The sequence below is a fragment of the Gymnoscopelus braueri genome (genome assembly GCF_963280865.1).
Source record: "Gymnoscopelus braueri genome assembly, chromosome: 8".
Lineage (NCBI taxonomy): Eukaryota > Metazoa > Chordata > Actinopteri > Myctophiformes > Myctophidae > Gymnoscopelus > Gymnoscopelus braueri.
In genome coordinates, this window is record NC_137609.1 from 10,226,454 (window position 1) to 10,298,542 (window position 72,089).

At 41.7% G+C, this 72,089-nt stretch overlaps 3 protein-coding genes across 3 annotated transcripts; all 3 read right to left on the reverse strand.

Moving 5' to 3' along the window:
* Positions 1-16,687: 16,687 nt before the first annotated feature.
* sparta (spartin a) lies at positions 16,688-31,562 on the reverse strand. The gene is made up of 9 exons (XM_080435297.1): positions 31,499-31,562; positions 29,828-30,465; positions 28,938-29,263; positions 23,305-23,499; positions 21,762-21,930; positions 21,069-21,263; positions 19,495-19,656; positions 18,330-18,420; positions 16,688-17,410 (listed from the first exon to the last, which is right to left on the reverse strand). Exons 2-9 carry the CDS (start codon positions 30,357-30,359, stop codon positions 17,164-17,166), a joined length of 1,917 nt encoding a protein of 638 aa, XP_080291423.1. The 5' UTR covers positions 30,360-30,465; positions 31,499-31,562; the 3' UTR covers positions 16,688-17,163.
* A 1,686-nt stretch (positions 31,563-33,248) lies between these two features.
* ccna1 (cyclin A1) lies at positions 33,249-38,211 on the reverse strand (the record flags this gene model as incomplete). The annotated part of the gene is made up of 9 exons (XM_080435080.1): positions 33,249-33,300; positions 34,070-34,203; positions 34,742-34,855; positions 35,374-35,578; positions 36,256-36,482; positions 36,903-37,012; positions 37,099-37,191; positions 37,449-37,560; positions 38,044-38,211. 9 exons carry the CDS (start codon positions 38,209-38,211, stop codon positions 33,249-33,251), a joined length of 1,215 nt encoding a protein of 404 aa, XP_080291206.1.
* Positions 38,212-52,663: 14,452 nt separating this feature from the next.
* sertm1 (serine rich and transmembrane domain containing 1) lies at positions 52,664-53,077 on the reverse strand (the record flags this gene model as incomplete). Its single annotated transcript, XM_080435081.1, has 1 exon — positions 52,664-53,077. The coding sequence occupies one exon, from the start codon at positions 53,075-53,077 to the stop codon at positions 52,664-52,666; it is 414 nt and encodes a 137-aa protein (XP_080291207.1).
* Positions 53,078-72,089: the final 19,012 nt, after the last annotated feature.

The window sequence follows — 72,089 nt, forward strand, 5'->3', positions numbered from 1 at the left end:
GGCTAAAGTTGTTAATGTGTGTTTTATAATATAGTAATTTCTACAAAGTAACTAGTAACTAAAGTTTTCAAAGAATTGTAGTGGAGTAAAAGTACAATATTGGCCTCTGATATGTAGTGGAGTAGAAGTAAAAGTATTGAAAATTGGAAATACTCCATTGAAATAAAAGTACCTAAAAATTGTACTCAAGTACTTTACTTGAGTAAATGTACTTAGTTACTTTCCACCACTGGTTTTAATTAACCATTATATGAGGTTATCGAGTTGATGCAAAAGAAAAATGCATTTCCATTGTGGTCCTTGGTCTTGGACAAACAACCACACATAAAAACTGGTAATGTTGATAAATGGAATTATGTAAAACACTTTAATGACTTATACAAACTAAAAACTTAAATAGAGGGACATAAAAAGAGAGCGCCCGTGGTTCGATCCGCCGCCTAGTGACAGGAGATGATTTCAAACATTTCAAGTCATTGTATGTGAAGTACCCACTGAGCTAAGCCTGCGCGTCTGATTAACTGGAGTCTATGTCCCATCACCTGGAGGGACGGGTCGCTGCTGCTGTTGTTATCAGAGAGAGCAGAGCAACAGTGTTGCCATGTCTGTTGCAGTTATGACTGTGTGATTTTTTTCCCCTGTAAAGTAGCTTGTAAATATTGGTATATTTTATATTATATATTATATATATATATATATATTTTGGGGGGGGGGGGGTGCTTGTTTTACGCGCGCGCACACACACACACACACACGCACGCACACGCACACGGCCTATATTATAAACAACTACATGTAGCCTATATAGGTACAATCTTAGTTCATTTCTCTTTCTTGCTCCAGTTCAGCCTGCAGGCGTGCCAGGTCATATTTACTGTAGTCTACTTAGTTGACTGGAGTGCTCCAGGTGTCCATGCATGCTAGGCCCCTTTATATTTTAAATCATTGCATAAAAATAATCACGCTACATTTAATTGAATGTAATTATTCTGCTTTTGTCACAAATGTCAATCGACACCCAACACTTTGTGCATAAAAGTACATGAAATCCTTTTTAGCAAGTCATCTCCATCTCCAATGTGTAGGACAAGAGAAAGTCATTGAGGGGCCTTCACAGACCAACTCTTAAAATACAATCTAATACACACATGGACAACAGGTTTATGCCAAAAATGTCAAAATGGCGATTCCACATACATCCAAGTTTCATTTCAGTATACATAGGCCTGTCACAAGTATTACATAGTCATTTAATCGCAATGTTTTGAGATAATCACAACTATTTTTGCATAACTGTCATAACCGTTTCAATGTCGACATTTTCCAAAAAATAGCAGAAATAGCTGATCTACAAGCTCACAGCGCGTCTCGATGTGAGTTTGTAGATCGTCTATTTACGCTATTTTTAAAATATTGTGAAAGTATAACATTATTAACTATGTCAGTAATTTCTTTATGTATTTCTGTTATTTGCCATATGCCCTAGTGCAATGTGAAAAGAAATTGAATTTCTATTCATGTTCCAATGTTCAATTCCAAAAACACAGTTAAATTGTTAATCGCATATGACAATTAGCCAAATCGTCAAGTAAAATCTCATGATCGGGACAACCCGAACTGTACCATCATAATTCTTTCTTAATGATTCTATTCTTTGTAATAGTCAACGTTGAGTACAGTACGCTTTCAGACTTCAATAGCCCACCAAGAAGATTTTTTCCCTCTAATATTCAAATGAAGAGTTTTGTTTCCAAATCAAATATCCACCATTTGAAAACAGTGACACATACCAGTGGTGGAAAGTAACTAAGTATATTTACTTAAGTACAATTTTGAGGTATTTGTACTTTACTTGAGTATTTCCAATTTTCAGTACTTTTACTTCTACTCCATTACATCTCAGAGGCAAATATTGTACTTTTACTCATTACAATTATTTGAAAACATTAGTTGCTAGTTACTTTGTAGATTTGTATTATTATTACAAAACATACATTAACCACTTCAGCCCTATATACATTTCGGCCATTTGAAAATAGCCGATCTACACAATGCATCGCGACGCATTGAGCTTGTAGATCTGCCATTTTCAAAATATTTATTTATACATTTGAAAACTTGAAATGGAATATTCTGCATAATGAGTATACGTTTACTTTTGATACTTTAAATACTGATGCCAATACTTTTGTACTTCTCAGGTACTCAAGTAGCCTACATTTTGAATTCCGGACTTTTACTTGTAACAGAGTATAGTTTTTGTCTCAATTTATCTCGTTTTTTATTCATAACAAATCAAAGGAAGAGTCTACAATAAATTACCGTATGAACAGCAAGAGCACCGTCACCCAACACAGGCAGGCATTTCACTGCCAATGGACATGAGACATGTTATGGAAGACAAACACATGATGCTGTGTAGAGTCTACTCTGCACAAATGAACCACGTGAGTCAGTATGATGGAAAACAGAAACTTCAGACTTGATTGGAGTTAGTAGTGGAGCTCAGATAAGCTCGGTGATTTCACTGCCCCCGTAGTCATATGTTGCGTGGTATGCCTAATACATTTTCAAGACCCCTAAATCTGAAAGAAAGAAAGAAAGAAAGAAAGAGGTGTGTAATCACATTAGTTCCCCAAACGAACCAAGAAGAAGTAGGAAGTGGTGAAAGTGGGCAAAATTTCACGCGGGGGGAGGGGGGGGCAGAATGGCGGACGGACGGACTGACGGACAGGGTGCAAAACGTAGTCTTTAAACATGGAAATAGAAATGAAGGCTCTCAGAACTTACTTGTACTTGACTGTTCTAACAGTCTCTGATGTTACACTCTTGCCAACAGTCTTAGCTCCAGTCTCCAAACCGCTCCACATTGTAGAAAGACCTTTAAAGAACACCAATAAATATACAGTATAAGTGCATAGTATTGTATGTTTACTGAACCTTTTTTTTAACAGTAGAATGCCTTGAATGAACTTTCAATGACAATGTAATCAATGAAACCTTTTTACTGAACTGAAAGCAGACACAAGCAGCTCCTTTCATGCTACTGTCATATTTAGGAATAAACCCTTTTTCTCATGTCAGTGTGTTTATTTTATATGTATAGTCCACTGCCACTCTTGTATAATATAATTGAAATACTGTAAGTGCAATAATGTTATTTATTTATTCACTCATACACATTCATTGAGTCATATTTATACCCATCATAGCCAATTTGTGATACAAATCACTTTACAATTGTCAGAGTTATCGCTGTGACAGACAAACCAACAGACAGACGCGATTACAATACACCAATCTTTTGCCAATCTATACTGGAACTGGTATTGTTGTTGTTTTATTAAATCCCTTTTCAGTCAGACTCTGGTAAGCCCATTTTATACTTTAAAATAATAAATATAATGTCTCAAATTTATATAGCGCTTTTCCCAGTACCCAAAGACTCTTTACTGCGGACCTCAAGGAGGTTGACCTCACCACCTGAGGGAGCGGAGGTCGAAGAGGTAGGGGGGAGTGCCTTAACCATTTAGACCGGGAAAGCATGTGACTGTGTCATTTTTAGATTTCCTTGGCTATTCAAAAATAGCAGATCTACAAGCTCATAGTAATGAACTTGTAGATCTGCTATTTAGAAAAAAAATCGTGAACATTTGTGCAAATCTTTGAATATACGTATATATTTTCAAGCGAACATTTGCAACTCAAATCTTTGCTTCTGGGGATCCCTGGAAGAAAATATTTGACAAATGTTTAAAAAATATATATTCAAAGATTTGCACACATTTTAACATTCATTTTACAAAAATAGCCAAAAGAAATCTTAAAATGACAAGAGATGCGTTCCCGGATTGAATGGGTTAAAGGTGGTGAGTAGTATTTAGAAGTGGTATTTTTTTTATCACACAACCATGACGTGAAGATTTTCAACAGACATTCTGTGCGTTATCCTGAACACAGCTAGCTGCCACCACCATGGCTATATCCAGGTTGGACGCCCGGCCATCCTTGCTCTTCTTCATGGACTCTGGGATCAGTTTGGCGCCGTGTTTCTTGACGTGGGGCGCCAGCTTGTCTCCGACACATCCTGCTACGGTGCACACTCCATTCACTGCAACGCCTCGTTAGCAGAAACAAGCAACCGGGTCTATGACAACAAGCCCAAATTAAATAGGCGACTAGGGTTAGGTCGGTCAAACTTTATTGTCTAATGTTGTTTTGGAATAGTGGTTCTCAAACCTTTTCATGTCAAGGACCCGCAAATTAATACTGTATGTATCTGGCCATGGACCCCCATCTGAAAACATTTTGTGCCAGTGAACCCCATACAAGATGATTTGTGCGGTCAAATGTTTCAAAAACATTCAAGATTTATGTAACTTTTTTTTCTTCCCCTCAAGACTTTTTGAAAATAGCAGATCTACAAGCTCACAACGCGTCGCAACGCATTGTGAGCTTGTAAATTGCCTATTTTAAAATAGCCGATATATATATATATAGGGTTAAAGTGGTTAAAATGAAGCCCAAATAAGCAACTACACTTTAGAAACAAGCCCCCCCCTCCAAAAAATAAACAAACATCTGTCTGACAGAAGAAAAAGCTTCACCAGCTGGTCACCAGCTGGTATGGGAGCTGTACAGACAGGGACCAGAAGTCCCTCAGAAGGGTGGTGTGCACTGTGCGCACCACCCTTCTGAGGGACTTCTGGTCCCTGATAGTCAGCTGCCCAGTCTGGAGGAGCTGTACACCCAGCGCTGCCTCAAGAAGTCCCTGAGGATCATTAAGGACCCCACACATCCCCACAACAGACTGTTCCATCTGCTGCCCTCTGGGAAGAGGTACCAGAGTATAAAGGCCAGCACAAGCAGATTGAAAGACAAGTTTCCTCCCACAGGCTATTAGACTGCAAAATGAGTCTATGCGTTGAACTTTTGCGTGTTACTTTGCTTTGTATGCTGATCTTAGTCTTTTTACTGTTTTTAATTAATTAATTTAAGCTTAGTATTGATATTTATGAACTGTTTTTATTTCTGTGTTTTGGAGCACCTCCCCAGCATACGTTTCTAACAGTGTGTACTTGTACATCCTTGTTACAATAAATCTCTTGAATCTTGAATCTAATAGTTTATTATTCAACAGATGCTTTAGTTTAGGCCCATGCAGGGCTGGTCTTGTTTGGTCTTGTTTACCACAGAGTTGTTAGCGGTGTATTCATTTGTTTGCTCTCCCTGCTGAGCTGCGATTTGTTCTAATGAAGTCCCTGAGTTGTCTCACTTAGGAGGTCATGTCTGTTGGTTATAAGTGACTTTGGGATTATTTTTCTGTGAAGTTGCTTGTAACAATTGGTAGATTTTGGGTCAGGTTTTTTTTTGGGGGGGGGGCTTGTTTGACACACACACACACACACACACACACACAGACACACACACACACACACACACACACACACACACACACACACACACACACACACACACACACACACACACACACACACACACACACACACACACACACACACACACACACACACACACACACACACACACAGGAGAGAGGCCTCTTCAATATCATAGCAGGGGGTCCTTGACATGAAAAGTGTTGAAAATCACTGCTTCAGCCTGATGTCTGGATCCAGGTGATTCTCATGTCAAAGGACCCCTACCCCCCCCCCTAACATACCATGTGTTCTCATTAGTAATATGTCTAAAGTGAAATGTAGCCTACTTATTGTGTAATGCAATGGGTCTCAACCTGTGGGTCGGGACCCCCAGGTTGATTTTGGTAGGGTCCTCAGATTATGGCATCAAAAGTAATAATCAACAAACTAAAACGCAGGGCAGCGCCTGTGGTTCGATCCCCCGCATGGTGACAGGAGATGGTTTCAATATTTTTGAAGTAACCACTGAGCTAAGCCTGTGCATCTGATTCATTGGTGACTATGTCATATAGCCTGGAGGGACGGGTCTGTCCCTCCAGACTGTAATTATAGCATCAAAAGTAATAATCAACAAATAAAAACTGGTCAAATTTTGAACAAATTATCAAATAATATAAGAAAGAGGCAAAAAGTGTGAAAATAGCCGATCTTGCAAAGGCAGGAATTGTGAGCTTGTAGATCAGCTATTTTCACTTTTTGTTTTTTCTAAATCGAATGCCTCAACAACTCCTACGATTCTAAGTGCAGGGTGGGGGATCCCTAGTTCAGATATAATTATTTTGGGGGGTCACAGCCTGAGAACCACACATGAAAAACAGGTAATAATGATACATGGAATTATTTAAAACACTTTAATGACTTATACAAACTAAAAACTTAAATAGGGATATAAAACGCAGGGCAGCGCCCGTGGTTCGATCCCCCGCATGGTGACAGGAGATGGTTAAACGTTTTGAAGTAACCACTGAGCTAAGCCTGCGCATCTGATTAACTGGAGACTACGTCCTATAGCTTGGAGGGACGGGTCTGTCCCTCCAGCCTGTGTTCAAAATGTTACTTAAGTAAAAGTACAAGAGTATTGCCTTCAAAATATACTTAAAGTACCTAAAGTAAAAGTGCTAAAATGTTTGAAAATAGCAGATCTACAAGCTCACAACGTGTCACGATGTGACGCGTTGTGAGCTTGTAGATCTGCTATTTTCAAATAGTCTATGAATAAAACAGGGCTAAAGTTGTTAATGTGTGCTTTATAATATAGTAATATCTACAAAGAAACAATAACCTCTTACCCATACCTGCACGAGAGAAAACAAAATACAAATGCTGACCTCCTTATCGGAAAAACAAAGCTCAAACAATATAATCAAAATAGCCCCCCCCCCCCTTTCTTAGCAGAGAACAATAGAGCACGAGAGATGGCAACCGTAATCGGCCGACGCATCTAGATCTACTAGTTAGATCAAGTGTTTGCAGAGATCGGATACTGCATGTCTGTTCGGCTTCATATGCACAATGGCTACAGACAGAATGATCACAGATGAATGACGGACTGGTTGGGAGTCGAGATTGATTGAATGAATACTTTATTTAGAAACACACACACACACACACAATATAATTGTAATAATATCATAGCAGGGGGTCCTTGACATGAAAAGTGTTGAAAATCACTGCTTCAGCCTGATATCTGGATCCAGGTGATTCTCATGTCAAAGGACCCCTACCCCCCCCCTAACATACCATGTGTTCTCATTAGTAATATGTTTAAAGTCAAATAGCCTATTATTGTTTAATGCAATGGGTCTCAACCTGTGGGTCGGGACCCCCAAGTTGATTTTGGTAGGGTGGCATCAAAAGTAATAATCAACAAACTATACTATAAAAACTGGTAAACAAATTGTCAAATAATATAAGAAAGAGGCAAAAAGTGTGAAAATAGCCGATCTTGCAAAGGCATTGTGAGCTTGTAGATCTGCTATTTTCACTTCATTTAGTTTTTTCTAAATCGAATGCCTCAACTCCTACAATTCCAAGTGCAGGGTGGAGGATCCCTAGTTCAAATATAATTATTTTGGGGGGTCACGGGCTGAGAAGAACCACACATGAAAAACAGGTAGGCCTATATTGATAGCACATGGAATTATTTAAAACACTTTAATGACTTATACAAACTAAAAAATTAGATAGAGGGATATAAAACGCAGGGCAGCGCCCGTGGTTCGATCCCCCGCAGGTTGACAGGAGATGGTTTTAAACTTTTTTAAGTAACCACTGAGCTAAGCCTGCGCATCTGATTAACTGGAGACTACGTCCTATACCTGGAGGGACGGGTCTGTCCCTCCAGCCTGTGTTCAAAATGTTACTTAAGTAAAAGTACAAGAGTATTGCCTTCAAAATATACTTAAAGTACCTAAAGTAAAAGTGCTAAAATGTTTGAAAATAGCAGATCTACAAGCTCACAACGTGTCACGATGTGACGCGTTGTGAGCTTGTAGATCTGCTATTTTCAAATAGTCTATGAATAAAACAGGGCTAAAGTTGTTAATGTGTGCTTTATAATATAGTAATATCTACAAAGAAACAATAACCTCTTACCCATACCCACGAGAGAAAACAAAATACAAATGCTGACCTCCTTATCGGAAAAACAAAGCTCAAACAATATAATCAAAATAGCCCCCCCCCCCCTTTCTTAGCAGAGAACAATAGAGCACGAGAGATGGCAACCGTAATCGGCCGACGCATCTAGATCTACTTGTTAGATCAAGTGTTTGCAGAGATCGGATAGGCCTACTGCATGTCTGTTCGGCTTCATATGCACAATGGCTACAGACAGAATGATCACAGATGAATGACGGACTGGTTGGGAGTCGAGATTGATTGAATGAATACTTTATTTAGAAACACACACACACACACACACACACACACACACACACACACACACACACACACACACACACACACACACACACACACAGGAGAGAAGCCTCTTCATAACGTAATAATCATAACAGGGGGTCCTTGACATGAAAAGGGTTGAAAATCACTGCTTCAGCCTGATGTCTGGATCCAGATTAGTGATTCTCATGTCAAAGGACCCCTACATACTCCCCGCCCCCCCTAACATACCGTGTGTTCTCATTAGTAATATGTCTAAAGTGAAATGTAGCCTACTTATTGTGTAATGCAATGGGTCTCAGCCTGTGGGTCGGGACCCCCAGGTTGATTTTGGTAGGGTCCTCAGATTATGGCATCAAAAGTAATAATCAACAAACTAAAACGCAGGGCAGCACCCGTGGTTCGATCCCCCGCATGGTGACAGGAGATGGTTTCAATATTTTTGAAGTAACCACTGAGCTAAGCCTGTGCATCTGATTCATTGGTGACTATGTCATATAGCCTGGAGGGACGGGTCTGTCCCTCCAGACTGTAATTATAGCATCAAAAGTAATAATCAACAAATAAAAACTGGTCAAATTTTGAACAAATTATCAAATAATATAAGAAAGAGGCAAAAAGTGTGAAAATAGCCGATCTTGCAAAGGCAGGAATTGTGAGCTTGTAGATCAGCTATTTTCACTTTTTGTTTTTTCTAAATCGAATGCCTCAACAACTCCTACGATTCTAAGTGCAGGGTGGGGGATCCCTAGTTCAGATATAATTATTTTGGGGGGTCACAGCCTGAGAACCACACATGAAAAACAGGTAATAATGATACATGGAATTATTTAAAACACTTTAATGACTTATACAAACTAAAAACTTAAATAGGGATATAAAACGCAGGGCAGCGCCCGTGGTTCGATCCCCCGCATGGTGACAGGAGATGGTTATACGTTTTGAAGTAACCACTGAGCTAAGCCTGCGCATCTGATTAACTGGAGACTACGTCCTATACCTGGAGGGACGGGTCTGTCCCTCCAGCCTGTGTTCAAAATGTTACTTAAGTAAAAGTACAAGAGTATTGCCTTCAAAATATACTTAAAGTACCTAAAGTAAAAGTGCTAAAATGTTTGAAAATAGCAGATCTACAAGCTCACAACGTGTCACGATGTGACGCGTTGTGAGCTTGTAGATCTGCTATTTTCAAATAGTCTATGAATAAAACAGTGCTAAAGTTGTTAATGTGTGCTTTATAATATAGTAATATCTACAAAGAAACAATAACCTCTTACCCATACCCACGAGAGAAAACAAAATACAAATGCTGACCTCCTTATCGGAAAAACAAAGCTCAAACAATATAATCAAAATAGCCCCCCCCCCCTTTCTTAGCAGAGAACAATAGAGCACGAGAGATGGCAACCGTAATCGGCCGACGCATCTAGATCTACTAGTTAGATCAAGTGTTTGCAGAGATCGGATAGGCCTACTGCATGTCTGTTCGGCTTCATATGCACAATGGCTACAGACAGAATGATCACAGATGAATGACGGACTGGTTGGGAGTCGAGATTGATTGAATGAATACTTTATTTAGAAACACACACACACACACACACACACACACACACACACACACACACACACACACACACACACACACACACACACACACACACACACACACACACACACACACACACACACACACAGGAGAGAAGCCTCTTCATAACGTAATAATCATAACAGGGGGTCCTTGACATGAAAAGGGTTGAAAATCACTGCTTCAGCCTGATGTCTGGATCCAGATTAGTGATTCTCATGTCAAAGGACCCTTACATACTCCCCGCCCCCCCTAACATACCGTGTGTTCTCATTAGTAATATGTCTAAAGTGAAATGTAGCCTACTTATTGTGTAATGCAATGGGTCTCAGCCTGTGGGTCGGGACCCCCAGGTTGATTTTGGTAGGGTCCTCAGATTATGGCATCAAAAGTAATAATCAACAAACTAAAGCGCAGGGCAGCGCCCGTGGTTCGATCCCCCGCATGGTGACAGGAGATGGTTTCAATATTTTTGAAGTAACCACTGAGCTAAGCCTGTGCATCTGATTCATTGGTGACTATGTCATATAGCCTGGAGGGACGGGTCTGTCCCTCCAGACTGTAATTATAGCATCAAAAGTAATAATCAACAAATAAAAACTGGTCAAATTTTGAACAAATTATCAAATAATATAAGAAAGAGGCAAAAAGTGTGAAAATAGCCGATCTTGCAAAGGCAGGAATTGTGAGCTTGTAGATCAGCTATTTTCACTTTTTGTTTTTTCTAAATCGAATGCCTCAACAACTCCTACGATTCTAAGTGCAGGGTGGGGGATCCCTAGTTCAGATATAATTATTTTGGGGGGTCACAGCCTGAGAACCACACATGAAAAACAGGTAATAATGATACATGGAATTATTTAAAACACTTTAATGACTTATACAAACTAAAAACTTAAATAGGGATATAAAACGCAGGGCAGCGCCCGTGGTTCGATCCCCCGCATGGTGACAGGAGATGGTTATACGTTTTGAAGTAACCACTGAGCTAAGCCTGCGCATCTGATTAACTGGAGACTACGTCCTATAGCCTGGAGGGACGGGTCTGTCCCTCCAGCCTGTGTTCAAAATGTTACTTAAGTAAAAGTACAAGAGTATTGCCTTCAAAATATACTTAAAGTACCTAAAGTAAAAGTGCTAAAATGTTTGAAAATAGCAGATCTACAAGCTCACAACGTGTCACGATGTGACGCGTTGTGAGCTTGTAGATCTGCTATTTTCAAATAGTCTATGAATAAAACAGGGCTAAAGTTGTTAATGTGTGCTTTATAATATAGTAATATCTACAAAGAAACAATAACCTCTTACCCATACCTGCACGAGAGAAAACAAAATACAAATGCTGACCTCCTTATCGGAAAAACAAAGCTCAAAAAATATAATCAAAATAGCCCCCCCCCTTTCTTAGCAGAGAACAATAGAGCACGAGAGATGGCAACCGTAATCGGCCGACGCATCTAGATCTACTAGTTAGATCAAGTGTTTGCAGAGATCGGATAGGCCTACTGCATGTCTGTTCGGCTTCATATGCACAATGGCTACAGACAGAATGATCACAGATGAATGACGGACTGGTTGGGAGTCGAGATTGATTGAATGAATACTTTATTTAGAAACACACACACACACACACACACACACACACACACACACACACACACACACACACACACACACACACACACACACACACACACACACACACACACAGGAGAGAAGCCTCTTCATAACGTAATAATCATAACAGGGGGTCCTTGACATGAAAAGGGTTGAAAATCACTGCTTCAGCCTGATGTCTGGATCCAGATTAGTGATTCTCATGTCAAAGGACCCCTACATACTCCCCGCCCCCCCTAACATACCGTGTGTTCTCATTAGTAATATGTCTAAAGTGAAATGTAGCCTACTTATTGTGTAATGCAATGGGTCTCAGCCTGTGGGTCGGGACCCCCAGGTTGATTTTGGTAGGGTCCTCAGATTATGGCATCAAAAGTAATAATCAACAAACTAAAGCGCAGGGCAGCGCCCGTGGTTCGATCCCCCGCATGGTGACAGGAGATGGTTTCAATATTTTTGAAGTAACCACTGAGCTAAGCCTGTGCATCTGATTCATTGGTGACTATGTCATATAGCCTGGAGGGACGGGTCTGTCCCTCCAGACTGTAATTATAGCATCAAAAGTAATAATCAACAAATAAAAACTGGTCAAATTTTGAACAAATTATCAAATAATATAAGAAAGAGGCAAAAAGTGTGAAAATAGCCGATCTTGCAAAGGCAGGAATTGTGAGCTTGTAGATCAGCTATTTTCACTTTTTGTTTTTTCTAAATCGAATGCCTCAACAACTCCTACGATTCTAAGTGCAGGGTGGGGGATCCCTAGTTCAGATATAATTATTTTGGGGGGTCACAGCCTGAGAACCACACATGAAAAACAGGTAATAATGATACATGGAATTATTTAAAACACTTTAATGACTTATACAAACTAAAAACTTAAATAGGGATATAAAACGCAGGGCAGCGCCCGTGGTTCGATCCCCCGCATGGTGACAGGAGATGGTTATACGTTTTGAAGTAACCACTGAGCTAAGCCTGCGCATCTGATTAACTGGAGACTACGTCCTATAGCCTGGAGGGACGGGTCTGTCCCTCCAGCCTGTGTTCAAAATGTTACTTAAGTAAAAGTACAAGAGTATTGCCTTCAAAATATACTTAAAGTACCTAAAGTAAAAGTGCTAAAATGTTTGAAAATAGCAGATCTACAAGCTCACAACGTGTCACGATGTGACGCGTTGTGAGCTTGTAGATCTGCTATTTTCAAATAGTCTATGAATAAAACAGGGCTAAAGTTGTTAATGTGTGCTTTATAATATAGTAATATCTACAAAGAAACAATAACCTCTTACCCATACCTGCACGAGAGAAAACAAAATACAAATGCTGACCTCCTTATCGGAAAAACAAAGCTCAAAAAATATAATCAAAATAGCCCCCCCCCCTTTCTTAGCAGAGAACAATAGAGCACGAGAGATGGCAACCGTAATCGGCCGACGCATCTAGATCTACTAGTTAGATCAAGTGTTTGCAGAGATCGGATAGGCCTACTGCATGTCTGTTCGGCTTCATATGCACAATGGCTACAGACAGAATGATCACAGATGAATGACGGACTGGTTGGGAGTCGAGATTGATTGAATGAATACTTTATTTAGAAACACACACACACACACACACACACACACACACACACACACACACACACACACACACACACACACACACACACACACACACACACACACACACACACACACACACACAGGAGAGAAGCCTCTTCATAACGTAATAATCATAACAGGGGGTCCTTGACATGAAAAGGGTTGAAAATCACTGCTTCAGCCTGATGTCTGGATCCAGATTAGTGATTCTCATGTCAAAGGACCCCTACATACTCCCCGCCCCCCCTAACATACCGTGTGTTCTCATTAGTAATATGTCTAAAGTGAAATGTAGCCTACTTATTGTGTAATGCAATGGGTCTCAGCCTGTGGGTCGGGACCCCCAGGTTGATTTTGGTAGGGTCCTCAGATTATGGCATCAAAAGTAATAATCAACAAACTAAAACGCAGGGCAGCGCCCGTGGTTCGATCCCCCGCATGGTGACAGGAGATGGTTTCAATATTTTTAAAGTAACCACTGAGCTAAGCCTGTGCATCTGATTGATTGGTGACTATGTCATATAGCCTGGAGGGACGGGTCTGTCCCTCCAGACTGTAATTATAGCATCAAAAGCAATAATCAACAAATAAAAACTGGTCAAATTTTGAACAAATTATCAAATAATATAAGAAAGAGGCAAAAAGTGTGAAAATAGCCGATCTTGCAAAGGCAGGAATTGTGAGCTTGTAGATCAGCTATTTTCACTTTTTGTTTTTTCTAAATCGAATGCCTCAACAACTCCTACGATTCTAAGTGCAGGGTGGGGGATCCCTAGTTCAGATATAATTATTTTGGGGGGTCACAGCCTGAGAACCACACATGAAAAACAGGTAATAATGATACATGGAATTATTTAAAACACTTTAATGACTTGTACAAACTAAAAACTTAAATAGGGATATAAAACGCAGGGCAGCGCCCGTGGTTCGATCCCCCGCATGGTGACAGGAGATGGTTATACGTTTTGAAGTAACCACTGAGCTAAGCCTGCGCATCTGATTAACTGGAGACTACGTCCTATACCCTGGAGGGACGGGTCTGTCCCTCCAGCCTGTGTTCAAAATGTTACTTAAGTAAAAGTACAAGAGTATTGCCTTCAAAATATACTTAAAGTACCTAAAGTAAAAGTGCTAAAATGTTATCGTGACACGTTGTGAGCTTGTAGATCTGCTATTTTCAAATAGTCTATGAATAAAACAGGGCTAAAGTTGTTAATGTGTGCTTTATAATATAGTAATATCTACAAAGAAACAATAACCTCTTACCCATACCCACGAGAGAAAACAAAATACAAATGCTGACCTCCTTATCGAAAAACAAAGCTCAAACAATATAATCAAAATAGCCCCCCCCCTTTCTTAGCAGAGAACAATAGAGCACGAGAGATGGCAACCGTAATCGGCTGACGGCCAAGCCATAGGATCGAACTGTAAGCATCCAGATCTACTTGTTAAATCAAGTGTTTGCAGAGATCGGATACTGCATGTCTGTTCGGCTTCATATGCACAATGGCTACAGACAGAATGATCACAGACGGGTTGGGAGTCGAGATTGATTGAATACTTTATTTAGAAACACACACACACACACACACACACACACACACACACACACACACACACACACACACACACACACACACACACACACACACACACACACACACACACACACAGGAGAGAAGCCTCTTCAATATCATAGCAGGGGGTCCTTGACATGAAAAGTGTTGAAAATCACTGCTTCAGCCTGATATCTGGATCCAGGTGATTCTCATGTCAAAGGACCCCTACCCCCCCCCTAACATACCATGTGTTCTCATTAGTAATATGTTTAAAGTGAAACGTAGCCTATTATTGTTTAATGCAATGGGTCTCAACCTGTGGGTCGGGACCCCCAAGTTGATTTTGGTAGGGTGGCATCAAAAGTAATAATCAACAAACTATACTATAAAAACTGGTAAACAAATTGTCAAATAATATAAGAAAGAGGCAAAAAGTGTGAAAATAGCCGATCTTGCAAAGGCATTGTGAGCTTGTAGATCTGCTATTTTCACTTCATTTTGTTTTTTCTAAATCGAATGCCTCAACTCCTACAATTCCAAGTGCAGGGTGGAGGATCCCTAGTTCAAATATAATTATTTTGGGGGGTCACGGGCTGAGAAGAACCACACATGAAAAACAGGTATATTGATAGCACATGGAATTATTTAAAACACTTTAATGACTTATACAAACTACAAAATTAGATAGAGGGATATAAAACGCAGGGCAGCGCCCGTGGTTCGATCCCCCGCAGGGTGACAGGAGATGGTTTTAAACTTTTTGAAGTAACCACTGAGCTAAGCCTGCGCATCTGATTAATAGGAGACTACGTCCTATAGCCTGGAGGGACGGGTCTGTCCCTCCAGCCTGTGTTCAAAATGTTACTTAAGTAAAAGTACAAGAGTATTGCCTTCAAAATATACTTAAAGTACCTAAAGTAAAAGTGCTAAAATGTTTGAAAATAGCAGATCTACAAGCTCACAACGTAGATCTGCTATTTTCAAATAGTCTATGAATAAAACAGGGCTAAAGTTGTTAATGTGTGCTTTATAATATAGTAATTTATATCTACAAAGAAACAATAACCTCTTACCTATACCCACGAGAGAAAACAAAATACAAATGCTGACCTCCTCGGAAAAACAAAGCTCAAACAATATAATAAAAATATCCCCCCCCCCTTTCTTAGCAGAGAACAATAGAGCACGAGAGATGGCAACCGTAATCGGCCGACGGCCGATCTAGGATCGAACTGTACGCATCTAGATCTACTTGTTAGATCAAGTGTTTGCAGAGATCGGATACTGCATGTCTGTTCGGCTTCATATGCACAATGGCTACAGACAGAATGATCACAGATGAATGAACTACATATATATATGTCGTTCATTCATCTGTGATCATACTTATTTTTTAAAGTATATTTTACTGAGTGTACAGCACTTTGGTTCAACACTGTTGTTTTAAATGTGCTCTAATAAAGTGGATTGGATTGGACAAACTTACTTCATTTCTCTTTCTTGCTCCAGTTCAGCCTGCAGACGTGCCAGGTCATATTTAATGTAGTTTGCTTACTACTTAGTTGACTGGAGTGCCCCAGGGGTCCATGCATACTAGGCCCCTTTATATTTTAAATAATTGCATAAAATGAATCACGCTACATTGAATGCAATGTAATTATTCAGCTTTTGTCACAAATGTCATTCGACACCCAACACTTTGTGCATAAAAGCCATGAGTACATGAAATCATTTTTTTTAGATGCATAATCGTCATAACCGTTTCAATGTCGACATTTTCCAAAAATAGCAGAAATAGCTGATATACAAGCTCACAACACGTCTCGATGAGACGCGTTGTGAGTTTGTAGATCGTCAATTTTTGTTTACTTGAGTATTTCCAATTTTCAATACTTTTACCTCTACTCCACATCTCAGGGGCAAATATTGTACTTTTACTCCACTACAATTATTTGAAAACTTTAGTTACTAGTTACTTTGTAGATTTTTATTATTATTACAAAACATACATTAACCACTTCAGCCCTATATACATTTCGGCCATTTGAAAATAGCCGATCTACAAGCTCACAATGCGTCGCGATGCAACGCATTGTGAGATTTTTTATACATTTGAAAACTTGAAATGGGACATTCTGCATAATGAGTACTTTTACTTTTGATACTTTAAATACTGATGCCAATACTTTTGTACTTCTCAGGTACTCAAGTACATTTTGAATTCCGGACTTTTACTTGTAACAGAGTATTTCTATATTGCAGTATTGATACTTTTCTTGAGTAGGCCTACTTTTTCCCACCACTGACAAATACAACATTGACAGCAGAGTATGGTGATGCATTTTAAAAGGAGGTAGATAAGTCTGCGAGAAGTAGCTTGAATTTAGAACTAAGCTTTTCAAATGAATTGGAAAGCCCTTCCACCCAAAAGCAACACATCAATTGCATCTCTAATCTAATCTAATCAATGTCATCTCTTCATCTTTCCTCTCCTCCTGCTGCTCCCCATCCTCTGCCGCTGCTTGTCCCTCTCCGTCCTCTGGGTGGTGCTGTTTGACCACAGCCTTGGCGGTCTGCTTTCCTGTAGTCTTCAGAAGGGCTTTAAGGACCAGGTTGTCGAGGTAGTACGCTGCCAGGCCCACGTTCACAGCCGACGCGAGACCAGTGTCTGTGGCCTTGCCTGCTTCATCACCATACCTTCACCAGTCACACATAGCAGGGCCGAGATAAGCAAGGTATAGGGCATAGCCTGTGGCGGCCATTCTGTGATTCCACAGATAGAAAGCCCATACATTTTCCCCATAGAGATTTCTGAAAATATCTATATTTATTATTTTAAGCCTGGAACCAAGCCATCCAAAGGGTCCATTTGGTTCCTAAGGATCAAGCATTTTAGCTGGAGACCCCCCTCGAACAAGGACCCTTATATAGCTTACAACATATTGTGAAATTCCCTTATTAATGCACACACCCACCACCAAACAGCATTACCGGTAAAAAAAAAAAAAAAGAAAAAGAGATGGAATCGTGAGTTTCGTATTGTTTTTGTCTCAATTTATCTCGTTTTTTATTCATAACAAATCAAAGGAAGAGTCTACAATAAATTACCGTATGAACAGCAAGAGCACCGTCACCCAACACAGGCAGGCATTTCACTGCCAATGGACATGAGACATGTTATGGAAGACAAACACATGATGCTGTGTAGAGTCTACTCTGCACAAAGGTCAAAGCAAAAGCCAAAGTTCAGAAGTCACTGTAAATGAACCACGTGAGTCAGTATGATGGAAAACAGAAACTTCAGACTTGATTGGAGTTAGTAGTGGAGCTCAGATAAGCTCGGTGATTTCACTGCCCCCGTAGTCATATGTTGCGTGGTATGCCTAATACATTTTCAAGACCCCTAAATCTGAAAGAAAGAAAGAAAGAAAGAAAGAGGTGTGTAATCACATTAGTTCCCCAAATGAACCAAGAAGAAGTAGGAAGTGGTGAAAGTGGGCAAAATTTCACGCGGGGGGAGGGGGGGGGGCAGAATGGCGGACGGACGGACTGACGGACAGGGTGCAAAACGTAGTCTTTAAACATGGAAATAGAAATGAAGGCTCTCAGAACTTACTTGTACTTGACTGTTCTAACAGTCTCTGATGTTACACTCTTGCCAACAGTCTTAGCTCCAGTCTCCAAACCGCTCCACATTGTAGAAAGACCTTTAAAGAACACCAATAAATATACAGTATAAGTGCATAGTATTGTATGTTTACTGAACCTTTTTTTTAACAGTAGAATGCCTTGAATGAACTTTCAATGACAATGTAATCAATGAAACCTTTTTACTGAACTGAAAGCAGACACAAGCAGCTCCTTTCATGCTACTGTCATATTTAGGAATAAACCCTTTTTCTCATGTCAGTGTGTTTATTTTATATGTATAGTCCACTGCCACTCTTGTATAATATAATTGAAATACTGTAAGTGCAATAATGTTATTTATTTATTCACTCATACACATTCATTGAGTCATATTTATACCCATCATAGCCAATTTGTGATACAAATCACTTTACAATTGTCAGAGTTATCGCTGTGACAGACAAACCAACAGACAGCCGCGATTACAATACACCAATCTTTTGCCAATCTATACTGGAACTGGTATTGTTGTTGTTTTATTAAATCCCTTTTCAGTCAGACTCTGGTAAGCCCATTTTATACTTTAAAATAATAAATATAATGTCTCAAATTTATATAGCGCTTTTCCCAGTACCCAAAGACTCTTTACTGCGGACCTCAAGGAGGTTGACCTCACCACCTGAGGGAGCGGAGGTCGAAGAGGTAGGGGGGAGTGCCTTAACCATTTAGACCTGGAAAGCATGTGACTGTGTCATTTTTTGATTTCCTTGGCTATTCAAAAATAGCAGATATACAAGCTCATAGTAATGAACTTGTATATCTGCTATTTAGAAAAAAAATCGTGAACATTTGTGCAAATCTTTGAATATACGTATATATTTTCAAGCGAACATTTGCAACTCAAATCTTTGCTTCTGGGGATCCCTGGAAGAAAATATTTGACAAATGTTTAAAAAATCATAGCGCACTTAGTGCGGCGCTATGAGCTTATAGATCTGCTATTTTTGAATAGCCAAAAGAAATCTTAAAATGACAAGAGATGCGTTCCCGGATTGAATGGGTTAAAGGTGGTGAGTAGCATTTAGAAGTGGTATTTTTTTTATCACACAACCATGACGTGAAGATTTTCCAACAGACATTCTGTGCATTACCCTGAACACTGCTAGCTGCCACCACCATGGCTATATCCAGGTTGGACGCCCGGCCATCCTTGCTCTTCTTCATGGACTCTGGGATCAGTTTGGCGCCGTGTTTCTTGACGTGGGGCGCCAGCTTGTCTCCGACACATCCTGCTACGGTGCACACTCCATTCACTGCAACGCAGAGACACGCGCCTCGTTAGCATTGTTGTTGAGAGAAACAAGCAACCGGGTCTATGACAACAAGCCCAAATTAAATAGGCGACTAGGGTTAGGTCGGTAAAACTTTATTGTCTAATCATGTTTTGGAATAGTGGTTCTCAAACCTTTTCATGTCAAGGACCCGCAAATTAATACTGTATGTATCATTTCCCCCCCCCCCCCCCCCCCCAAGACTTTTTGAAAATAGCAGATCTACAAGCTCACAACGCGTCGCAACGCATTGTGAGCTTGTAAATTGCCTATTTTAAAATAGCCGATATATATATATAGGGTTAAAGTGGTTAAAATGAAGCCCAAATAAGCAACTACACTTTAGAAACAAGCCCCCCCCCCCCCAAAAAAAAAAAAAAAACATCTGTCTGACAGAAGAAAAAGCTTCACCAGCTGGTCACCAGCTGGTATGGGAGCTGTACAGAGTACAGACAGGGACCAGAAGTCCCTCAGAAGGGTGGTGCGCACAGCCGAGCGCATCACTGATTGTCAGCTGCCCAGTCTGGAGGAGCTGTACACCCAGCGCTGCCTCAAGAAGTCCCTGAGGATCATTAAGGACCCCACACATCCCCACAACAGACTATTCCATCTGCTGCCCTCTGGGAAGAGGTACCAGAGTATAAAGGCCAGCACAAGCAGATTGAAAGACAAGTTTCCTCCCACAGGCTATTAGACTGCAAAATGAACTTTCTGTGGTGTTACTTTGCTTTGTATGCTGATCTTAGTCTTTTTACTGTTTTTAATTAATTAATTTAAGCTTAGTATTGATATTTATGAACTGTTTTTATTTCTGTGTTTTTGGAGCACCTCCCCAGCATACGTTTTTAACAGTGTGTACTTGTACATCCTTGTTACAATAAATCTCTTGAATCTTGAATCTAATAGTTTATTATTCAACAGATGCTTTAGTTTAGGCCCATGCAGGGCTGGTCTTGTTTGGTCTTGTTTACCACAGAGTTGTTAGCGGTGTATTCATTTGTTTGCTCTCCCTGCTGAGCTGCGATTTGTTCTAATGAAGTCCCTGAGTTGTCTCACTTAGGAGGAGCAACACTCTTAAAACAGGATGGCTACAGAATAACAATCTCAGTTCGCCAGCAAATATGTATATCGTTGCTGTCGGGGCAGAAACCCCCCCCCCAAGGACCATTGGTGGTCCCCGGACCACTGGTTGAGAACCACTGCCCTACTTGATCATACTACAGCGTCACACAAAAGCATCAAAAGCAGCAGATCCACAAGCTCAAAGCGTGGCGCGTAGTGCCTTTTTGAATCCCGAAAAGTAACCGTTTTGGACATATGAGGTTTCCACCCCCGGCAGAGACGATGTCTTTTTCCGCTGCAATGGGGTTTGAATCATCGGGAAGACGACTTACCCAGGAACTGGCTGACCCTGACAGCGCCCCCGGTGGCCTGTTTGGCCGCCTGCAGACTCTTGTTGACCCGGGGGCTGACCTCTGTAGGCGTGTTCTCAGGGGTGATGTGGTCGCGCAGCTTGGACGCTCCTCTGTGTATGACCTTACCCGTGGCCTCGGCTCCCTTCACGAAGCCTTTACTCAACCAGGTGGCCCCTGCAGAGATACAGTAACACCGACAACATTCAACAATCCACATTCATTTCATTCACCGTTTCTCTACATGCTCACAATAAGTCACATCAACATCACGACGACGTGCTGTGAGCTTGTAGATCGGCTTTTTTAATTAGTTTGGGTCCCAGAGCCTTATATACTTTGTGGTTTAAAGTCAATAACTGATGTTTATGGCTGCTGATCAACAGTAATCTGGAGCGGGCAACTTTAGCAGATAGATAGAACACTAACTAATGTATTTAGATCATTCTTTCTGTGTTCAGATTTCTGTCTTTGTTATGATTGACACACACACACGCTCGCAAACACACACACACACACACACACACACACACACACACACACACACACACACACACACACACACACACACACACACACACACACACACACACACACACACACACACACACACACACACACACACACACACACACACACACACACACACACACACACACACACACACGCACACACCTGACAAGATGTTTTGGGCCATCTTCTCACTCCACTCAGGAAGTGGAAGTTTCTCCTCCTCTCCCTTTGCCATGGTAACGTGTTGTTGTGTCCCAGGCCTCGGGGGAAGCAGAGGGACCTTCTCAGCCAGATTGATGACCTCTGACCCCACTGCGCCCTCCTCTGGAGCCTGGCAGACAGGACAGGACACAGAGTCATTCACTAAACACTAGACACTTTATGACCGGCAATATAGCAACAGGCTTTCCTCATCTACAGGTACAGTAGAGTAAACACGAGAAACAAGACAGGGTCTAATGCTAAGTTCACTAGTGTTGATTTTGAGGGCAAATTTTGATTTAGTTTTAGTCATATTCTTTTGAATAAAATTCTGTTTAGTTTTAGTCATATTTTAGTCACCTGAAATGTTTTACTTTTAGTCTCGTTTTAGTTGACTAAATATCATAAGATTTTAGTCGACTAAATCTACAGTTGATTTAGTCGACTAAAATGTATTTTTGGCGGGCCGTGATTCTATCGAAATGGCAGATTTTCACTTAGCTGCATGCCGAAAACAGCTGATCTACAAGCTCACAACGCGTTGCAGCGCGACGCGTTGTGAGCTTGTAGATCGGCTGTTTTCGTTCTGTGACACCCACTCGCACCCATGATGAATTGAATTGACCTCTTCTCCACTAGCCCCTCCCTAACATTTTAGTCTAGTTTTTACTTGTTGACGAAATTGTCCATTTATTTATTCATAGTTTTTCATTTTCCATGGAAGCCAGGCAGCGACATAAAGCGACACCCAACGTTTGTAGCCGCTACAAAATCTACAAAGCTACAATCCAGGTTGAGCTGGCTTCAACTGCAGCTACAAAGGAATTTCCATTCACCTTCTCTCTTCAAACAATTCCTGCTTGTAATGGGGGGGGGGGGGGACACATTATTTCCGACAGCCAGTTTCGTGTTCCTTTTACCCCCAGGCTTTATATTTTTCTAGCATGTTCCTCAACACGTCAACAGAGACACAGCAACCAGACATGCAGTGTCACTTTGTATCTTTTGTAAGCTGCCAGTAGTGAATGCAACATGATGTGGCTTCCTCTGAACAGCAAAAAAAACCCACATGGAATCAGATTTGAATCACATTCCTCGGCCTTCAGGTCAGACTGCATCAAACCAATCTGACTCTGAGTCTGGATAGGAAATCAGATTTGGGCTGGGTTTGGGGCTGCCGGTCTGAAGTGTGCAGTTTGTGAATGAGGCACCGATGATGGCAGCGTGAGGCAAGCTCTGATTGACGAAAGTGTTTATGTTCGTTAACCCGTTAAGAACGGGAACTCATCTGTGTCGTTTTTAGAATTCTTTGGCTATTCAAAAATAGCAGATCTACAAGCTCATAGAGCGGCACTCGGTTACATTGTGATTAATGTATATTAATGTCTGGACCGCAGGAAGACTAGCTGTCGTTAAGGCGGCAGCTAATGGGGATCTGTATAATAAACGATAAACACAACCTATTTGTGACAGTGACACTGCACTCGCTACAGTAGCTACCCACCTGGATCCTGAGCTCGGCGAGTTGTGACAGCAGGTCCCGGAACAGGTCTCTGGAGCTGCCAGGCAGCTCGGAGGACAGCACGATGCCCATGTAGGACCCCGGGGTCTCTGCCATGGTGTCAGGGAACATGAAGATGCCCGAGTTGGCCAGCAGCACCGGGGTGTCTGCGGTCAGGGGATAGAGCCAGTCACACACCTTGAAAAACAAACACAACACACAGACATAAATAGTCCATAGTACTACTATACTATACTTTCTAAGCCTGCATGATATTAGGAGAGCATGCGATATTCGATAACGTTGTTGAATACCTTGATAACGATATGTCTCATGATAAGTAAAAAAAAAAATGCAGCACATAGTTTTAATATATTTTTGCTTAGGTAAAACTAAAGACTCAATTCAAGAAATGTTAACAAATATCTAGCCTAACAAAAGGCAATATAATGCCTCTGAACTTTGACTTTCAGCTGCATTATTGCACATAGCCTACATGCAATAACAATATTAGGCCTGCTGCCATTCAGGATGGAAAACTGGGGCGGGGGGGAGCAGCTGTGCTCAACCTGATTTATACTTCTCCACACCACAGTGCTTTACCGATGGGATTGCTCAATCGGCAAATAGACATAATATGCCATTTACCACGATAAATGCCGTCTCCTGCGATACGTATATCGCGCATGATGATACCTTGATGAAGGTATCTTTCCTTTCTTTGTTCTGTTTTGTGTAATGTTTTCTTTTTTTGTTTTCTTTGTGAAGCACTTTGTAACCCAGTTGTGAGAGGTGCTATATAATTAAAGTTTTATTATTATTTTATAAGGTAAATGTTCAATATATCGTGCAGCCTTAATACTGAAAAATAGAAAAAAACATTGTTCAAGCTGTAATTATTCTATATATGCATACTTCACTTTCCATATTGAAGCTTCTCAAAGCAGTCTACCACAGTGCTTTAAGTTTCATTAGCGGCGATGGCTTTCACACTCATCACTGTATTTTATGTGAAAAACTGGGCTGGCCTTCTCTCGCCATTCGTAGAGAGCAACATTGTCCCTGTGTGGCAACAAGCTCCCATTGTATTTATCTTCAATTTTAGAACCAAAAACTACAGGATATCAAACATGCTCGCAGACACACAGAATGAACAGTGAACAAGGAAAGACTTGCTTTCATCTTTTATGCCCCCAGACAAATGGAACAAACCCCTGGACATTTAGGGCATTGGTTCTCAAAGTGGTGTCCGGGGACCCCCAGGGGTCCTTGGGGGGGTTCCAGGCGGTCCCCAGCAAAATGTGTTAATATAGCATCACAATAATTTTAACCACTTTAACCTGTTATACTTTGGCTATTCAAAAATAGCAGATATACAAGCTCATAGCGCGGCACCGAGTGCAGCGCTATGAGCTTGTAGATCAGCTATTTAAAAAAAAAAAAGATTGTGCAAACCTTTGAATATATATATTTTTAAAGCAAACATTTGTAAGTCAAATCTTTTGCTTCTGGGGGTCCCCGGAACAAAATATTTTAGATGGGGGTCCGCTGCCAAATACATATCATTTTGGGGGTCCTTGACATGAACAAGTTTGAGAACCACTGATTTAGGGTACTACTTGAGGATGCATTACATAAGGACGGCACCTGCTTTGTGTAGCCCTTATGTGTCTGCATTATGATGTTTTAAAAAAAAAATAATGTTTATTATATTGCACTTGTGTGTTTGTACATGTTGTGATCATGTTGTACTGAAAAAGAGAGCTCGCTCTCAATGGTCTCCCCTGAATAGATAAAGGTCAATAATGTACTGCACCGCGGCCACCGCTCGTAGCGGGTGCCGCGCCACGAGCTTGTAGATCTGATATTTTCGAAAAATCGTGAAAATTTGTGCAAATCTTTCAGTGTTATATTTTTTTTAAAGCAGTCATTTTTAACTTAAATCTTTGCTTCTTGCGGTCCCTGAACAGAATATTTTGAGATGGGGGTCCGCGGCCAAAGAAATCTAAAATGACACAGATACTAGAATGGGTTAAGTCAAGTGATGGTGGCCAGATGCTTGTGTCTATATGTTTCACCCTGGGGGGGGGGGGGGGGATGTAAAAACACAGTCTCGTTTGTAGCTAGCTCGGCGCGGCCTTATGACCCCTACATGGCTTTGTCAGAGAAGGAACCAGTATATAGATAGAGTGGTGGTATAGTAATAGGCTCGTTAGGCCCAGTGCCACCAGCCCAGGCACACACACACACACACACACACACACACACACACACACACACACACACACACACACACACACACACACACACACACACACACACACACACACACACAGGCAGGTAAGGTATGTGGACAAACAGCTGTGACCGGCAGAGTGACCCCTGGCAGGGCCAGAGCAGCAACAACAGAAGTGCAGAGTCATCTGTAAATGGGAGCATTGTGCTGCCGGGACACAGAGCCGGCCAGAACGCCATGCAGAGAGCAGTCAACACACTGCTCTGTCACTGCTGTGACTTTGAAGCAGTGTGCTGCTGCCAATGGAATGACATTTATTCTGTGCAGATGGCTGGAAAAACACATTTAAGCCCCCCAGATTTTAGCTATATACAGTACAGTATATATATATATATATAAGCCTGGCATGGCCAGACTAATATCACTGCGTAGATATTAGTCTGGAATCTCTGTGTGGAACCTGCATTTCCAAGGGGCGAATTAAAAAAATGCCTCTGGTGATAAACCTGACCCATATTTGCACACTGGGCCCTGATTGGTCCCTCACTACTTCGGAGGGAGTGAAATCCAATCACAAGTGAGCGGTGCCGGACCAAATCTCACGCTGCCAGCTTGTACATAATGCAACATATTTGAAAAATCTTGAAAGTGTTCTCCTCTGGGGGGGTCCCTGGCACAAAACATTAGAAGGCATTTGTAGAATCGGCCTCAGGACTTAATGGGTTAAGTTTTACATGGTCAATAGCAAAGTTTACCACTGATTTAACATTAAAAAAAATCAGTGGTAAACTTTTGTTACTACTGGTGAAAAAGGATGACATTGAACAAGTCAACTATTCACGTTTACCAATTATAGGCCTATATCTATTGCACATTATAATCACAGACAAAATCATGTCCGCTACAACAACAGTGCAAAAAGATGTAGGCTATTATCCCAACCTGTCCAACATATAGAGATGGGACGATATGAAAATTACATGTCACAATTATGGCAAAAATAATTGCGATTAACGATATTATCGCGATAACCACTTGAACCCCCAGCATCCCTATTCTGGGAGGAACGTTTGATAACGTTCGACACCGCAACGCGGTGTGAGATTGTAGATCGGCTATTTTTGGTAAATCGATTTGTGTAGAGTGAAATAAGAGCGTACCACATGTGCTCCTCACAGGTCCGTTTTATCAAGTATAGAGGGTTTAAGTGGTACTGAATTTGCAACTCAACAAAAGGTAATTCATCCTAGTGTATGACGGAGGACAATTTCACGATGAATTAAAAATCTCGAAACGATACGTTTTTTTTTTTTTATCACGATAAATGCTAATAGACCAATTATTTGTTTACCAACATTGAGACTGGACGCACAGGTGATTGTTTCATGCAATCAATTCCCAACATATTGTTTCGGGGTGCAGCTGGTTTCAGTTCATTCAACCTCCTCTTGTGTGTTGGCTAGTGAGGCGCGTCCTAGCGAGACTTGACAGAATGGGTTTCATTTGGTGCCGGCCTGCGAGCGCATACTGGTTCTTATCAGTGTGAAGTCGTCTGTTAAGGGGTCTATAACGATTATCGTCCCATCCCTACCAACATACCTCAAAGATTTAGGAAAAAAATAAACATCAAAACATGTGCTATAGCTGTGTTTGTTATCTGATTGGTATCCCGAGTCTATGGTCCATATAGGAACCATCTGGTCTTGCAGTTATCCACCCATGCAGCTGGAGAGTGAGTGAAATTAAAACATTGTGACTTATTGGTTAACTTCTGCTCTGGTACATTCCACACAAAATGGATAATTTAATCTGGCCGTTCTAGCAATCCCCTTTTATACAAAGGCTCCAATTCCAAACGGAAAAAAATATATCCTTTTTGCCATCAGGATTACACAAAATGACAACTTTCTGAGCTTTTTTTAAACTCTGCTGATATATGCTCTTCTAACAAATCTATTCTTAGTTCAAGTACGAAGGGGCTGTCAACATGCCCATCCGTAATGAAGGCCTAAAGTTATAGTCCACAACGGTATCAAAGGATTTGGGAATAAACATTACCAATACACGGGATGTGATCAAACTGTACATCAAAACCCAAATGTCTCCTTAAAATTATCTCCTGATAATCACCGATCAATATTCAACAAACCGGCAATAATATCCAATAGTAAAGATGTGTACTATTTTGTAAGTTCTCAAGATACGGTATATGAGATTGTTCACTTTGACGTCTGAACTCATTTATTCACAATAGGTTTTTACACAGGTGGTTGTGTTATTTAGGAATCAAACAGCCATCAGATATATAGACCATCAGCCTTGTCTGTGGCTTTAAATCTGAAGATAATTCTTCTCAGATTGCAACAAGGGAAACAAATGGTTGTAAGGTGGTCTTGCCTGCTGCATGCAACTGAATGGTTGTAAGGTGGTCTTGCCTGCTGCATGCAACTGACTGGTTGTAAGGTGGTCTTGCCTGCTGCATGCAACTGAACGTAATGCCCGTTTACCACAGTAAAATGAGGAACAGTCTAAACACTTAATCCCTTTTTTTCTAATCTTGTTTTGACAAATCTTGAGTCTTCTCTTATAGGGGTTCTTCACACAAAAGATGCAAAGGCACACACACACACACACACACACACACACACACACACACACACACACACACACACACACACACACACACACACCAGAAGGAGCGAGTGCATTCTCCGGCAGCGGCAACAGCCGCGGAACTTCCGTGGAACTGCCGGTGGAGGAGCGGCAGCTCCCGGCAGTGACTGCCGGCGGTGGAGCGGCAGCTGCCGGCGGAGCAGCGGAACTGCCGCGGAAACTGCCGGTGGAGGAGCGGCAGTCGCGGAACTGCCGGTGGAGGAGCGGCAGTCAACTTCTTTTTCCGCCGATAAAGTATAGTTTTGGACCATGACGGAGGCGCGCCGAATCAGCAGACCTTGAGGCCAAGGAGTCGCGCCCGAGCGCCTCCAGGCGCGAGTGCCCGCGACGACCGGCCGATGGTCTGCTATTCGACTAAGCGCCGTCCGAGTTATGTACCGATAGGCACAGAATCGTAGATAATATTGGTGGGGACTGCGTTACACAAACGCAGCACACTCCCAAAGCTGGCGCTGCCGGCAGCTCCGCGGAGCTGCCGGAAAATGCACTCGCTGTCCCTCCACACACACACACACACACACACACACACACACACACACACACACACACACACACACACACACACACACACACACACACACACACACACACACACACACACACACACTCTCTCTCTCACACTCACACACACACACACACACACACACACACACACACACACACACACACACACACACACACACACACACACACACACACACACACACACACACACACACTTTCTTACATGCAGAACCGCTGACGGTCTCCCGCTGGCCGCGTCTTTGCTCCGACACCCAAAGCTGATGATGCGCAGACACCCTGGATGGGACAGGGAGCTGACCTGCCCGTCCGGGGTCACAAAGAACAGTTGCACTCCAGAGTGGATGAGGAGCAGCTCCTCCCCTCCTCCTCCTCCTTCTCCTATCTGTCCACCCAGCCCCTGCAGGAGGCCCCGCGCGGCCGGGCTGTAAGCCAGGCTGTGGTGGCCGTCGGTGGGCCTCGGTGTGTACGCTGGAGGCTGGTCCTCAGGTAACCAGCAGGCAGGTAGAGAGGCAGGTAGGGCTGTTGTTCCTAGAAGCCACCAGATGGGAGCATATTATTATGTGTGGGGACTAGCATGATTATAGTTAACTGAAACTAATGAAATAATGTAAACTAGAATAGAATTTAGATTTGAGCTAACTGGAATTAAAATGAAAAACTAGGCTTTACAAAAACGATAATAACAATAATAATAATACATACAATTTATATAGCGCTTTTCTAAATACTCAGAAAAAGTCGCTTTTACAAAGAACAGAAACAAAATAAAAATGACTTCATTAGGAGAAAACTAGTTAAAAGGTTACAAACTAAGAACACACAACAACAAAAAAATAGAGGGTAGAAAAAAGGGGATTTGGATTAGGCAGGGAATGCGAGTCTGAAAAGGTGGGTTTTGAGTGCGGTTTTAAACATGGCGAGGGTGGGGGGGGCAGCTTTGATGTGAGCTGGGAGTGAGTTACATATAGGGAGGGGGGCGGCAACTGAGAAGGCCCTGTCGGCCCTATCTTGCCCCAGACAAATGCCCCAGACAAACAATAGAAAACTAAAAATCAAATTTTTCAATTTGACATTTTCAAAAAATATAATAACCTTGTTGCTGGGATGGGTTGGGGGAGGCAGGCCTGACTGGTGGTGGTGCTGGTGTCGGGACGAGGATGTTTGTGGCCGGTGGGGGTGTTGTGGTCTGTGTGGTGGTGGTGGTGAGGGCGAGTACGGTAGGGTACAGATGGTGTAGAGAGCTATGGGGAGCTGGCTGAACGTCGGGATATCCCAGAGCGGGATAGAAATGATCCCCCGACTCCCCCAGGCCCTCCCTCTGGCTCTCTGTCATCGCCGTGAGCTCGGCGGAGGCGCTGCTCTCCAGCTCGGGGAGGTGAGCCACTAGATTCTGGAGGGTCTCCCTCATCTTCTGCTGGAGCTGTCTGGCAGTGTCCCAACAGGGCGCCCCATCTCCCCCATTGGGAACCTCCAGGCCCTGGGTGAGGTGCTTCCTCCCTGTCCTGTAATACTCCAGGGCCTCCGGTCGTCTGTCGGCCTCCTCGGCCGCCATGCCTCGCTTCAGGCAGTGTAGCGCCTGCTCGTACTGGTCCTTGATGAGCAGCAGCTCAGCAGGCTCGGCCATGTCACTCCTATAATTGTTCTGGAGGCCGCTATAGCCTTTGGTCCTAGCCTTTGGAACAGTCTGCTGGAGGCTCTGCTCTGCTGGAGGCTCCGCGGGGTCACTGAAGCTGTTGACATGTTTAAAAGACATCTTAAGAGACACACCTTTTTTAGCATTAATTTTACCTAGGTTTCTGCACTGCTCAATTTTCTTTCTATTTTTAATCTCTCTTAATGTACTTTTAGCAACATTTTGGACCAAATAGACAATTTTACATCGAGGTGCCCACTCTTCCTTAGTAATAATAATAATAACTTAAAGTGCTTCACATTAAGATAATAAATAGTAGAATGCCAGAAAAAAACTGAATTGGCAAACAGAAACATAACTAAACACTGTAGTTAAACTAAAGAGCAAGTCAACGTAGGGCAGAATTATACAATAGCAATACAAAATAAAAATAATAAAAATAGTAAAAAAAAACAACATAAGACTTGAACACAAGATTAATTTAGATAAATGCCATATTGAAAAAAATAGGTTTTCAGTTTACTCTTAAAAACACTAAGAGCTGCCTTTCGAAGTTCCAGACAGTGCTAGTGTATTCCACAACTTGTGGCCACTCTTCCTGTTATAGAGCTTTTTACACTTATTTTAACCACAGAAAATCACTTTACCCTACCTTTAAGTAGGTAGTTGAGTACTGTAGGGCTTTTGTAACACCTTCGAACTGTAGCATTGTGTAGCCTACTTCTTCCACCAGACAACTACTGATGAAAAACTAGCCTACACTGTATAAAATCACCATAATACCATATTATGATCACCTTATAGTCGAAGGTAGAAGTGCTGTTGCATGAGTCATTGAGCTACAGGCACCTAAAAGAGAACTCCAGGTATGTAGGTATAGGCCTACTTGTTGAGATTATGCACTGGTTTTACGCACACATCTGGTTTGACCTGAACAACAAGACTAGCTTTAACAACAGTATCAGCATTAAGTGCCCTTTCTAAACTAAAGACAAAGTCAGAAAGATATACATGGAAAAAGTAATTACACAGGACAGGCCCTCCTAGCCTTCCATGGCCAACATTAACTACCAGTTACAAATACATTATTCTCTATCGCTCCTTCCTAATTAATGATTTAGCCGGCCTACCTTGACAATGAAATGCACCTGTCTGTCCTGGTAGCAAAGGAAAAGTTGCTCCCAAAGTGTACGACCTGGGTCTCGGCAGTTTGTCCTCTTTCTCTCTGTGTGGGTCACTCACATGATATGATGGGTTCAGTGTGTGTGTGTGTGTGTGTGTGTGTGTGTGTGTGTGTGTGTGTGTGTGTGTGTGTGTGTGTGAGAGAGAGAGAGAGAGAGAGACTAGAGTGAGAAAGGGGCGCAGCCCCGTCCTGCGCTGAAAGCTTCAATGAACTCGGTATCTGCTCCCATCACCTGATGTTACCTGTGATCACCACTAGAGGTCCTCTCAGAACCACTTATTTCGATAGGCTATCGAAATAAGTCTACAATAATATTGTGGTAGACTAGATTTTGAATTTGATGCGTGTAAATTAAGCAGTGTAAAAACAAATACATTGAATGAAGTATACCCCCCACCCAAAAAGTATATACATTTTTTAAACAAAGCCACACTGGTAGTTTGGCATGTTTGTGAGGTTTTACAAGACGCTTCGTCATTGGTTTGTATTGTTAATCATAGCCAACATTTTAATGAGCCACACCACAACCACTGATGGGAGTTTGCCAGACCAAGTGACTATGCAAATAAGTTTAAGTCATATACATGCACAATTACAAGCTAAAGGGTTGGTTATCAAGTGGCCTTTAACATTAAACCTATCTGATTTAGGTTATGCAGTCTACAAGTCTCTTTAAACCTCCTTACTGTGAGGTTAACAGAATCTTCCTCTGGATCAAAATACTTGTGTACAACTCTTGATCAGAAACCTGTTTACACAAGCTCTAGCAAACACATTTCTAAAGGGCAAGACCACTTGTAGATGTTTGGGTTGTGTAGTTACCTTGCCATGTTGTAACTCCAACAAATACAAGTTGTGCCAGTCAGTGATTAGAAATTGATAATTCAAAATATGCTCCTCATTGACATCGCTGTCGTTCTAGCACATAACGCAAACAAAGTTGATTCAGCCAAGCAAACCCTGTACAGTTTTTTAAAATAAAAATGTTGCTATTTTTATTAAGAAAATGGACTGGATCTGTTTCAAATAACAGTAAGTTAACATTATAAAAGAAAATAGAAATAGAACTTAACAGGCATTACATCATGCATGGTAACTCCACAACCCAAACCTCTACCAATCATGAGTGTTGACTTCAGGCAAATCGTACAAGCAAGAAAGATAACAGTTATCAAACTGTAAAAAGAACACCAAAGTATAGTTTTGTTTGTTTTATTATGTACCGACATGTTACAAAACATACATATGCAGTCAATGATTGATTCTAGGGAATAAAACAAAATTAGATTCTAGGGAAACCTCAGAACCAACCAGACTTATAAAAATTAGATTTAAAAGTACCCACTCTTTAAAAGACAAACATGTGGGCCATTAGTGCATGTGGGCAGAGTAAAAAGATTACTGAGGTTCGTAATAAACAAGTACTGTTGTGAAGTGTCAGTCGTCAAATTTAAGAGCATATAAAATTCATAAAACACACATCTGCTAAGAGTACAAATTGTACACCTCTAGTCACTAAAATGACATATGTAAACGCATCTGCTATAAGTGTACACATCTATCGCTAAAATACAAAAACATTCAAATAGTGGAAACGATAGTCCGCATAGTCAAGGAGACAAGTCATGTTCCCATTCAGTAAAAAAAAAGAACACTTCTAGCATAAGGAGGTCCGAGGGGGTCCGAGGGGGGGGCGTTCATGGCATGTGGATGACAGCAGGTGCACTCATCTGTGAGACATAGTCATACCTGTAGAGAAAAGAATAGCCTTGAGTGGAGGAAACTATTCTGACACACAGCCAAGCAGAGAACAGACTCATTACAGTGGAGAGGGTGATTCTGAAGCAACGATCAGACCATGGATGATTCAAGATTTTTCAAAAATAGCAGATATACAGTGCGGCACGAAGTGGCATGCTGTGCGCTTGTAGATCTGCCATTTTTGAATAGCCAACGCAAAAATGCTTTCCCGGTTTTAACGAGTTAAGGCAGTTCAGCTGCATACTAAGATCAATAATGGAAGCCTTGGAAAGATCCAGTCTGGTGAGCTGGCCTTTAGAGTGGAAAAGCTGCATGCCACTAAAGTTTTACTTTGTTCAGTAAATCTGCAGAGGTTGGAGGTGGTCTCCTTAGTCTTCCATTGAGAAATTGCAACCCTAGTGTTGTTGGGTAGGACACCTAAGGTTGACCGTTTGAATACTTTGTCAGAAATGTAAACTGCACAGAAAGACATTTAGGCTAAAACTAAAAGTCCCGGGGACTTGTTTCCATTGTGGTCCCATGTTAAAGTTATTTGAAGCAGATGGCGCTAGATGTGCCGCCATCTTAATAGTATTTCGGACATCGTTGCAATTACCTCTCCATTGGGAGAGAGATATTGCACTTATGGATGCATAAGTTGTTCAAATTAACCATACTGCATTTTACATTCATGCAGCAAACAGTTTTCAAAGAGCAGGCATTAGCTCGTTTCAAATTGGTATGCACAGTGTACTGTTGGAATGAAAGCATCACTTACTTTGAACTGTTGTACTTTCCCCTGATCGACCGCTGAGGGAGCTTCTTTGCAGTTCTGTAAAGTTTGTGGAGCTCTTCTAGGCAGGGTGCCAACTCAGCCAAGGTGTAACCGGTGAAGGATTCCAATGAGACGGGCTAAAAAAAGAAAGAAAAGTACCATCATTCATGTACCCTGTGTGCATCACTCACTTTCAACCTGGGGACTCCATTTTGAGCATGTCGAAAATGTTCAGAAGTGTAAAAGTACTGTGTATATAGGCTGTGATCAGTCATTAAAGCTTGCAGATTTTATTTTATAGATTTTATCTATTTAATTAGGACTTAAGGGGGCCTCTACATCAGGGTCAGGACCCATTTTTATCCCTTTTTGGTTCCTACAAAAAGGAGTCACAAGATTTCCAAAAGTGTTTTTAAAAAAGAATCGAAATAAAACTCATAAATACCGGTAAAAACAAACTTAGTGAAAATAGCAGGTCTAAAAGCTCACAACGAGTGAGAGCCCGTGGCTCTTTTTTCACTACTGTATTTTGGGTCAAGGGGAGAAGTCAAATGTATCTTTTGGGCCTCAAGCTAAAATGCTAAGGCACCACTGCTCCACACGACCCCACTGTAACAGGGCCATGATGTACTACTTGCACCATGTGAACCCAAAGAGCTTTGAAGAGATACATACCCATAGACACGTGTTGACGGTGTAGTTGGCCAGGCAGTAGGCTGCAGCCGCCACTACAGATGGGACATACTGGATGAAGGGCTCCACTTCCAACAGGCTCAGGTCCGACACATACTGCAAGGTCAACAGCAAGCGGCAAAAGGTCACATGTAGGCACGTCACAAGCATGACATTTTACTTAACGATTGTTGGAAATTATTGCAATAAAATTACGTTTTGGCATGGGAATTTTTTTACAAAAATAAAATAGCATTTGTTTCACTTTTAAGCTCAGTGTAAATTTTGATTTCTTTGGCTATTCAAAAATAGCAGATATACAAGCTCAGTGCGGCAACGAGTGCCACGTTACGAGCTTGTAGATCGGCAATTTTTTTAAAACATTTTGTGAAAATCTTTTGAAACATTTTTAACTCAAATCTTTGCTTCTGGGGTCCCTGGAACAAGATATTTTGAGATGGGGTCCGTGGCCAAATGCATACAATTTTGGGTGGTCCTTGACATGAAAACGTTTGCGCAGAGCACCACTGATATAGCAACAATAGTTTTTCAGAAAACTGTCAGGATCTAGAAGACATTTGTAGAATCTGTCTCAGGCCTAAATGTGTTAAATCCATGTGAATGGCTTTGCTTACCAGGGCCAGGCTCTCCGTCTGGGAGCAGACAGACTGAACGGTCATGTACTGCTTCAGGAAGTATTGGACGGTGGGCGTGGACAACTGGAAGGCCAACACCTTGATGAAGATGATCTCGATCTTCAGCAGTCGTGCCCTGCTGTAAGTGTCGTCTGTGATGTACACAAACTCTTTCAGCTCAGGTGGGTAGATCTCCTCATATTTCCTAGAGAGATAATTACATTTTTAACAGCAGCCTCTTCCCATCAAAGTGATGTTTTAAAAAAAAAACACAATACAGCTAAATTTGATATCTTCTGTCCATTAGCAAGGAATTGTTGCCTGCATGTTCCAGACAAATATGACTGTTCAGGACAAGTTAATGCCCCACTTCAATGTAAAACAGTAAAATTGATTATCTACAATGCATTGTAATTCGTGGGCTTGTAGATCTGCCATTTTTGGTGAAGAGATTTAGTGTAGAAGGAAAGAAGCGGTCCTAGTACAGAGCCACTCTGGTCCAGTTTACAAAGTCTAGAGCAAGGGTCTTCAACGTTTTTCCAGGTGTTGCAGGGTAAACTTTTCATATAGATGGCTTCATATTATCAGTGTTGTGTAAATTAATTACATCTAACCTCCTAAACAGTCAATACTTAACGTGACCGTTGGATCCTTTACCCCTATACCAAACCTCTCAGCCGATCTACAAGCTCACAACGGCTCGCACTGCGTGGCGTTGCAAGCTTGGCCATTTTCAGCTATAAGTTCTCCTCGGAATAGGGATGCTAGGGTTCAAGTGGTTAATGTTGTCACACAATGATTTGGCGCCCCCCCCTGTAGTAACTCTGAGGACCCCCTGTTGAAGACCGCTAGAGGTTTTTAAGTGGTTAAAATGACACTTACGCAGCAATCATTAGGGCAGCTGTGCCGACTAGCTGCAGCTCGCTTCGCTTCACACTCTTGGTGAGGGAGAGGAAGCGGTCCAGGTAGCAGATGGCCAGATGCAGGGTCTCGTCACACAGCTTGTACTCCACGCTGACCTCCACCAGCCAGTCCACCAGAACCATCCGCATGTTGCTGGTGAGCTCTGGATGATGCTGCATGTAGCCTACCTTCGGCCTGCACTTCAGCTGGAAGAAAAGACAAAGCAGTCGCATGGATTAACGCAAAATAAACGGACACAAAAAAAAAGTGCGTCTTAATGTGCGATTTGTGAAAGGAGCCCTCCCCCGCCCCACACTAGTGCCATTTCCCAAACACAAAATGATGACATTTTAGTAATATTGTTCTACATACTGCCAACCAGGTGAAGAAATCACAGCTTGAGGCGTTAACCTTTTCTTTTATGAAATTTCCAAGACCATTTCCAACAGTTTTATAAAAGATGCTTCAGAAGATATTTCTAGTTTGACCACTTTAACTGCTCTGCCTCTCCTTCTCAACTTTAATCAATGCAGTTTCCAGACTTGCCACAGTAGAGAGTCTGGGATATTAAACAAGATCATGGACAAAAAATAAAAATAAAGTGAGAAGCTGGTTCAGTTGTGTACTTCTCTCTGCCGCAAATAGTGGTGAATCTCCTCTGTGTACTCGGACGCACAAAACACATTGTGTGAATGCAGGGAGTCATCTGGTTGGGAAGTCATAGACTCATCTGCATCTACAAGTTAAGAGCAATTATTAACCAGATGAAGAGCATTAAAAAGTTTTAAAAAGTATGCTTCAATTCAAGGTTGACAGTCTCACTTGTGCTCAGATCGAGGAAGAGTCTGAAATCGTTGTGTTGCTGCATAGCTTCATCTTCACATGGAGTCGCACTGGCCTCCATGTCATCAAAAACTGGAAGACAAATTTAGTTATTAGATAAATCAAGTTGAGCATGATAACCAAGCAATGCTAAGCTGGCAGGACCGCAGTCCAAAGAAATGCCTCCCGGTTGTTCAGAGGCTGCAACAGTAATGTTAAGCTATCGGCCTGGAGATTCCTTTACCAGCTTCCACTTTATCTTTAACTCTCATTGCTTGTAGATTTTAATTAGTATTTTGCTGCCATGTGCATGTATAACAGTGGCTACATAGAAAGGTGCAATAGCCTACCCCGATCATCAGTTTGAACATCACGGGCAGAGCTGGAGATCTGGTTAGTCAAAGTCAGGAAGGTGGACGTGGAGCCGTCTGAGCAGGAGCCATGATCAGGAAGCCGCCCTCCCTTTATAGAAACAGACTGTTAGTTAAAAAGGACAACATTAACCGAATAATCAGTGGTGTACAGTAACTAAGCACATTTACTCAAAACACACTTGAGGAATTTATACTTTACTGGAGTATTTCCCATTTTCAGAGGCAAATGTTGTACTTTTACTCTACTACAATTATTTGACAGCTTTAGTGACTTTGCAGATTTAGATCATCACAAAACATCCCAGTACCTCTTCAACCATATATAGGCCATTTGATCACAACGCTTCGCATTGTGAGCTTGTAGATCTGCCATTTTCAAAGAGTTTTATACATTTATGAACTTGTGAAATGGGACAGTCTGCACAATGAGTACTTTTGGTAAGTAAAGTAAACTTTTACCTAGTAAAAGTATTTCTACACGCAGCATTGATACTTTTACTGAAGTAAAAATGTTTAGTACTTTTTACACCACTGTGAATAATGCACTTCTCTTGATGGCTCCCTTTCTCACCTCACTGACACATCTGCTGTGCTGCGTGTTCTCAGCCAAGACGCCAAGCACTGTCCTTTGTTGGGCTTTCTGCACCTGAAGGGTTGCGTCATGTTTGTTGGAGACGAGAGAATTCTCTTTGTAGGAGTGGAGGCCAAGCCGGACATTAGGCCTGATGGAGTTCATCATCCTCAAGTAGTATTACCTGGAGAAATGAACAGTAAGCAATTAGTTACACATGCCTTGCCTACTTTTCCTTTACAAATCAGAGATCCAGGCTGTCATGATGAGGTCTGAAAGATGTTGACTAATCCAGTGGTTCTCAATTGATATGCATTTGGCCACGGACCCACCCCTAATTATTTTGGACAAAATAGCCAATTTTACATTGAGGTGCCCAGATATCCCTAGTGCCCACCCATCCTGTGACCAATGCTTCAACCACCCTTTCCATGTTGCTGGCTGACAATCTATCTACAAGGCAAACATACATTTACTGAAGTACTGCACAATTGAGGTATTTTTTACTTTGAGTATTTCCAATTCTAGTAGTACTTTCACTCTACTACATCTCAGAGGCAAATATTATGCTTTTACTAGACTACAATTGAAAACTTTAGTTAGGCTACTCAGTAGATTTTGATTATCATTACAAATTAACCACTTCAACCCATTTAAAAAATAAGCAGATCTACAAGCACGCTTGTAGATTCATACATTTGAAAACTTTTGAAATGGGACATTTTGCATAATGATGAGTACTTTTACTTGTAATGAGAGAACTTGTAAGGAGAGAATTTCTACATTGAATGAATACATTTAACAGTTTACAAAAAAAGTATAGTGGTGCGAATTTATACAAGGTGCTAAAAGGATAACATTAACACAATAAAAAGCCCTATTAATTAAAGGGCTCATATTCATTGCAGCCCTGTGTGTGTTCAGTGTAGCTCTGGCCCATAGCGTTAGGAGCCGTTGCCCGCCCCGCACACCACCGGTAGCACAGGCTGCGCAGCCTCTAGTTAGTATGTAGTAAAACAAATATACACTTTTGCAACTCACCAAAACAAAGACCGTTTTAAGATGCTGAAAGCCTACTTTCCTTAGTGGGAACACTCAGAGTCCCCCACCTCACGTCTAAAATACTTAGACAGAAAAATACTATTTCACCGGAAGGGGATTTTTTTTTTTTTAGTTACTCCACTGCGCTCCCTACAGATCTGATCAATGGAATCTTTCCATTGAGCAGATCTGTAGGGAGCGCAGTGGAGAAACAACAAAAAAGTTGAAATAGTCCCTCTTCTGTCCAAGTGTATTTTAGACGTGAGGTGTCATGGCTGAGTGTTCCCACTAAGGAAAGCAGGCTTTCAACATCTTAAATCGTTGTTTTTTTTAAATTAGTGAGTAGCGAAAGAATATCATTTTACTACAGACGAGAGGCTGCGCTACCGGTGGGTGTTCGGTGCGGGCAACGGCTCGAAAGTAACATAGCGTTAAGGAGAACTCCTTCTAACGCTATGGACCAGAGCTATATTCAGTGCGAAAAAAACATGCAAAAACGACCGTTTTAAATTAAAATGATTCAAACTCACCGAACAGAAGATCAGATCCTGCAACAACAAGTTGATGCGGTTCCTCGTCCCACGCTTCGTTAATGATACCCCGTTTAAAGTTTAAATGAACGTTAACGTGCCCAAAATAACGTTCTTTTCAACTCATCAGTTTTACAATGTAACGTTGCGCGTTGGAGCCGTTGGAATTGGAACCTCGTCCCGATCTCGATCTGATGATAACCTCGGTCTGTGCGGTGACTGATCTAGTGACACAGTTTAAAGCTCCTCCTGATCAGACAGACTGCATGTGTTCACTGATCAGCTGTTAGCCCTGCCCTGTCCTTATAAGCTGTTCACTGATCAGCTGTTTGCTCTGCCTCTCCTTCTCAGCCGTTCACTGATCACTTTGAAATTACCGCACCTGTGGCGCACTGTCCAACCGCAGGCTGTATTACATAGACCTGTCTGTAAGAGACTCTGTGATTGGACTATTGAGACCTCATTGTAACGTTCACACACTTGTTGCCAATTTAGCACTTTGTTGCCAGATTATTATTATTTTTACCAGTGGTGGAAAAAGTAGCCTACTTAATTTACTAAATGTATCAATACTGTCATGTATAGAAACACTCTGTTACAAGTAAAAGTCCAGTAAAAATCTAATACAACATTTCTTGAGTAAAAGTATAAAAAAAATAGAAAGTACTCATTATGCAGAATGTTCCATTTCACAAGTTTTCAAATGTATAAAATGTATACAAATCTTTTGAAAATAGCAGATCTACAAGCTCACAATGCGTCGCATCGCATCACGAGGCATTGTGAGCTTGTAGATCTGCTATTTTCAAATGGCCGAAATGTAAATAGGGCCAGTAAAGTAAAAAATAACTCAAAATTGTACTTAATTACAGTACTTAGTAAATGTACTTAGTTAGTAAATGTACTTAGTTACTTTACACCAGCTGGACCTTATTGTAATGTATGTTCACTCTAGTTGCCAAATTCGCACTTTGTTGCTATATTTAACAACTTGTTGCAACTTATTTTCAAGCACATAATTGTGGCAAGTCAAACAATTTTTTTATATCAATTTGGCAAACTTTGGAAGATTGTCTTAAAAAAAAAAAAATCATCATTTCTCTAAATGACACAAAAAAGTAACTTAATCACAACACAATGTGCATTATAATTTGACACGCTTTAGGGACATATCTATTTGAGTTATGTCATTATATATTTAATGAATAGTTTGGTGATATTAGGATATTATGTAATGACATCATCACGCAATGACGTCTCAAAGCAAAACAACCTGCCCCCCCCCAGCTGCTTGCTGATTGGTGCAATCTGTGGACCTCTTGAGGAAGTGAACAGTGAGCTGCAGAGATTACAGGACAGGTAAAACATAAACAAATAATCAAGCTCACAACTCTTACAATATGTGACACCTTGTGAGCTTGTAGATCAGATAGATTTTTGAAATAATGGTGCAGATAATTGTTTGATATTATTTACATATCTAGACAAAAAAAATATTAAATGAAGGTATATTTCAGACTCAGTATATTTTCAGTTTACCACGAGATATTATGAGATGTCACACTGTGGTTGTGGCGGGGTACCAGGGGGTCCCCAGTGAAATTAGTTAACATAGCGTCGCAATCATTTTAACCACTCAGCTTTGGCTATTCAAAAATAGAAGATCTACATGCTCAAGCTTGTAGATCTGCTACTTTTGAAAAATCGTGAAAATGTGTGCAAATCTTTGAATATATATATATATAGAGAGATATTTTTAAAGGGGTCAATTTAGGGGTCCTTGGCATGAAAAAGGTTGAAAACCACTCTTGTATGATGTATTACTAGGTTAATGACAGCACTGAAGATAGATAGTTTCTCTTGTGTTGTTGATATTGTTTGATTGATGTGGTTGTTGTAGTTGTTTTGTTATGTTGTGGTTCTCCTGAATATGTATTGTATCATTGTCTTTAGCATTGGTTCTCAAACTTCCTTCCTTGGGGGGGGGGGGTCCAGGGGGTTCAGGGGGTCCCCAGCAAAATTTGTGAGCGTAGCTTCACAATCATTTTAACCACTTTATCCATTTATATGTTGGCTATTCATAAATAGCAGATGTAAATACAAGCTCACAGTGACAAGCTTTTACATCTACTATTATTGAAAATGTTTTATTTTTTTACATAAATATTCTCTTCTGGGGGTCCCTGGCAACAAAACCTTTTCAGATGGGGGAACCACTGTCCTAAATAATTTCAATCATCAATGTCAGTGGTGGAAAAAGTACTTAAAATGGTAAATGGTGCATTTATATAGCGCTTTTATCCAAAGCGCTTTACATATATTGTGCATTACATTCACCCATTCACACACACATTCATACACCGATGGCGGAGGAAACCATGCAAGGCACCAACCTGCTCATCGGGAGCAATTAAGGGTTCAGCGTCTTGCTCAAGGACACTTCGACACTGAGAAATGTTTGTAATTTTCTCCCCTCAGTGTCGAAGTGTCCTGGAGCAAGACGCTGAACCCCTAATTGAAAAGACACTGGGGGAGCTTGCTTCCCAGCCCCGGGATCAACCTTGCGGTTTCCAGTTCACTCTACCCGGCCACTCTACCCCTGAGCCGCTGCCGCCCCCACTTACATTTCTTAAAGGTTTAATGACATTCACTTTTACACCACATTCAAAGTCTTTGTCCTGGTCCTTCAAAAGTGTACAAAAAGTTCTAAGTGAAAAATCCATTCCAGTGATCCATGGCAGGTGTTTTTCTCTCACATTTCTAAAGCCTTTTCAACTGCAATGAAAAAAGAAATCTTTGCCTGCGGGTGTCGCTGGTGAGGGATTTTGCCTGTCAATCATCGCCTCTGCTCCGCCCCCCCCAAAGGAAAGGATAGGGGAGGGGAGGGGCGAGGAGGAGAGTGGGCGGGATTAATCGACTGTGACCTCACTGTCGAAGGGCCAAGCTCAGATTACTTTTCAGCCTAATTATTCAGAAAACCCCAGACCACAGAAAATCCACTGAATGTTCTAAGTTCAGTTTTTTTGGGTGTAATTGAGGTCATAAAACCCCAAATAAAACATTGAAAATAAAAAAAGTGAAAATGAATGTCATGATACCTTTAAAAAAGTATCAATACTGCAATGTAGAAATACTCTGTTACAAGTTAAAGTCCGGAATTTAAAATTTACTTGAGTAAAAGTACAGAAGTATTGGCATCAAAATGTACTTAAAAAGTACCAAAAGTAGAAAGCACTGATCATGCAGAATGTCCCATTTCACAAGTTTTCAAATGTATAAAATATATAAAAATCTTTTGAAAATAGCCGATCTACATGCGACACATTGTGAGCTTGTAGATCGGCTATTTTCAAATGGCCAAAATGTATATACGGCTGAAGTGGTTAATGTATGTTTTGTAATAATAATCAAAATCTACTAAGTAACTAGTAACTAAAGTTTCCAAATAATTCTAGTGGAGTAAAAGTACAATATTTGCCTCTGAGATGTAGTGGAGTAGAAGTAAAATTACTGAAAATTGGAAATACTCCAGTAAAGTAAGAATACCTCAAAATTGTACTTAAGTAACAGTACTTGAGTAAATGCACTTAGTTACTTCACACCACTGCATAATGTCCCTAATGTCTCCACTCCAACAGAGAGATGCTCTGGTTTCCACCAAACATGACGCATTCCCTGCAGCAGGTGCAGAAAGACAAACAAAAGACGGTGCTTTGACGTCTTTGGTTGAAAACAAGCAGCACAGCAGATGATGCGTTTAATCAGGTGAGTGAGAAAAGGTTTCATGTGGTTCTCACATTGGGGTTCCGGGGACCCCCATTGGTCATTGAGGGGGTTCCAATTAAAATGTGTTAATATAGCATCAAAATCAATTCAATCACTTTAAACCAATGAATGTACATGGGCGATTTGAAAATAGCAAATATACAAGCTCACAATGTGTCAAATCGCGACGAGTTGTGTAGCTTGTAGATCTGCTATTTTCTTTTCTGTTTTTGAAAAAAAGCTAGCTAATGTTGTCCCTTTTCAACTAACAGTCTGTTTCTATAAATAAATGGGAGGGTGGCTTCCTGGACATACTGGATGGCTCGTGCTCAGGCAACTCCCATTCCATCTTGCTGACCTGTCTGACCTCCAGCTCTGGCTGTACGTGATGTTTACATTGATGATGATCAAAGCATTGCCAAGGTGAGACACTTGTATTGTTTTCCCACTCCCAGTGCTGGCCAGCAGAGCCGCACTGTGAATGTTGTTGCTGACATGCAAATAACGAGGATAAGTACATTTAAATGACTTGTCCTCATCCATCTCTCTCTTTCTCTGTATATCAAACAAGAACATAAATAATTAGACAATGAGGGTATATCCCATTTTTCCCATGTAGCAGTCTCAGGTGTTTAAAGTGGGATGATCTGTTCTGTGATTAGATTTACTGCAGAGCACGTATAGGGATTAGAGTGGTATCTAATTGGAAATCAAGACTTTGGGATGACTCTGTCAATTGTTTCTGGAAAAGCACATTTTCAGAAAAACAAACCTAATCAGATACACCAGCATTTGGCCTACTGGAATGCTTAACCCATTAAAACCGGGAACGCATCAAGTGTCATTTTAGCCATATATGTAGCAACATACGTTTTTCAGAAAACTCTATTTGGAACAATGGTTTAGAACAGTTGTTGCACACATTTTCTCTTCTGGGGGTCCCTGGCACAAAACATTTTCAGATGGGGGGAGGGTCCGTGGCCAAATACATTTAATTGTGGGGGTCCTTGGCACGAAAAACTTAGAGAACTACTGATTTATAGAAGGCATTTTGTAGAATCAGCGTCTTAATGTATTAATTTATACACCGTTGTATGTTGAAGTATAAATCAGGCTTAACTTCCCGGGCTAATGTTGTGATGGTGGCATGCATCCCAAAACAATCTCTGTTCAAACAGAATCAGCTCTCTCTGTTCAGCCAGATAATCTCAACTCCTGATGATCCTGCTCCCTGTCACAAATCTTCCCATGGGCACGAGCTCGATCCTCACGCTCAGTCTCCTGCTGGTACTGTAAATAACAACAGCATTTCTTTTCTCTGCTCAAAGAGTAGTTCACCATAGTCAGACACATTTGATTACCAGCTCAGTGACCTTGTGGTTAGAGTGTCCGTCTGCCCTGAGATTGGGAGTTCGGTAGTCCTGTCACAATTGTTACATAATTTGACATAATCACAATTATTTTGCATAATTGTCATAATCGTTTCTATGTTGAAAAATGGTAATATTTTTTCAAACATTGAAAAAAAAGTGGAAATAGCAGATCTACAAGCTCACAACGTGTCACATTGTGAGCTTGTAGATCGTCTATTTCCACTATTAATGTTTTTCTTTACGTTATTAAATATGTAAGTCTTTTCTTTGTATATATTTAGGTCATTTGTCATATCTGCACCTGTGCAACTTCAAATCCTAAAAGCCAAACAGAAATGTAATTTGTATTAATATACTCCAACGTTCAATGACAGAAACACAATTAAATTGTTAATCGCAATTAGTTCAATGACAATTAATCGTCAGGTAAAATTTGTGACAGCCCTAGAAGTCGGGGTTTGTGATCACCGGTCATACCAAAGACTATAAAAATGGGACCAAATGCCTCCCTGCTTTAGCCTGATTATCAGACTGAAGCTGCGTGGAGTTTCAGTCTGAAATTGGCTGCACTGTAGTCGATTACTTGGGGGAGGGGATTAGCATTTCCCTAAACCAATCACAAGAGATCCAAGGATCCGCCTACGTGTGACGTCACAGGCTAGTGTCGCACAGCTTGAGAACGCCCCGTGGCGCTGATTGGCTTGTCGTTAGACCCACCCCCACCTCCGACTCTGATTTGACAGGTATTTCTTCTACCGTGAAAAGCCATAGGCTCACATTATGACACCAGACCAAGAGCAGCCCCACTCAGAGAGTGGGCGGGGTCTATGGTCTGGAACCAGGCACTCAGCATCAAGGGTTGGATTGGAGGGTAAGCAAGCCCCCAGAACCCAGTGGTTGCATTGAAGCGAAATGGACATGCTGGCCATTCGTAGGTACTGCAGCTTAAACGGACGGGGCCACTGCACAATGTACGAGTGAAAACGGTTTCGACCAATGGGATCGACTCACGAGCTTGCGCACAAGCTTGCGCACGGGGCCGCGCACCTCTGTGACGTAAAACGCGTCACTTCTGTGACGCAGAACGTATCACAGTGGCCCCAAATAGGCTACGCCCATCACACTTTCCAACCCGGAAGAAGGGGTGAATTTGCTTCATGCGCTGGGTGAGCAACTCAATGCAAGTGGATGGGAGGGGATTTTGGGTGCCCTCTCTATTATTTTTAACTCTATGAGGGTAAGTCCCTGCGACATACTAGAGTCATGTCCAGGGGGTATACTTGTACATCAAGCTGCCTCACACTACAGAAACAGGAGCTTCTGTCCCTATGGGCCACATGGCTCGGCAGCTCGGCAAGGCTTACTTCTACTATTGTCAGACAAAGGAAAACTTGACCTTCATGCCACCTAGTGATGGAAAAAAGGGACCTCTTAGGGCTGGCATAAACGTCAAGGTGTTCTAACTGGGTCTGCATAGCCTCCTTAGGACCCTGCTTAGCTATTAGGCCAGGAACAAACAGGAACAAATGATTATTTGTGAGTGTCTCTCACCCTGGGACACTCACAAATAATCATTTGTTACCAGGCAGGCAGTGGTCTGTTCGTGGAAGTTCCCCTACAGTATACTGTGTCTAATTAACTGCTACTTCAGCAGCACCATAACTGATAACCAACTAGACACCTAATAGTACAGCCAGCCAAGACAACCACACATAAGTCTATGAATAATACACTTCCTCGAAGAAAAAGTAAAAAGATAAAGTTAAAGGACGACTTCACCGATTTTCAACCTATCTTCATATAATTGGTCCTCACTAATACTCATGATAAAATGGTACCATTTTTTTCTACTTGGTCTGTGTCTCATAGGAGGTCTGTGGACAATCCAGAAACCCGTCTACCAGTGACATCATCGTTAGGCATGATTTTTATTATCTTCTTTTATTGCATTGCAACTTTCCAGGAATAGAAAGCCTGCAGTTTCTATTAGCTTGGATTCCCCATTGATGATGTCACTGGTAGACGGGACTCTGAACTGTCTACAGCCCTCCTCTGAGACACAGACCGAGTAGATTTTTTTTTTACCATTTTATCATGAGTATTAGTGAGGACCAATTATATGAAGATACTGTAGGTTGAAAATCGGTGAAGTCGTCCTTTAAGTTAGACCATTTAGACCTGAGGCCGATTCTAAAAACACCTTCTTAATTCTAACAGTTTTCTGAAAAACTCATATTATATATCGTCAAAAACTGTTACTGTTCAGGATTCAAATAAAAAAATAGCAAAAGTAGCAGATCTACGATCACAAAACGCGTCGCTTTGCTACTTTTGATGCTTTTGTGTGACCGTATGACTTTACATGTAGCAAAATCTAAAATGACACAGATGCTTTCCCGGATTGAATAGGTTAAGTTTTGGAGTGATGGATTTTTGTCTGAGACAACAAAATAAAAATAAATAAATAAGAAAGCCTCAGTATTTTTGAGCAGAAGTAACAGTTGGCTGAAGCTGAGGGTGCAGAGATTGGAGCGTGCCGGGCTGGCGGCTGCCCTGCCGCGGGGCTCGGTCACGGTCGGGTCGCTATGGAGACTTTAGTCTGATGTAGAGTATAAGCTGACAGGCAGGGAGGAAGGGCAATCCGATACGCTGGTTGACCCATCAATCTTAAGGAGATATGCATCGCATGACCTGTCTGTAGCAGTGGAGAGAGAGTGCTGCATGCATGTCAGTAGTGCTGTCTGCATGCATGTCAGTAGTGCTGTCTGCATGTATGTCAGTAGTGGTGTAAAGTAACTAAGTACACTTACTCAAGTACTGTACTTAAGTACAATTTTACAGTACAATACTTTTACTTCTACTCCACTACATCTCAGAGGCAAATATTGTACTTTTACTCCACTACAACCATTTGAAAACTTTAGTTATTAGTTACTTTGTAGATTTGTATTATTATTATTACAAAACATGCATTACCCACTTCAGCCCTATAAACATTTCGGACATTTTAAAATAGCAGATCTACAAGCTCACAATGCGTCGCATTGTGAGCTTGTAGATCTGCTATTTTCAAAAGGTTTTTATACTTTTTATACATTTGAAAACGTGTGAAATTGGACATTCTGCCTAACAAGTACTTTCTACTTTAAGTACATTTTGATGCCAATACTTTTGTACTTTTACTAAAGTGAATTTTGATTACCGGACTTTTACTATTTCTACGTTGCAGTATTGATACTTTTACTTAAGTAAAACATGTGAGTTTTTTTTCCACCACTGTATGTCAGTACAGACTGTCAGGTTTGTCATCGCTAACACATTTATTTTCCCCTGGACAAAAGCGTACTCAAACATTGTATTCCTCAACATCCTCCCAGCATCTTTCCCCCTAGATTTAACCACTTAAACCCCATATGGGTAACCGGAATCCCTCAGGGCTCAATACTGTGTCTTTTCTGTTCTCCGTTATCGTGGGGAAAGCTTTCGCTGAAAATAGCCGATCAACAAGCTCACAATGCGACTCAGCGCGTTGAGTTGTGAGCTTGTCGATCGGCTATTTTCAGCGAAAGCTTTCCCCACAATACCGATGCTGGGGTCTATAGGTGGTTAAGACCAGAGCCATTCAAGGAGAGTTATGTGTCACCTCCGTCCACTTCTTCGGGCCAGGTCTTCTACATAGCCTTCTATTGGGGAATAGTGACAAAGCCTTAAACTGGAAGTTTACGGAATGCATTGGAGTCTATGGGCATTTGTAACTATTTCCAGTCTACATGAACCAAGTGACCAACGCTGTTTCTGCCCCTTCAGTGGCGGTACTCTCTAATATAAGGCTCTGGTTAAGACAGGTTATCCCTCTCTCTCGCTCTCTCTCTCGCTCCTACCCTCTCTCTCTCTCTCTCTCCTACCCTCTCTCTCTTTCTCTCCTACCCTCTCTCTCTCTCTCTCTCTGTGTGAACAAAAGAACTTGAGAAACGAATCGGTCGATTTTCACAAAATTGGTGGGAATGATTACTAGGCCCCCGAAGAAATTATTATTTTTTGTGACAAGAAAATGTCATGTTCTGGAACAATTGGTTGGAATAACGTGTTCTTTCCACGCTACGTCCTACTTGGGAAACTCCCCCCTGTCAGGTGACTAGAAGCGGCCTGCTCACTCCTCATGCAATCAAGGAAGCATGAGCTCAGTTCGTGGCTTTCCCTAGGCTGGCAGAGGGAGAGTAGCGCCCAGGAGTACAAGCTTATAGGCAATTGGCACTGGGTGAAAAATGGGTTACAAAATCGTGGGATAAAAATGTAAGAGCGAAAAAAAAAAGAAGAAGTGACATATTAATCAGCCTTATCTCAGATTGGAGAGATGCAGAACACGACAGGGGTTTGATTTTTACTGTAATACAATGATGTTGTATATGCTTGTCAGTGTATTTTACTGTTTTTTCTAAAAAGATAAAAGTGATGATTTCCACAGATGCTGAACTGAACAACTTGAGAAACCAGTGTGCACTTATGTACAAAGCATTGGTCTTTAATAATCAATCAATCAATCAATAATTGGGAGTTTCGATTCTACAGATGCACAGATTGCACACAGTAAGTGAATACTCTGTATAAAGCGTCACATGAATCAGATGGCAGAGTTCTGGTCATCTATTTCACAAAAAAACTAAAACAAAATATTATGATATAATCAATTGTTCAGTGTACTCCTGGGTTGGAGAAGTTCTGAGGACCCATTTTGTCTTATTTCATTAAGACTAATCTCAAAGTAGTTTGTTGTTCAGTGTTTGCTCAATGTCCTTGTCCAATGTCCACCCATCAATCAATCCCTCTTCACACTGGCAACGTCCATCTGCATGGGAAAGGCGTTAAAGTCACTTCAAATGATGTGTTGGTGGATGCTGTTGGCGCCGGCAGCGCTTGGGTTCGATCCCGGGCTCCCCCAGAGTTAGTGCCGAAGTGTCCTTGCGAGCAATAGGCTGAACCCCTAGTTGCTCCCGATGAGCAGGTTGGTGCCTTGCATGGTTTCCTCCGCCATCGGTGTGTGAATGTAATGCACAATCATTGTAAAGCGCCTTGGATAAAGGCGCTGCTGTATATTAATGCACCATTTACCATTTATATGCTGTGTTACGGTAAATAGTAAAAATGTTAAAAACTGCTGTCCTAAAATGTCAATGTCCTCACAGGTATAGTAATACAAACGTGTGTATGTGTGTGTGACTAAGAGAGAACATGTGAGAGAGAGCGTTTAAGTATGTGGTCACAGGTCATTATGTACTTGAGTGCAGCTGTGGGTGTGTGTCTTCTCTGTACATATAGCATACTGTACAGCATGTACTGAAAGTGCCCTCGCCCCACACACACACACACACACACACACAGTCAATGGACCCTTTTCACAGCGTGCATTTTGACACAGCTGACGGTAATGACATTAACTGTGTGCGTTGTTTCATTTAAGTGTTACAGTGTTGCATCCGGACAAGGAGGATGTAAATAGAGTGCATGGCGACAACGGAAGTCCAAAATGGGATGGTCACATGATTCACATAGTATATCGTCATTGTAGAGACCCGGAGGATATAGTTCCAGTTAGGCTAAATGTTAATATGATTCAGATGTGATAATAATCACATCTTTAGTTTTTTTCCGCCTTCGGTCAGTCTTTCAGGGGCAGGCAAGAAGTCACTTGGGCAGCTTTGCCTTTACGTTGGCTACGCGTCACGTAGCAGCACATAAATAAAACACACCCACACAAATAGTGGTATTACCTTCAGGAATCAGGTCAGCTTACCTGTCAAAATTAAATGACTGCTGTGAAAAGGGTCCATTGATCCATTAAGACCGGGAACGCATCATGTGTCATTTTAAGATTTCTTTGGCTATTCAAAATTAGCAGATCTACAAGCTCATTCGAGCTTGTAGATCTGCTATTGTTTTTTGAAGAATCTTGAAAATGTATTCTAAATCCTAACAGTTGTCTGAAAAAGTTATGTTACTATGATGTCAGTGGTTCTCAAACTTTTTCATGTGAAGGACCACCCAAAATTATATGTATTTGGCCACCGACCCCCATCAAAATATGTTGTTCCAGGGACCCCCCAGAAGCAAAGATTTGAGTTAAAAATCCAATATCCGATATACAAGTTTAAAAAAATATATGTATTCAAAGATTTGCACAAATGTTCAAGATTTTTGAACAGCCAAAGTATAAAATAATGGTCATAGCTCAAATCTAAAATGACACAAATGCGTTCCGGATTGAATGGGTTAAGGGTGAAATCATGTAAAAACACTTCAAGGCCCTATATCCAGATTGGAGTCGCATTGTTTTCATCCAGTCTTAACAGTAGCAAACCACATGGAATCCCATTTATCCAAATCAGATTAGAATCACATTCCTCAGCCTTCAGTTCAGACCAGACCGCATAAAACCAATCCGACTCCAATCTGGATTGAGAATCAGATTTAGGCTGGATTTGGGTCTGCCACAGTCTGAACAATGTATATACAGTATAATGGGTTCATACATTTTATTGTTTAATAAGGTGGTTCTCAAAGTGGGGTCCAGGGGTCCTTGAGGGGGTGTTCCAGGGGGTCCTCCCCCAGCCAGGTTAAATGATCGGTTACAGGTTCATTTGGTTCCATTCATATACACTCAGAGTTATGGGGGGGTCTATGGCCTAATAATGCATAGTAAACTGGAGGTCCTTGAAATAAAAAAAAATTTGATAATCACTGGTTTAATAAATAGTGGGGGTCCAGTCTGATACGTTGCCATGATGATGATGGGGCTCAAGATTCCATGGAGGCCCCTGTAACCTGCACGACCATTATCCAATATCCATGCGTGCATCTCTATTCTAGAACAGTGGTTCTCAAAAACAGCAGATATACAAGCTCACAGCGCCTCACTTCATGCCGCACTGCGAGCTTGTACATCTGCTAATTTTGAGAAATCGTGAAAGTGACTAAATCTTCTCTTCCGCGGGTCCCTGCTAATGGCAAAAAATCCTTTTTCCGATGGGGGGTCCGCGGCGGCCAAATACATATAATTTCGGGGGTCCTTTTGGAACGTCCATATCCAATATCCATGCGTCCCTATTCTAGAACATGGTGGTCTAGAACAGTGGTTCTCAAAAAATGCAGATATTCAAGCTCACAGCTGTAAGTGTAAGTTGAAAGTGACAAAATCTTCTCTTCCGGGGGGTCCCTGCTGGCACAAAAGCATTTTCCGATGGGGGGGGTCCGCGGCCAAATACATATCATTTTGGGGGTCCTTTTGGGTCCATATCCAATATCCTTGCGAGCATCTGTATTTTGCCTAGCTAGTAAACCAGACGAATCTGCCATTGCAAATAAATAAATAAATTGCCCCCAGCAGATTTGGTCTGGCACCGCTCAGTCAGGCTCAGTTGTGATTGGATTTCACTCCCTCCGAAGTAGTGAGGGACCAATCAGGGCCCAGTATGCAAATATGGGGCGGGTTTATCACCAGAGGCATTCTTTTTTATTCGCCCCTTGGAAATGCATGTTCCACACAGAGATTCCAGACTAATATCTATATTAGTCATGGCCAGGCTATATTGATCCGTGGGTCGGCGGTTCGAATCCCGGCTCCTCCTGTTCACATGTGGAAGTGTCCTTGGGCAAGACACTGAACCCTACATTGCCTCCAATGAGTCGGTCGGCGTTAGCTTGCCACCATTGGTGTGTGAATGTGGGAAAAGTGAGGACGCTGGCGTCGACTGTTCGCCGCTTCACCTCCCAATGTATGAATGAATGAACCATTGTAAAGCGCTAAAGTTTGAGTACTTAGAAAAGCGCCATAAAAATGCAATTCATTATTATTATTATTATTGTTATATTCTGCCCCCCCTCACCCCCTCACCCCCTCCACCCCCCCTCCCTCCCTCAGGTGGACAGTGCGGAGATGGAGGACCTCTGAGAGGAGATGCTGCAGATCTCCATGTTGGTGAAGGAGGAGCTGCCGCCCCCCTCGCTGACGGTGCTGCTGCAGTCCGGGACGGACGACGAGGACGTGATGATGTTCTTCAGCCGGTGGAGGGAGATGACCAGCAGCGTGAGCAGGAAGAGCAGCATGCCCAGGAAGACCCACACGTACACGTAGACGTTCCCCATGGTCAGCGGTCCCCTGCCCGGCCACGAGGCGGCGGCGGCGGCTTCGGCCGACGCGGACGCGGAGGAGGTCGGGGAGAAGCGGAGGAAGGTCCCATTGTTGTCCGCCACCGGAGGAGGAGAAGAAGAGATGACCGTTCCGTTGAGGAGGACGTCCGCCAGCGAGCTGTCCATCATCATCCCCGACATCTTGCTGCCCTGACTGGTGTTTCAGGTGATGGAGGCCTGGAGAGAGAAGGAACAGGTGAGGCAGACTGACATGCAGAGCTATATCAGCTTCACTGTTAGTGTTCAAAAGGTATTTGGTAATTAACCCATTAAGACCTGAGGCGATTCTTAAAAATGTTTTCAAAATCCTAACAGTTAAAAAAAAAGAAGTTTCAAGATTTTTCAAAAATAGCAGATCTACAAGCTCATAGCGCGGCACTCGGTGCCGCGCTATGAGCTTGTATATCTGCTATTTTTGAATAGCCAAAGAAATCTAAAGTGACACAGATGTGTTCCAGGCATGGGTTAACCACTTGAACCCGAGCGTTCCCTATTCTGGGCGGAACATTCGAACAGCCGATCTACAAGCTTGTAGATCTGCTATTTCTGACAAAGAGATTTGGTGTAGAAGGAAACAAGAGCAGACCAAGTACACAGCCAACTCGGGTCTAGGGGGTATAGAGGGTTTAAGTGGTTAATTCATTGTTCATTTAAGTACCAGAAAGACATTTCTGGCTTTGTGCTAGCCGTAGATTACGACTCTCGTAGATGTATTTTATCGATTCTGACATTTTCAATCTACGAACTTGTAGCGACCATCCCCCCATTTCCCCACTGTATTGTCAGCTCCAAAGCCTGTAGTTTTCCAAACATGTACAAATGCAAAATATAAGGTGCTTACCCGCGTGCCCCAAATGTTAACTCCATCTATGGCGTAGTAGTGCAATGTAATAATCCATATTTTTAGATAAATAAGTGTTTTAATCCCGTCTGTGGCCGATTCTGTCGGAAATTCCTAATGGGCAATAGTGACGAAGCACATCCGGAATTACACTAAATGTAAACAGGAATTAAACGAGGGGGGTAAAGACAGACAGGATTAAAACACTTATTTATTGGAGAAAAAAAAATACACAGTGGATGCTACACAGACAGCCCGCTTAGCCATAAAGCCTGTCTTGTTGTCAGCCGAGAAGGAAGATTTTGAAGACCCAGTGTTTATCATAAGGTCTCCTGTGTGTTTGGGAACACATCTGTTTCTCTGAGAGATGACAACGGAGAAAGACAAGTGGATAAGATGAAAGCAGTGTGCCATGCATTGTTAATTAGCAATCGGATATGCTGCTGGCAACACGTCCAACATTTGAAAGCGCACCACAACGCGACTGTGAATAATCACTGCTGAACAAGCAAAACTCATGACTGATGATGGCATACCTGCCAACGCTCCCAATTCTAGTGGGAGTCTCCCTCTTTTCTTTTTAACCCTTTCTCTTGCTCTGCTGCCGGTTTGTAATTTCTCCCGTTAATCTCCAGATTTAATGCAGCACAATCCATGTGCAAACAAGCATTTCTGATGTATCTCACTCGTCATTGCGCTCACACAAGCCCACTCTGCTCAGTTTTTGCTGCTGAAAAGTGAAAACGGACGACTCACTTCCCCCAGAAGAATAAATAAAGTGCACTTATACATTTCAGTCCACTTGGTGCGAGAGACAGTGAGACCTTCCCCTTTCTAACCCTTAATATATCCATACTAACTGCTAGACAGACAGACAGACAGACAGACAGACAGACAGACAGACAGACAGACAGACAGACACACCCGCACCCATGCTCTCTTTCTCTCTCTCTCTCTCTCTCTCTCTCTCTCTCTCTCTCTCTCTCTCTCTCTCTCTCTCTCTCTCTCTCTCTCTCTCTTTCTCTGTCTGTCTCTCTCTCACAGTGTTTGCAGACTTTGCACATATATTTTGTGAAATGTTATCCTTTTTTTGTACATTTTATGTTTTTTATTCAATTATTTTGTACTAATTAAAAGTAATTTATTCTAATAATCTGTAGTGCAGGGCAGAGTTGTTGAGGGCAAGGCCATACCCCCAGAATATCTCCCTCTTTTTCACATGCCTAATTTTGGCACTGTCAACATTAGGCTGTGAAAAAGATCACATAGCTGCCAACTTGGCAGCTATGTGCACATTTACAACGATTGTAATTGACCAAAGTGCTGTACAATTTGAAACAAAAACATCAACAAGAAAGTATGCAAGTGCAACAACAACAAAGTCACACGTCACATACATCAGTCATATCAAGACATAGACTTAAATGTGATTAAAAGCTAATGAAAAAAAAGTGTGTCTTGAGAAGGGATTTAAAAGAATAGAATTAGCACTTCTAATATGGAAGGGCGGGCTGTTCCAAAGCCTAGGAGCGGCAGGAGCAAAGGCGCGGTCACCCCTACTCCTCAGCCTGGTTTTGTTTTCCTCCAAGAGCAACTTGTTGGCAGACCTCAGTGCTCTGTGTGTGGTGTCAATGCTCCAAAAGTTCAGACAAGTATAAAGGGGCCAGCCCGTGCAAAGATTTATAAACAGAGAGCCAGTGCAGTGCAGCTAAGACTGGAGTTATGTGCTCACGCTTTTTTTGTGCCAGTAAGGAGGCGAACAGCCACGTTTTGCACCAGCTGCAGGCGCCTGAGTGAGGACTGGTCAATACCTGTGAATAGGGAGTTGCAATAATCCAATCTAGAAGATATACAAAGGAATGGATTTCCATCTCTAGCTGTTTAGGTAGGAGATCACTGGTTGAGAACCACTGCTCTAGGCCAGGGGTTCCCAAAGTTGGGGTCGCGACCCGGGAGACTGACGGTGGGGTCGCGATTATTTTTACCCAAATTATTTTGGGTAAAAAAAAAATATATATATATTTTATTATTATTTTTATTTTTATTCAACAGAATGGATGAAATACAACCTAAAAGGATTAAAAATAGTACATTTGACCATTTTAATACATTTCAAATGCGCACCGAACGTGCAAGTTTATGTGCATAAATTACCTCCAGGCTTAGGTGGGGTCGCGAGTCAATGGCCCCCTTATTTTGGGGTCGCGGGCTGAAAAGTTTGGGAACCCATGCTCTAGGCCAACATTTATGGGTTATTTATATTTCTCATTCCCACTGGCATTTGCCTGCGTCATTCAATCAACAACAATTAATCGAGTGTGTGTGTAAGTGTGTGTGGGTGTGTGTGTGCGCACACACAGACACACACGTGCGTGCATGTGCTGTTTTTGAGATGGCTTTTTTTTTTTGCTTTTAATGTTGTTTAAACCAGTGGTTCTCAAACGTTTTCATATCAAGGACCCCCCAAATTAATATGTATTTGTACGCGGACCCCCCCATCGGAAAATATTTTGTGCCAGGGACCCCTCGTACAAGATTTGTGTTACCATGTTTCAAAAACATTCCACATTTTCAAAGTGTTTGTCAAGATGCGTTGTGAACTTCTAGATCGGCTATTTTCAAATAGCCGATGTATATATGGTGATCCAAAGTGTAAATAACCAATTGCTCATGTGGCCTCTTTTGGGGCTTGTTTTCATAGAATTGATTGCTTATTTCTCTCTCAAAATCTGGCAACACAGGATGGAAGTGGTTATTAAAAGTGAAGGGACCTTGACAGTCCCGAGGACAGTAGGGGGAGTGCTTGTCTTTTAGATGCCCCCCCCCCCCCCAGGCTGTATAGCATCTGAGAGCGAGCCCGATGAGACGACCATGAATATAACAGTCTTTTTTTATCTGATGACATTAAAAGCCTCTTCATCACTTTCCCTTTGATCCAAGCTTTGACTGAGACAATGGAGGATATTGCCGCCGTGTCTATAGACCTAGCGCGCCACTCGCTGACGCACACGTTTTATTGCTTCTGCTGCTGCTGATACCTGCTGGTATTATTATGACTGCATCAGACGACGGGCGACATCATGACATGGACTGAGATTAATTAGTGTGCCAGAGAATGTGAGAGAATGTTAATGTAATGTAGGACCTAACTGACTGACTGCTGAAGTTCAAGGTCCCTCCATCACTCCATCCCTCTCTCTCTCTCTCTCTGTGTGTGTGTGTGTGTGTGTGTGTGTGTGTGTGTGTGTGTGTGTGTGTGTGTGTGTGTGTGTGTGTGTGTGTGTGTGTGTGTGTGTGTGTGTGTGTGTGTGTGTGTGTGTGTGTGTGTGTGTGTGTGTGTGTGTGTGTGTGTGTGTGTGGCTGAGAGACAGGGGAGGGGAGGGGTGGGGCAGGAAGGATAGAGAAAAGTGTGTGTGTGTGTGTGCGTGTGTGAGAGCAGAAAGCATGCAAGAAAGAAGCAAAGGAGCACAGAGAAGGCTGGAGGGAGAGAGAGAGATGGCGAGAGGGACAAAAAGAGGGAGAGTAACAGATGGATAGAGAGAGGGAGAGGTAGAGAGAGACACATGAATGGAGAGAGAGAGAGAGACATGTGGATGGAGAGAGAGAGACATGGATGGAGAGAGAGAGAGAGAGAGAGAGAGAGATATTAATGGGTGTGAGAGATGAGAGAAGATCGAGCTCTCAGGCTGTGAGGTGCATTTGGGCCATGCTGATGGAGACCCATGCAGCTTCCTGCTTGGGCTTGGATCTGTGCAACAAACCCCCTCCCCCCTGCACACTTCAAAGGGAGAATTCATTCACCATGGCAGGGATGGATGGAGCAGAGGTCAGCTCACAGCAGCACCCACAACCTCTGCGTTTTCTCCTCTCCTCCTCTCTAGTCTAGGACAGTGGTTTTCAACCCTTTTCATATCAAGGTCCATTATTCATTCGGCGTTTAGGCCACGGAACCACCGTTTGATGAGATTTTGCCTCTTTGACCCAAAACTTTAAGAATATTTCGTTGTCGTTGGATAAGATTTTGTCCACAATTCCATCCATGCTGTATTGATGTTGGTGCCATAGGAGAGATGACGTTGATCAAAATAACAATTCTTTAATTAAGTAATGGAGATGTTTAACAATTTAACTATTGAGGGCGTAAAATGAAACCAAATGGACGGTCCATTTCGTTTCATTTTACACTGAATACACTCAAGAGTTAAAGATCCATAGGGGTCCATTTGGCTACCAACTCTCCATCATTTAGCTGGGGACCACCTGGAACCCCTTCAAGGACCACTGGTTGAGAACCACTGCTCTAGGCCAACATTTATGGGTTATTTATATTTCTCATTCCCACTGGCATTTGCCTGCGTCATTCAATCAACAACAATTAATCGGGTGTGTGTCTGTGTGTGTGTGTGTGTGTGTGTGTGTGGGTGTGTGTGTGTGTGTGCGCACACACACACACATAGACACACACGTGCGTGCATGTGCTGTTTTAAAAAAAAAAGAATGTTCTGTTTGGGGAAACAGAATGTATTTTTTATGTTCTTATTAAATGTAAAGCAATTATTTAAATAATATGCACAGTGTAAGGAAAGATGTAATACAGTAGCCTACATCTTCTTTCCCCCCCATTAGCCTGTAAATTTGGTATGGGGACAGGTTTTGCAGGCATGTATGTGTAATATATAGGCCCATGTTTTTGAGATGGCTAAATAAATAAATATATAGATGTTTATCATGGAAATACATTTTGACAAATGTCTATTTTGGTCACTCAATTTACAACATCTCTTTCTATATAGACTATTCAAAATATACTGTATAACATTGGTTCTCAAAGTGGGGTCCGGGGACCCCCAGGTGTCCTTTTTGGGGGGGGGGGGGGGGGGGGTTACCAGGGGGTTCTGCGCTATGAGCTCGTACTGTAGATCTGCTATTTTTGAAAATAGTGAACATTTCTGCAAATCACTCAAATCTTCTGGAGGTCCCTGGCACAAAATGTTTTTGAGATGGGGGTCCGCGGCCAAATACATATCAATTTGGGGGTCCTTGACCCAAAAAAGTTTGAGAACTACTGCTGTAACGGTCCAAGCCATTTGTCGTGGAATGTCTTGAAAGGACATCTTATTTTAGTATAAGGGTTTAAAAGAGCTGGACACGTACTGTAGCTCTCTGTCCGCCCAGACATTCCAGTCATTTTCTCCTTTCATTCCCCCCCTCCCTCCCTCTGTCTGTCTGTCTCTCCGTCCGCCTGTCTGTCTGAGACGTCCGCTATCTATCTCTGGGGACATGGTGTAAGAGCACTCTGCTCTGGTGTAATTGACAGAGCCTGTTATTATACCTTCAGGGGAAACCAGGCCAACCATGATAGGAGACAGATAGTTAGGCTGAAGTCTGTATTTTATACTTTGGTACAAATTTAACCCACTCAATCCGTGTCCGTGTCATATTTTATACTTTGGGGTATTCAAAAATAGCAGATATACAAGCTCATAGCGTGCCGCGCTTCGTGCTTGTAGATCTGCTATGTTTGGAGAAAAGAATATGTGAATGTGTGCAAAGTCTTGAATATATATATAGGATATAAATGTTTTTTTAAAGCAAACCTTTTTAACTCAAATCTTTGCTCCTGGGGGGGGGGAAATATTTTGAGATGGGGGGGGTCTGCGGCCAAATACATATAATATCAGGGACCCCTAGAAGCAAAGATTTGAGTAAAAAATGTTGTACCAAAAATATATATATATTCAAAGATTTGCACACATTTTTATGATGAAACAAAAAAAGCTGATCTTTAAGCTCATAGCGCTGCACTCGGTGCTTCGCTATGAGCTTGTATATCTGCTATTTTTGAATAGCCAAAGTATAAAATAATGTTTATACTGTAGGTTATAGCTAAAAAACTAAAAGTGACACAGATGCATTCCCGGATTGAATGGGCTAAAAAAAAAAGAAGACATTTGTGGTGATCGACACCATGGTGCAACAGTGTTTAAATCATTCTGCACTGCAGGTCTGTAACTTTCCTCTTCTACTCCGGATTTGAACCCGGTTTCCTGCACAATAAGTGCTGAAGTTTCTACCATTTTGAGCTAATAGAGCCTTGCCTGCTTGCTTGCTTGCTCAGGGGATACATTGAATCTTGACCATCAGGTCAAAATTCGTGTCAGATCCTGTGTCCGGTGAGAGACGTGACCTTTGACACAGGATCTAAATGTCTCAATAGAAGAGCAGGGAGACCAAAATTCAACCACCCCAATTGTATAGGTTAAGGTTATATTGTATTAACATACTCTCTACCACAGTGGTTCTCAACCAGTGGTCCGGGGACCACCAGTGGTCCCTGAGGGGGTCCCTGAGGGGGTTTCAGGTGGTCCCCAGCTAAATGACGGAGAGTTGGTGGTAACCCTTAGATTTTTAACTCTTGAGAGTGCAAAATGAAACCAAATGGACAGGTCCATTTGGTTTCATTTTGCCCTCTCAAGAGTTAAATAATTGTTAAAGCATTACTTAATTTACAAGAAGTCTACACAAATAGAGAATGTAGAAGAATTGTTATTTTGATCAACGTTTGCCTGTTATCTCTCCTCCAACATCAATACAGCATGGCATATTGTGGACAAAATCTTATCCAACGACAACAAAATATTCTACGTTTTGGGTCTGAGAGTCTAAATCTCATCAAACGGTGGTTCCGTGGCTCAAATGCCGAATAAATAATGCACCTTCATATGAAAAGGGTTGAAAACCACTGCTCTACCATACAGATTGGACAAAATTGCATTTTATTCATAAAAAAAAAGTTACATAAAAAGTAAGCTTTTAAAAGTAAGAAAGTTTGACCGTTTGACACTCATGCCTCAACTCTGCTTTTAAGTAGGCTACCCAGCTCTGCTTCCTTCTTAAGCCATTAAAACTGGGAACACATCTGTGTAACCACTTTAACCATTATTTTATACTTCAAAAATAGATCTACAAGCTCATAGCGTGGCACCCAGTGCCAATGAGTTTGTAGATCTGCTTCTTTCTTTTTTTTCGTGAGAATTTGTGCAAATATTTGAATATATATATATATATATATATATATATATATATATATATATATATATATATATATATATATATATATATATATATATATATATATATATTTAAAGGGAACATTTGTAACTCAAATCTTTGCTTCTGGAGGGTCCCTGGCACAACATATTTTGAGATGGGGGCCCGCGGCCAAATACATATCATTTTGGGTGGTCCTTGACATGACAAAGTTTGAGAACCACTGATATATAGAAACATGCGTTTTTCAAAAAACTATTAGGATTTAGAAGACATTTGTAGAATCCCCAGAAGCAAAGATTTTAGTTATGTTTGTTTAATTTTTTTTTATGTATATTCAAAGATTTGCACAAAAAATAAAGATCTACAAGCTCGTTGTGCGGCACTGAGTGCTGCGCTATGGGCTTGTTTATCTGCTATTTTTGAATAGCCCAAAGAAATAAAAAAAATGACACAGATGCGTTCCCGGTCTTAATGGATTAATATTCACTGACTTTCTGTTTTCTTTGCTCCGACATGGTAGAGAGGGCATTATTGATTTGTGGACGCTGATTATTCAACATTAGAGCACAACTGATGCCAGGTTCTTTTTTTAGTCCTAACCCACTGAATACCAATTTTCTTTGATCGATATTTTTGTCAACAAGTGCAAAATGTTTAACATTTAGCTTATAAGCAAACAAATAAATAACGATTAACAAAGTTATTGATGGATAAAATAAATTGAATCGTGTGGATCTTGACTGGAGTGGCTATACAGTAGGCCTATATATATATATATATATATATATATATATATATATTTACTTTTCAGGATTCAAATGAAAGAATTGCATAAAATATGGAGATAAGAGGTTTCTGCCCTGACAGCAACGATATAAAACTTCAATATATGAAAAGAACATTTAATGTCTTATTACATAAGTAGCTTACATAAGTATATGGTAAATTATAGTAAATAGCAATTACAAAAAATCTAATACTAGATAAATATTTAAGGTTGTTTTGCTTATTGTAGGCCTACTTATTCAGAAATCAGGACACATAAGCTGCATTATTGCTGCCCCCCAAAAAAGGCAAATAATGGCTGATATATTTAAATCCAATAAATGCATCCGTCAGAACTACGGATGCAAATAAGCTGCAACGTAACTCTGGTGCAATTTAATTGTGAGCTGTCCCTGTCATATAACAAAACTGAATGAATAAATCGCCTTGCCGGCCAAGCCATTAGTGAGGCACGATGCTATGATTCAACTATCTGCACCATAAGTGATGCACAGTGCATACAAATCGTATCTAGTATTGACTCGTACAACATCCATATCACAACGGTTGCTGCTGGAACGGATCTGTGTAGTTTTAGATTTTAGCTATAACCATTATTTTATACTTTGGCTTTTCAAAAATAGCAGATCTACAAGCTCATAGCGCGGCACAGAGTGCCGCACTATGAGCTTGTAGATCTGCTATTCTTTTGAAAAATCATGAAAATTTGTCTTAGATCTTAGAATATCTATTTTTCAAAGCAAACATTTGTAACTCAAATCTTTGCTTTTGGTGGAACTGGTGGAGATGGGGGGGGGTCAGCAGCCAAATACGTATAATTTTGGGGGTCCTTGACATGAAATAGTTTGAGAACCAATGATATAGCAACATACGTTTTTCAGAAAACTGTTAGGATTTAGAAGACATTTGTAGATGCGTTCCCGGATTGAATGGGGGTTAAAAGAAACTGCTTCTTTAAAGAGGTGGTGCCATGTTTTTGCACTTTTTCTGTTTTTCATGTGTCTATGAGGTTGATAGAACTTCATTAAGCCCCCCGGTGGTGTTTTTATGGTGTTTTATGTCCTCTCTGACTATTTGGAGTTTTTTCCTGGAGGCTGAAACCTTGAGGGTCAAATGTGCCAATAGAGAAACAGCGCTTTAGTGACATCACAAAGCCCACACCCTCCCCCTCATTATCATAACACAACAGGTGTGGGCATGAGGAGGAGGAGGGACTAGGACAGGTGGGTGGTGCTAAGGTGGTGGAGGAGGTGCTAAGGTGAGAACCAGGTATACTTAATGCACTGGTGGGTGTGTCTACATAAAAACAACATTTTAACACTTACTGTACACTTTTTTTTTTTGAAAAAAATCCTTACATAATAATAATACCTTATGATCAGGTTTTAGGGTTGAAAAATATCATGGCACTCCATCTTTAAGAAAGTTTTTATTCTGTCCCAATTCCATGCAGGCCTATCTTTGCTGGTTTTAACACAGGTACTGAACACAGTGCCATCTATAGGCTGTGAATCGTCTGCTATCTCGTGATTCGATTCCGATTCCGATTCTTGGGGTCACGAGTAGATTCAGAAAGATTCTCGATTAAAATATCGATTCTCATTTTAAAGATGATTCCCAATCACATTTATCTATCCATATTGTTGTCATCTGGACGTCAGCCCATTCACTTTATCCGTATTTTTTACTTACTCAAAATTCAGTTTGTAATAAAAAGTTCAGCTAAGAGGATTTAAAACCCAAGAAAGCCTATGGCTAGTTTCCATTGCGGTCCTTTGTACTCAATTCATAGAGATTTAGGCAGGCCCGGCGCCAGGATGAAATGACTGAGGGTGCAGTTGAAAATTGTGAGGGTGCGCGTGCGTGCATGCTGCGCGACCCGTGAAAATTTGTGGTTAATGGGTGGATTTTGGCCGTTTTGGGGCGTTTTTTGTTACTTTATTTCGGTTTTAGGGTTAGGGTTAGGCTCAAATTATTTCATTCTTATTTTTGCCTGATTTTACAGATTTTTTTAATCAAAAAATGTATTCCATTTTTATTTTTGTTTGCAAAATAAACTGAGGGGGCACAATTTGAAACTGAGGGTGCCAGGCCCCCTCAGGCCCCACCGTGGCGCCGGGCCTGGATTTAGGTGTAGTTCTAGCCTCGCATTCAGGGTCTGGTGACGGTGTAAAAGGCGGGGATTTTCTCGGTTGAAAATCTAACCGGCGGCCCGGCCCAATCGGGATTGGGTTAATCCAGTATGAATCAATCGCTAAAGAGTCCCACTTCGGCCACGCCCCCATCTCAGAAAACGGCTGCACTGCGAAAGAGGGCTTTCAGACTGAATAATGGAGTGAAACGAAATGAAAATTGAGTGTCAGGCTAGTGTAGTTCTACTTGATGCAGAAACACAATATAATTGCCTTGATGCGAGTAACATTAACGTGTGCCAACGAGCGTCAATGAACCAAATGGACCGGTGTTTCCATTTGGTTCAGTTTGTTAGTTAAATCAACAAGGATTTTACTGTGTAATATGAATAATGAAAGAATACGCCCGCACACTACCAAATTGCACGGTACACATTTATTGAGAGAGAGGCAACGTTTCGGTCACTGATGACCTTCTTCAGGCATAATAAGCAGTCTGACAGAGTAACTTATGTACAAACATTTTCAAACTTTAACTTTAATGTGTGATAGCATTCCTGTTATAGGTTTGGGAAAAATAACACAGGAACTATATTAGGCTATATGTAGTATCAGTGGCAGGGTGGTGAACTGCCACAGTCCAACCAATCACTGGGCAAAGTCTGTGATTTCCAAGAGGTGACAGCTTGTGATGATGGTCAATATGGTGACATCATTATTAAAGACACAAGCACCTCAGAAAACTGATACATCATTGAAATTCTTCTTCTACTTCAAACATTATACAAAATTACTAAGATGAAAGACACACATGGTTGTAAAAAGACATATTGTCAGAGAGTGGGAAAATACATGACTATATACAAACCAAATATCAAGTTCACTCAAACAGGCAAGAAGTTCTGAAACTAATTGAAAATTTACTGTGTAATATGGAAATATAATTGTTGTTTTTTTTGGTCTGCAATGTTGTAGGCCCACTACCTGCACACAATGTGTCATGTTTGCTCGACCCCATTTCATAATCTTCACCTTCACTCTCCATCCCACGGATCTCTCTCTCCTCTCTACCTCCCTCTCTCTCTCCTCTCCATCTCTCTCTCCTCTCTCCATCTCTCCATCGCTCCATCGCTCCATCTCTCCATCTCTCTCCTCTCTGTGTCTCTCTCTCCTACTCCTTCCGTATGGGTTGTCATTGTTGTTGATACATGTGTGTAATGAAGCCTGCTTATTCAGAGGGTGAAATGGCTCATAATTGTGTTTAATTATGCTTTTTGTATCCAGGCAACAGGATATGTTCACTTTCACTTTCAAGCCAATCTACTTTAAGAGACACAGGCACACGCACGCACGCACGCACGCATGCACACGCGCACACACATCAAAGAGAATAATTGAGACATTTGCTCTTTTTAAAAAGTCCAATCTGGTATTAGCAGTTCAAGTTATGAATTATGAATTGGGGCGGCCCATGTGACATAAAATGTCATGACATTTTACACGTTTTCATATTAACTCTGTGTGTGTGTGTGTGTGTGTGTGTGTGTGTGTGTGTGGAAAAAGCTGTGTGCAAATTCAAATTGAGCAAATAACAGCTATCGTTTACGTTTACACATGCACGCGCATACACACACACACACACACACACACACACACACACACACACACACACACACACACACACACACACACACACACACACACACACACACACACACCAAGTGTTCTACAGCAACAGTTTGCCAAATGTGGAACTGTCCCTAATGTGTCTCTGCCAAAACTGAATTGGGTTCAGCCACAGAATACCAAATAGACTCCACACGCACGCACAAGCACACGCACACGCACACATACACAAACGCACACAAACAGTAACATGTAGTTGGATAAGGTGTATGACTAGTCAAGTGCTGCGCTATATGAGCTTGTATATCGGTTATTTTTGAATAGCCAAAGAAATCTAAAATGACAGATGCTTTCCTGGTCTTAAAGGGATAGTTCACCCCCAAAATGACTTTTTTTCTATTGTTTAGTCACCCCATGGAGACTTGAATTCATGGATCATTTAAGTTTTTTGTCGCATTCCTAAGCCAATTATTTGATGACCGGCAGTGGTTACGGTAGGAGACACAAAGTCTCCTTTGTGTCTCTTACTGGAACCGCTGCCTACCGGTCCGCTGGTCATCAAATTATTGGCTTAGGAATGCGACAAAAACAAAAAAATATCCATGAATTCAAGTGTCCATGGGGTGACTAATCGATAGAATTTTTTTGGGGTGAACTATCCCTTTAATGGGTTAATAGACATAGTTTGATTCCGTCTTAGATTTTCTTCCATAAAATGCGTTGTGGAAGAGATTTGAGACGTAATCTATTCTCTAGCTCACTGTTTCTCAAACATTTTCATGTCAATGGCCCCCAAATTGATATGTATTTGGCCATGGACCTAAGTTTCAGGCACCTCAGCTGTGGAACCTTCTCCCAGTTTTGGTCCGTGAAGCAGACACACTCTGTATATTTAAGACTAGATTAAAAACCTTTCTTTATGATAAAGCCTATAGCTAGACTTTTTCAGTACTCAGTCACCCTACAGTCATCCTCTCTCCCTCTCCACCTCCCCCCCTTCCCTTCCCCTCCTCTCTTCCTTACATCCCCTCCCTCTCTCCTCTCGTCCTCTCTCTTCTCCTCCTCCCTTTTGGTTGTGTGGGTTCATTTTCCCATCGGTGCATTTGTAATTAACACTGTACGGACTCACGCTCCAGTAAGGCCTGCCACTGATTCCACATCAGTGGCAGGCCCGCTCCCCAGAGTTTTTCGTGTCTCCCACTTCGCTGTTCCATGGACTGTTATTACGGACCCCCAGCTGCAGATCAAGAGTGTGACTGCTGACCGGGCCTCTCCATGGAGCACGACTGTGGATTGCTATATTATACTATACCACTATACTGTATGTTATCTCAACATTCTTATATTATACCATTATATACTATGCAAGGGATAATGTATGGGGAGGTAGTCATTATTGAAATTTAAAGCCCGACAGGGTGATTATGCACCGAGGGTGATTATACACTGAGGTGCATAATCACCCTGAAGGACTTAAATTTCAATATTGACCACCTCCCCATACATTATGCAGCTTATTACACAGCCGTGTATTAAGCGGGATAAATACATTAATAAATTGACCCAAAAGTATAACAAAACAAAGTATTTCCTTGCTTAAGGCAAAGAAAGTATTCCATAACTATTGGGCTGGGCAGACAAGTTCGCCTCGGAAAACAAATGACAGTAGTCCATAAGGTAACCGATATTCTTGCGTCGGTGCGCCACGATAAACAAGGAAGTGTAGAGGATCAAATAGAATCACTTTTCGGCAAGCCCCCAGAACCACGTTAGAACAGTGAAGCGGCCAAGCCTGGTGGTCAAACCTGAGAATGCACTTAAAATGCTTCTGCGCGTGCATCTCCCGTTTGTGCGCATGCTCACGACGCGTCACGACCCATGGAACCAATGGAATGGATCCATATTGGTTCCTAGGAACCAATATTTCTTACTTCCGGGTGCTTCAAAACGCCACTGAGCACTTTAATAGAAACGAATAGCTGGGGGCGGGGCAATCCACCCTCTAGTTATATTATACCTCTATGCTTTTCGGTCATTGCATCGTCTATTTCTCACTTCAAATGTTTTCAAAAACATTCTTGAGAGCAACGTTTAGTTGTAAATGACATTGTTTGTTTGTTTACATGGCTGTCATGTTGGATAAAGCATAAAACCAAGCAGCGCAGGTTGACATGAGCAGGTGTTCTGAGTCTCTGATTAGACAGCGGTCCGTTATAGAGCTCATCGGTCATTATCCAGAAATAATGATCGATGACTGACCAGTCAGAATCGAGCATTCAACCAAGCCGTGTAATAAATAACATTATTGTTGTACTATATTATATTATTATATACTATCTTACCCTATTATATTTACTATTATTGTTGTTGCTACTACTACTTGTATCTCTCCCTCTGTCTCTCCTCTGTCTCTCTGTCTCTGTCTCTGTCTCTCTCTCTCTCTCTCTCTCTCTCTCTCTCTCTCTCTCTCGCTCTCTCTCTCTCTCTCTCTCTCTCTCTCTCTCTCTCTCTCTTCTTCCCCCCCCCGACATGGTCGAGGCAGATGGCCGCCCACCCTAGAGCCTGGGTCTGCCTGACGTTTCTTCTAGTTAAGGGGGAGTTTTTCGTTGCCACTGTCGCAAAATTGCTTGCTCAGGATGAGGCAATGTCGGGTCTCCGCTCTACACAAAGTGTCTAGAGACAGCTTGTTGTGATTTGACAGTTTAATAATATTGAATTGAATTGAAGACAGACCCCTTGGGGGTCCTCGGACCCTACTTTGAGAACCAACCACTGGTGAAGCTCACGAGAGCGGAAGGGAGGAAGGGATTATGAGCCAATTTGGAACCGACGAAAGCAACTAAACTCTGGCGAGGCGAGGGGTTTATTGGAAGGTTACATGAGCTGGAAATCAAACAACCAGTCAGCCAGAGTGTGTGTGCGTGTGCGTGTGCGTGTGCGTGTGCGTGTGCGTGTGCGTGTGCGTGTGTGTGTGTGTGCGTGTGTGTGTGTGTGTGTTTTACCTGTCCTGTGATGTACTATATGTATGGTGTTCTTTCTTCCCGCATATACAATGTGTTTCCCCGGTGCATATACTGTACTGTTGTACATATCTTCATATTTACCATATAATATTTATCGTTGGCTTATTACAGAGCACAGCATGGTCGACTGGACAACACAACAGTGTCTGTTGTTCCATCTCTGTGGAGACCAGTGTCAGCCAGGATGAGACCAGAGTCATTTTAAAGTGACAAGCGCACTCTGTCCTTCCTTCTCTATCTCTGTGGTGGCACTTTATGTCCTTTTTTTTCTCCTTTGAATTCTCAGGGTACAATTACTTCTTTCAACTCCCTCCCCCTCCCTCCCTCTCTCTCTCTCTCCTCTCTCTCTCTCTCTCTCTCTCTCTCTCTCTCTCTCTCTCTCTCTCTCTCTCTCTCTCTCTCTCTCTCTCGTCTCTCTCTCTCTCTCTTCTCTCCCTGTTTCCTGCCAGCCCACTCGTTCTCCAGTCTGCTGAATGACATTAATACATGAATCCACTGGCCCCTGTTTAACCTTATTAAGTGTCCCGTTCCACAGTCCTTATAATCTCTTCCTTTCTGTCCCTTTCCTCTTTTCTCCGTCTCTCTCTCTCTTCCTGTTCCAATTCTCTCTCTCTCTCTGTCTCTTCAACTCTCTTTGTCCTCTCTTTGTGAGCAGTGAGCAGAGCTGTAGTAGATCTGCTATTTTCAAAACATCCTTGAAAAGTGCAAAAAAACATTTTAACAACTCAAAACTTGTACGTAATATTTTCAGATGGAGGTCCTTGGTCAAATACATATAATTTGGGGGTCTTTGACATGAAAAAGATTGAGAACCACTGCTCTCTCTCTCTCTCTCTCTCTCTCTCTCTCTCTCTCTCTCTCTCTCTCTCTCTTCCCCCCCTGTCTGTTGCTCTTCCTCCCCTGCTGTGAAAGCCGATGAAGTGATAAAGTTCCTTTGTCAAGTTGTCGGTGAGCCTGGCAGCGGATAATGACAGTCCCCAAACCCAAATTATTCTACAATCACATGAACCCCTTTCACCCTCTTCTCCTCCTATTATATGACATACATTTTCATATGACATTCTTATGACATTTTCATAAAAACATAATTTAAATAAATCTTAATTCATGTATCTGTTCCCCTGTAATCCTGCACTTCCAACATAAGAAATAAATACTGGAACACATACTTCCCCTGCATATAAGACAGGCAACCTCGGTTGATGGCTCAAAGAGGCAGCTTAAAACACACTTCTGTGACCTTGCCTTCAACCGATCTCCTTTTAACTGATTTTAATTGATTTTTTATTTCACCGTTTTAAATTCACTCTACTAGATTTGTACTTTATTGCTTTGTTTGAACTGTGTTTTTCATTTTAGTTTTCAATATGAATGTAAAGCACTTTGAACTATACATTTATGTCTGAAAGGTGCTCAATAAATAAAGATTATTATTATTATTATTAGACAGTGCCCCCCCCACCCACCCCCCTCTCACTCATCAGTCTACGTGTATGTGTACTGTACCTGTTATTAGAAAATAATACAGTTCCTCACCTGTTTGTTAGAGACGAAGCTCTTCCCCGTGTGCTTTTCTCCCCTTCCTCTCTCTCGCTCTCTCTCTCTCTGTGTGTGTCTCTGTCTCTCTGTCTTTCACATCTTCCGCAAATCCATCCCGTTTGGAGACTCTCTGCTCAACAATGATGAACTGCTCCCTACCATCCCCTCTGTCATACTGTGTACTCTGCCTTTCTCTCTCTCTCTCCCTCTCTCTCTCTCTCTCTCTCTCTCTCTCTCTCTCTCACACACTCACATACTCCCTATTACCCCCTCCCCTCTCTATCACTCACTCACACTCTCTCTCACTCACACACACACACACACACACACACACACACACACACACACACACACACACACACACACACACACACACACACACACACACACACACACACATACACACACACACACACACACACACACACACACACACACACACACACACACACACACACACACACACACACACACACACACACACACACACACACACACACACACACACACACACACACACATGAGAGGCTGTAGATAATGAATGAACCGGCTGTCTTTTTTTATGGACCCAGTGACGGAGAGGAGAGGAGAGGGATTGTAGTGCTTATTCGCAGTGACACACACACGCGCACACACGCACGCACGCACGCACGCACGCACGCACGCACGCACGCACACGCACACGCACTCGTCCTGGCCTCCCCTTCCTCTTCTTTCCTCTTTCTTTCTTTTATTTCTCACTAATGGCTACTGAGACGGCCACTGGCTACTTGTTTGCATTTTGTGGAATTGCTAATGGAAGCAAATAAGGATCAGCTGAGTTGATAACTGGCTGCTAGCTGACCCCATTAATTTCAGATTGATCATAAATGTATGAATAATTACTTAATAAAGATGTCTTTATAAGGGCCTCAACGGTCAACACTGCCATTCATCAAAGAAAACCTACTGATAAGAATAGTATGTTGCATGATGGACGTATAGCCACCATACAGTAGGCCGTGACCCCCCAAAATAATCATATTTAAACAGGGGACACCCCAAATAGAATCATATTTGAACTGGGGACCCCCCAAAATAATCATATTTGAGTTGAGGCATTACATTGAATTGCACAACGCCTCTGTGAGCTTTTTTTTTGGCTCTTTCTTATGCAGTATTTGGTCTTTTTCTTTTTTTCTTATTTTGAGGTATTAAAAAGGTCTTAAAAGTCCTTAAATTGTCACTTCACTGTCATCTGGGGACAACATGCAAAAAAAGAAAATCATGTGGGAACCCCCCTGAGGGTCCTGACCCACAGGTTGAGAACCACGGCAGTAGGCAGTAACCTGTGATGTTGCTACCAGCCACCTCTGTGGCTCGTGTTCCTCCGACACTCAGGGACGCTGGTACAGTGTAGATGGTTCAGACACATTTACTGTACAGCAGGGGTCTTCATTGTTTTTCAGTCCAAGGACCCCTTAGCTACATATTGTATAAAATCGTGTTGCAGATTAAACTTTTTAATAGATTTCATAGATGGCTTCATACTTAGACTTCATCAGTGTTGACATTTTTCTACACATTTTTCTATTTTTTTCTATTAATAAGTTGGATTCATGTTCATGTGTGTTACCAGACATTTAACCATTTAAACCCTCAATACTTAGTGAACTTGACCTTTGGCTCTGTACTTGGTCTCCTTTTTTTCCCTCCACACCAAACCTGTTGGCCGGAAATAGTACAAGCTCACAACGCGTCACAGCGTGACACGTTGTGAGCTTGTAGATCTGCTATTTTTGGATTTGTTGTCATGACAGTCATGCTCAGGATTTATCCTGTGTGCATTGATTAGATCAGTGGTTCTCAAAGTGGGGTCCGGGGACCCCCAGGGGTCCTTGAGGGGGTTCCAGGGGGTCCCCTGTAGCAAATCAGTTTAATCCTATTTTACACTTCGGATATTTCAACACACATGTTCTCATATGGTGTGTAAAGTAGTAGTGTAGGAGGAAGTAGCATAAGGAAGTGTGTACTTAATCCACTTGAGGGAAGGTATAGGGAGCATAGGGAGACTAGACCAACAAGTATTCCAGCCTGGCGGCAGGTATAGTGCCTTATTCAACATTCTGATGGTAGCCGCCGGGTACAAGCTGTTCCGAAAATCGGGTGTTCAG

Bases quoted from the DNA above. Each gene is read 5' to 3' on its own strand.
- sparta (XM_080435297.1), bottom strand. From the start codon at position 30,359: ATGGCCGAGCCTGCTGAGCTGCTGCTCATCAAGGACCAGTACGAGCAG. The intron at 21,264-21,761 runs GTGTGTGCGTGT...GTATCTCTGCAG, and splicing joins GGCCCAAAACATCTTGTCAG to GGGCCACCTGGTTGAGTAAA. The intron at 17,411-18,329 runs GTAAGTTCTGAG...TGACTGGTGAAG, and splicing joins GTTAGAACAGTCAAGTACAA to GTATGGTGATGAAGCAGGCA.